We start from the raw sequence: 70,203 nt of genomic DNA on the forward strand, positions 1-70,203 counted from the left end.
TCCCCTACAAAGGCAACACCACCTGGCGGGTGGGGTCCTGGTCCCTCTTTCTGGAGGTTGGGCTTTGCACCCTCCAGCTGGGACAGAGCCCGAAACAGCTCTGAACACGCTCCAACAGGCTTTCCCAGCACAAACTGCCTTTATTTTGAATCTGGCTGAAGGAAGCAGCTGAGAAATCTGGGTAAATCTTCCTGGGTGTAACCATGCCTTTTGTGCTGAATGAAAGAGCGGCTCTCCACATGCTAACAGCTTAGAACTGAATGTGTGTCGAAGCCTTCATGCATGTAGCATGTTGGGAACAGCGTTTCATGGTGAGGGGAACTCTATAACTTACATGTGTATGGGGAAGCCCTCACTCCAACAGGGTTTTCCTGCACAAACTGCCTTTATTTCGAAATTGGCTCTTGCTGAGAAATCTTGGTAAGTGTTCTTAAGTGTAGCCATGCCCATTATGCAGGATGAAAGAGCGGCTCTACACTTTTTCACATCTCAGAAATGAATGTGTGTTGAAGCCGTCATTCATGTAGCGTGTTGGGAACACAGAATTTAGTGGTGAGAACTATGTAAATTACATGTCTATGATGAAGCACTCTCTCGAGCCGGGTATTCCAGTGCATACTGCCTTTATTTCGAAACTGGCTTCTCAGAAGCCTGTGGTCTCCACTGCAGGTCTGTCTCCAAACCCAGGGCCAGCATGGTAACTCTGCTCCCCCTGTCTATTCTGGAAGTTCTAGGTGTCCTCCATGGCCCTTCCACCATTATGCTTTTGGAAAACCCCGCAGATGGAATGGGCCTGAGAACAGGAGAGCTGGATGCCAGAAGCCACTGCCCAGTGTGAGGCTCCTGGGAGGGGCATCTCCTCTCCGTGGGCTCTGATCTAACCTCCCCTCTCCCCCACCCCCACCCCTCTCCTCCTGCATTTCCTGATTGATCCCTGGATAATGGTCCATACCAGGAATGACCTGGGAGAGGTTTTATGAGTCTTTAAGTGGAAAAAAAAGAGAAATCTTTAGACAAGTTACTGAAAGTAACTTCCAGCTTTACCGGGAAAGACCTCATTCCAATGTTTAAGACTAGTTGACAGGGTGTCAAATTGCTTAACCACTCACATCTGAGCAAGTGCTACCTCTCTGTCCAGCTCCCCGCAGCATCCACCTGTGGCAACTTGGCCAAAAGAAGGCAAGAAAGCTCTTTCCCCTCGCCAGCACCAGCGTGGCTTTGGAGTCAGTGGAGGCTGAGAGAAAGAGCCCCGCCCTGAGGTTTGAGGGGCCTCCAGCCACAGCCAGAGGAGCGGGGGTTTTCAGAGTGGCCCAGCAGGGAAACCAGGCAAGGCCACCTGGCCCAAGTCTTCCCTGCCTAGAGAGCCCCATGAACTGCTTTGGGCCACACTCCCCGTTTGGGCCCCCTGCAAAAAGTTACCACGGGAGCCACACCTGAGAAGGCAGAAGGACAGCCCTTTAGCCTGGGGTCCCAGCAGGTGTGTCCTGTGAGACCTGTGGCCACATAAGTTACTTGTCTCTCCAGGTCACTGAAGGGACTGTGCTGGGCATCTTGGTGGTCAGGGACATGGGAACACCTCTAAACTCTGAAGAAGGACAGAGAGACTCTTCCTGGAAGCAAGGATTCCAGGGAGACACCTTGCCCAGAACTGGGGGTCTGTGTCCTGAGTAGACCCCTGGGAGGCAATGTGGGGCTGTGGGGTCCTCTTCTGAGAAGGGAGCAGGTGTGTTTTCCGGGGGTGGGGTCCTGCTTTGTCCAGACATGTCCTTGTGTAAGACTCATTTACAAACACCTCCAAGTCCACCTAGGGGTGGCCCCAGAGGTGGGGGTAGAGGAGGAGAGTGAAGGGTGCAGACTTAGGGCCCCCTGAGCCACCCAGGGAGCCAAGGGTCAGTGGGAACATCTTGGGAGTCTAGTGCAGGGGTGGAGGACGAGCACTAAGAACATGCCAAGTCATGCAATAAAGTGACCCATGACCACGAGACACAGGTGGCCGTACACCAAAATAGGCAGATAGAAATTTAGACCCAGGATCTGAGAACCTTGAGAGGGTCTGGAGGGTCCCAGGAACCCTCAGGAACAGCTCTTCTAGGGGCACAGACATCCCAATACACACATTTCTCATGGAAGCTTTTTGGGGTGCAGAGTGAGTTACCAGGATCCTGAACTTAGTATGGAATCCCACCCCCTTGTTCATCACGGTACCTGGCAATAAATTGCTGTCATTTGTCCCTGGACATGCACAGGGGAGCTGACTGCTGTGGGGGTCACTGCAGGACTAGAATCTTCTGGTGTCTGCTCTGTGACCACAGAAACCCAGGGGGATTTCTCAACGGGAGAACCTGGAGACCATGCCTGCAAGGACCACCCTCATGGGATGGCCAAGGAGCTCGTGGTTCCCAGGTCACCAAGTGACGAAGTTGTGAGGTTGCCTGGGGTATCCTGGGGACATGTAGATTTCTGAGGTCAGCACGTGGGCCCAGCACTGCTGGATGGTCTGCACAAAGAGGGGCCTGCCCTCCTGATGATGGCTCTTAACACCTGCAGGGAAACTGCTCCCAGGGCTCCTGGAGGTCCATATTGAGAGTGTCCTGCCAGCCTTGTGGGGTCACCTTCCCCTGATGCAGAAGCAGACCTCTCTCCCTTGAGGCCCAGGGGACACCTGGCTCAGGTGCCACCTGTGTGCCCTGGACACGCAGAGCCCCAGAGCTCTGGCACAGCCTGGGGTGTGGTGGTGTCCGGGCAAGAAAGGCCCTGGGAAGGGGGTCATTCAAGGGCAGAGGCCACTCTGCAGGGATGCTGGACCTGGCAGCAATGCACTGCTTCAGTACTCCCTTGGGTTGGGTCTCCAACCTGTGGGATGGAAGGGCCACTCCTTCCTGCGGTGCAGTCGGGGGAACTAGATCCATCGTCAAGGTCAGCCCTGAAAATGGAGGCTGCGCTACCTCCATTCCTGGAAAGAAAATCAGTCCTCTCCAGTCCAGGAGATTCAGAAAGTCATTCAGCAATGTTCGGGGCCCCCACTTTAGGCTTTGAATTAGAGCTGAGCGGCTTAGGAGGCCAGATCCCTGTCCGTGGCTCCAGGAGCAGGCTTTCTGCTGGGGGACAGGATCCTCACAAACACCTGTGTCTTTGTGGGACACCCCCCTCTGACAAGCTGGAAGGCAGGGTGCAGTTGTGGGAAATCGTGTTTACATGAGCAGAGGGCCACCATGTGGTGGGGGCACAGGAGACTGTGAGAATGAGTCCCACAGCCTTTCTGGAATCAAAAAACTGGCAAATGTGAAAAAGTGCATAATTTGTTTTATTGAACAGGCTGCTTATGTACGTTTGGAGGACCAGGTTCAAGGACTCAGCATCCCTCCAGGACAATAGCCTCAAGAGAAGAACAGACAGAGCAGGAGGAGATCTGGGGTTTCTCCCAGGAATGAGGTGGAACAGGGATTTCTGCAGATTTGCAAGGAGTCCCCGAACACTGAGCATGGGGTTACAGCCCCACGAGACCCCTGTCATGTTTGGCTTGGGCTCTGGTTCTGGCCTGCTCATGTATTCTTCCAGCAGAGTTCCAGAAACTCAGAGGGTGGAATTAGAGGGGCTGCGTTTGGAAACTAGTGAGGAGTTGGAGGGTCCTTTATATTGAGTCCCTTCATCCTAATCACCGTAGCTGAAGCCCAACACCCCCCAGGCCCCCATGGTTGCCGTGGAGGGAGAACAAGCCTGGCAGGCGACCTAGGGGTCCCACTACTGTGTCCTTCCCTTGTCTTCGTTCCCTTTCACCCTGGAAGGTGTGATTGTCTCGTGTCATGGTGGCCTCCACAATGTCCCTCCCAGTAATCTCTCTTCTCCATCAGGTGGGGTTCCCAACCCCACTCAGCCTTCTCTGCATGGATGCTGAAGGACCAGGCCCACCTGAAGTTCTGAGCTCGAGCAGTAAGGTGGAAACAAAGAAACCAATGGAAAAAAGAAGCAAGTGATTGTGGCAAAGCTCCCCACCACAGAGAAGCTGCCCTGAGTGGAAGGGAGAGTGTGGGCATGCCCGTTTGTTTCCTATCTCCCAGTGCTCTTAGCTTTCTTATTGCCTACCTGCATGGTTACAACAAAATGATCTGCAAAACTGAAAATATTTACTCTCTCGCTTTTACAGAAAAGGCTGGCCAGCCTCTGGTCCGGTACCAGGCAAGAGATTGGAGTTCCTTTCCAGTTTGGAAACATCTTGGCAGGCCCAGGTTTGCAAAGTTCTTTAAGAGTAGTTACGGAGTTTTGCTTTTAAACTTTTTTACGGCTGTATATACTTGTGAGATGTGGTTGTGATGTATGATTCTGAGCCGGGATTTTCTCAAACTGTTTCTCACTTCTTATACCAGACATTCCTAAATTCCAAGTGGAACTGCATATTAAGGAAGCCATGGAATTTAGCAAAAGGATACAGATCTCATTTCCTTTTAAGCATCGATGTACCTCCATCATGGCAGTATTTGTTATGTGTTATTGATAGGGGAACTAAGTTGTAAACAGATTAATAGAAAATAGGGGATTTTAGGTACACAGGTTCATCTTTTCAACATTGTTTGTAATATTTGCAGTTTAAGATGACCATTCCTGAGAAACAGGCAGCCTCTTAGAATGAAATAGCATTTCCTCTGAACCATAATTAATTTTTATTTTGTAGACAGCAGGAAGGGTAATAACACATCACACATTTGGGGACGTCAAAGAGAAAATGTAACTTTCTGGGAGCGCACTCCCCCGCCTCCCCCTGCCCTTTTTACTGTCCCATTCTCCCTGGAAGGCTCTTTCTTATCTTCTGCTCATGGCTCCAGTAACTCTTTCTTCCTCCTTGTTCCTCAGCTGGTAAGGTTAGTTTTCTACTTTGAACAAGCAAACAAGCCAACAGAAGAGAAATTTCACAAGCAACTCCCAGCACATCCGCTCGCCTTCTGATGCCTGTGACCTCACTCTCGGTGCCCCACCGCTTATTAAAAGTGGCATCGAAAGCCAGTTCCTCCAAAAGTCCCCGAGGCCCCATCCCTCCCATCTTCTCTGGGTTGTCACTCCCAAAACCATCCTCTCTTTCACTGTCTCATTTATTTTGTTCTCCTGCTAGTTGGCACCATCAGTATATAAACGTCCATCCTCTTAAACCAACAGCACTCCTTGACCCTAATTCACCCCCACCAATTGCCACCCTGTGTCTTTGCAGCAAATCTTTAAGGAGTTGTTTAAACTCACTGTCTGCATCTTCTCTTGAGCCATCCCCTTTTACACCCATTCTGGCTTTTCGCCTGATCCCGCGCTCTATGGAAACTGCCCTGTCAAGGCCATCAGTGACCCCATGTTGCTAAATATAGTGGTCAATTTTGACTCCTCATCATGCTTGGCCCCTCGGCAGCATTTGACCCAGCTCTTCCATCCCTCCTACCCCGTGTTCCTGCTTCACTCAACCTCCAGCCCATCTCTCTGTCTGTTTCTGCTTTTGGCCTGCTGGCTGGTCCTTTGCCAATGTCTCCTGTTTTTTCCAAACATATACTGTGGGTGTTCCCCAGGGTGGGTTCCTGGGCCTCTCCTCTCTCTCTCTGCTATTCCTTTGGTGGAAGCAACCCAGCCTTGGAAATTGGCATGCCATCAATTTCTCGATTTCTCCAAAATTCCCTGATTTCCCCTTTCCATCTGAGCCTTTATCCCTGAGACTCACATCACATTCTTTTCCTCTCATTCATCTTGCTTTCACATTCATACATATGTTCTACTATGAAATTACTTTTCCAAATTTTGAATCAGTACATATATATCATGTAAAATGCTCAAATATGTATTATTTCCACTAAGATGCTAATTCTACCTTAGAACATTTCTGCACTTCTGTATTTATGTGAATAAAGCGAATAGTATTTCTACAAGCCTCATAGTTAAACACTGTTAGTTTGGGGCTATTATGAAACATGAAATAATGGTACATCAACATAGTCGTTTTTCATTTATTTTTATGTAACACCGAGATGAGGTTTTTGCCCTGAAGACTGGTTTTATTGAAATTTTACCGACGTTACGGACAGTCAGTTTATGTGAAAGCCCTCATTTCTCCCCTTTTTGATATATGCTCCATTTGGCTATATATAACATATAACTTGGCATGAAACAAAATTCCCAAATCATTCACATAATACAATTAATATGTTTAATTATATTTTTTAAATGTTAAAAAGAAAAAGAAAACAGATTCCTCTACCTATTAGGCACTTCTGTGGCAATATGTAACACACCCCTTAACCATGACATTGAAGAACTGAGCTGATACCAGCCCCTTTCCACCTGCTCAGCCCCACCTTTTCCCATCCCCTTTCCCATCCGGAGAGGACATCCCTCCCATTGTCCAGGCCCAGATGTTGGAACCATGTCCTTTCTCTCTCTTTCTTTTACACTCACAGACAGCAAATCCAGCTTGTTAGAAAATTCTGGATATTCTGTCTTAATTAAATACCTGCTCTCTGCTCCCCGCCCTCCTAAGAGCCACCTTCAGCCTTTCCTGGATACCAATAGCCTTCTGTTTCCATCTTTGCTTTCCTACAATCTCTCATCCACACAGAGTCAGAGGGAGCCTGTAAAAACATACATTGGGGGTGGTGGGTGTTGCTCAGTGGTAGGGCGCATGCTTAGCATGCTTGAGATCCTGGGTTCAATCACCAGCACATTCATTAAAATAAATAAATTACTTCCCCCCAAAAAACACAAACACAAAAGCATAAGTTGGACTACATCACCCCTCCCCTCAAAACTCACTAAACGGGTCACAATGTCATTAGGAGCCAAAGTCGTCACAAAGGCCTCAGGACCCGGCGTGCTCTGCCTCTCTGCCCACACTCTCCCCCTCACTCTGGGGGCCTCTGGCTCTGGCTCTTCCTTCTTCCTCCGGATCTATTCTGCTTCAAGTTCATTACTCCGTGAGATCTGCCAGGATTGCCTTATTCTCTCCTGCCTGCCTCCCACCCCACCGCCATCACCTGAGTTTGCTCATGTCACTCTTTTTTAAAAATTTATCCAAACTCTTGCTACCCCAACATGCTGCCTGTTTCCTCTGCTAAAATTCTGAGCCCCCAGTGATGGGGAGTCATGTCTATTTTGTTGACTGATAAAGCCCGAGAGCCTTGGGAACGGTCTAGTTAGGAGATTCCCGTATGTAGTAGGAGCTTATACACATTTGCTGAATGAATGTAGATGCCCTGGTCCAATCCGATGGAGCACTTCTGTGACGTGCTCAAAGAATAACTCTCCTTTCCACCTGAGAGGGGGTGACAACTTCCCTGGTGATTAAAGGCAAGAATTTTTTGCTTTATGCTGTTAACCTTAGGCGGGGAGACTGGGGGATCTTCATATATATTTTTAAATTTGGTTCACTCTGCAGTTGGTCTTTGGTCTCTGTATAATTTTGAGAAACTCTTTATGAGTGATCATTCTTTGATCAGATTGAACAGGTTCCAGGGGGAAGGACCAAGCCTGTCCCATCAGCCATTCTATGTGTCTTGTCCTGGGACCCAGTGGATGCTCAGCATGTAAGTGAACCGACAGGAGTGAGTGAAGAGATGGGAGCATCTCATTATTGTGGCGGATCTCTGTCCAATGCCTTGAGATTTGGGGAAGGGTTTACGAGTGCAGAAGGGAGAGGTCAGGTCCTCTGTGCTTTTCCTGAGTGCCCTGGCCTTACCCATTCCCCCAGCCCCCTCTGGGCAGCCAAGCCAAGGAGCTGGGCCACCAGGGGTTGTGCTGATCAATAATCCACCTTCACCCCAATTCCGGGGGTAGGTACACATGGTTGTAGACACTGGAGTCAGGTCCTTGGAGGAATTCCTCACCGAACTATGTTTTGGACCTTTTATTTTTCTCTAGAACCTCCAGCTGAAGAAGATTGTCTTAGACACATGAAAGTTGAGGACACCTTCTGTCCCCTCGCAACCCAGGTGGGGCTGGGAGTCTGCTGTTTCTATAGCCGGTGGGCTCGTGTTGATTTGGGCATCCCTGTGCCTGAATTCCTGCAGTACACTCGGTGGTAAGGATGGGGGTGCCTGGCAGGGAGGGAAGCGGGTTGGGAGACTGTACAGCTGGGCTGATGTTAACCTGGGGTGAGCGGGAGCTTGCTGATGCATGGCATCTCGGGGCAGGGAACTCTCCACACTCAAGAGGGGTTCCCACTCCCGCAGGGTCCCTTTGATCAGGGTGCTGGGCTGTCAGGGGACCACAGGGGTCCCAGTGAGGATTAGGGTGCCTTCAGGCAATGGGAAGTGTGGGGTCCAGTGGCAATTGAATTAACTGTGCACCCAAACCCAGCCCCCACCTCTTTCAGCCTGTTTCCTAATCTGCAAAACTGGAATGTTATTAAACATCTCGCGGGGTCATTGATGGGCTGGGACAGACTAGACAGTCAGGAGCTGGAATTCCTCTGTCCCCTGATTGTTTGCCTTCTTTCTGACTATTTGCTCTCACAAGCTCAGTCTCTCTGTCTCTCGCTCTTTCACTTCTAAGTTTCTCTCATGCTCTGGTTTCATTTGATTTCCAACCACTGCCCCTCCCCTCCGCCAAACTCCAGATGAGTGAACTTGATTTCTATGTGTCAGTTCCAAATTCCCAGGAAAGATGCTCTGTCACCCTCTAGATCTGCTGTCCAACCCATGAGTTGTGGCCAGAGGAGCGAGTCCTTCTGGGACCAGCAGAGGGTCTCTGCCCAGCCCCCAGCCACCACTGTGGGAGCACATAGCTCTCCGTGGAGGAAGTACTGGCTGTGACCTTGTGTCACTAAGTGTGAATTTATGTCTTCTCTTGAACCACCTTCATCCTCCTAAACAAAGATGAAAATTAAACACTCCCGGGATTTGTGTCATGGAACACTCAGGGTGGGGGCTAATGGGGCTGGAATTTCTGCTGTATTTAAGGGGCTACACTGAATCCCCAACGAGAGCCTACAAAGGGAACAGCACCGGCCCCACCCGGCACTTAGGGCGCTGAGTCTGCATGACGGTGAGCCAGGCTTCTGACCACAGCTCAGGGGTCTGGTCTGACCAATTAGCCTTTGAAACCAACCAGCTTTGGATTCCTCAATCCCACCCTGAGGTTTTACCTGAACCATCAGCTTCTGTATCTCTGAAGACAGATGCTGAGGACCCTTCACGTAAGCCGTTCGCACAGCCCTGTTCAGGCCTTTGTGCTGCACGGTCTGCCCGGCGAGCTGAGGTTGGTATTTTACTGATGTTAGAAGTAGTCTGGTTTCCCGATGTACTGTTTCACTGAACAAGCAACAGAAGCCACTTCTCGCTGATAAAAGCAGAAAAGGGACATAATGAAAAGATACTGGGAGGGTGTGTGGAGTGGCCAGGACCGGAGCCAACCCAGGAGCTGTAGGAGGTGTTAGGGAGCCCCAGGCACCAGGCTGGGAGGGGTGCTACCGGGCCCCCTGCCACCCCAGAAGGGACCCCCCTCCACCCGACCCTCCACCTCACTCACTGCAGGTTCATGTCCCGGCAGGGCCAGGTCACACTGAAGCCACCAGCACACACCTCAGTGGGGCAGCTGGCCCCGTCTGAGCTGCGGGCGTGCCTGGTGTGGGGAGAGGCCCAGTTAGAGGAAGGCGGTTCCTCTACTGTTCCGAGTTAAAGTGCAAGTCAGTGCCCATCACTCAGGAGAGCCAGGCTGGACGGACCTCATTGTGGTGACTAGGCTGTCTGAGTTCACTTATTACTTTCTACGTTTGAAGGCCCTGGAGGGAGAAAAAGTGAAGGTTCTAGTACTTATTTTGTGTTTCCCACGTACCAGGTGTGGTAAGCAAGCCACTTCAGACAAGGCCCGGAGCAACCACGTAAATAGGCCACGGAGCACGTCGTGCAGTCAGGCCTCTGTGGTCCCGAAACCCGTGTCCCCATCGGCTCCATAGTTACCAGTGGAAACTAGGGGGATTTATGGGACTGTGTGCTCCTGTGGGGGCTGGGATATGTGTGTTTAAGTCCACATCTTCAGAAACTCGGCTAGAACCACAGCCACTGATTGCACGGTGGCAGAGGAAGGGAGGATTCCAGCCTCTGGTCCAGCTCGTGTGGAGCTCAGAAGTTCTTCCTCCTGTCCTGAAAATAACACCAGATCTGAGGGAGCTGCAAACCCACTGCTCTTCTTAGATCCCAGAAGACTGAGGGGGAAAGCTGCTTCCAACCCAGAGAGGTTGCAAAGGGAACAGCGGGCAGGCTTGGAGAGTCACAGCTCCCAAGGCAGAACCTGCTTTTGTAAGAACCCCGGGGGCAGGCAGATTTAACAGGTCCCTGAGGCCAGCAGGAGGCTCAGTGTGGGGAAATCAGAGTGTGACAACTCCAGGGGGCCAGTCAGAGGGGCCCCATGCTCTTTTTCATGTATTTTACATCCAGGACCGTGTCCTGTTCTCAGAATGAAGGTCAGAGGATAACTCCTCATGCTTCCTGCCTGGAGAGGAGAAAATAACTGTATTGAAATACACCCAGAACATTCTGTTTCATTGGGGGAAGTTGTTTTTTGTTTGTTTTTTTAATGAGAAATTATTTTACCAGAGCCTAACCAACCTGGGAGGAGGGAAATCCCTTCTGTGTCACCCAAATTGAGGTGGGGGGAAAGAGACACACTTGTGGAGGTCACAGCTCAGGGCACAGGCTCAATGAGAACTAATCACAGGACTGCAGATGCCCTGCTCTGTCCCGCTCCCCCAACACCTTACCTCCATGTCAGTAGGGCCCGTGTGTAATAACAGGAATAATACTAACAGAAGTAAATGTCTCAGGAGTGTCTAGGGAAAACCCAAAGACAGCGGGGAGATGAAAACAAGGACACACAGGCTGTTTTAGCCTCTCACACCAATAGCTGTAGCAAACTACACACAGCCCAGCCCCAGTAGATAAACAGACAACCTCACAGAAGAAATTATTTATTTTGGTTCTCTTACCCAGTGCATTCCATGGTGCATCCTCGCCTAGAATTGAGTGGAAGCAAGTCCATCTCAGAAGGGACATAACTGAAGAGGGATGGCTTCCCAGACTCTGAGGGGCAGAGAGAGCACCAGCCTGGGTTAGAGAAAGGTGAGGGGTGGGGTAGGGTGTGGGCTGCCTTCTTCCCCATATAAGGAACCTTCCTGAGGCCAGCACAGTAGGAGGGAGGGCCATGGGGTGGAAGCAGCCGGACTTCATCCTGAGAACTGTTGGGATGCCTCAAAGGGACCATTCAGGTGCCCAAACTGGGCCCTGATTGAGGGAGCCAGTCGGTCTGACTCAGAGCCCAGGACTGAGGTGGGCTCACAGCAGGCCGGTATTACTTGGCCGGATCCATTTCACTTCTCCGAAGCCCTGTGTAAAACATGAAGCGTGGACGGCCTGGTGAGCACAGCTCTGCCCTCAAGACCGGTTTCAACTCCTCTCTTCCCAGAGAACAGCATCTCTGAACCCGTCCTGGGTGACCTCACAGAGATCACCCTAGTGGCCCAGGCTAGTGACCGGGAACATGTACCTTCCTGCAGGCAACCCCTGACGTCCACTGATGCATCATATACTGGCAAAGAGTGAGTCACTGTGCATTGGTCTAACAGCAGAGACTCTGCCAAAGGCCCAAGAGGTGGTGTGTGGGACATGCAGGGGTGCAGGAGTGTAAGCAGTGCAAAAGTGTAACTGGTGACAGGGGTGCAGGGGCTGTGGAGGGCGCAGGCATTTCAGGGGATGTGGGGGTGGAGGGATGCAGAATTGCAGAGAGTAGCAGGGGTGCAGAGGTGCAGGGAGTGTAGGGATGCAGGGAGGTGCTCAGGGACCTGGCCAGGATAAGAAGGCAAGTGCACATCCTTGCAGTCAGCCTGACCCCGGTAGGCTATTGCAATGCTTTTGGGCGGCGGCGGCGGCGGTGGCGGTTGGGAGGCTGCCCGGGCAAGCCGATCGATTTCTTCTCTTCCCTGCAGCCTGGCCTGGGGTGGGGCTTGGCCGCCGGAGATTCGCCAGATGTTGCACTCCAGGTAAGCTTGCTCCTGGTAGGTGGGGCGGTTAGGTCAGAGGGCGGTGGCAGCGGCAGAGGGGCGGAGCGGGTCTACCCCTGGTGAACGGGTGGAATAGCTGCCTTGTCCCGGCTGCTGGGCCTGGGAGCGGCCTCTTCTTCCCCAGGTCGCCGGACACTCCTGTCCCACTCAGCTTGCTAAGTGCGGAGTGGGGGCGGGGCCGTTAAGGTGCGGGACCCACGGGGGGAGGGAGGCTGCCGCGGGGGAGCCGATCAATTCGCTCCGCTCTCCCCGGAGGCGGAGCCAGGGGCGGCTTCTGCTGCCCTAGAGGCGGGACGCGGGTCTCCAGATGAACTTGCTCCTGGGAGGCGGCGGCGGAGGCGGCAGGGGCAGGGGATGTGTTCCAGGGAGTTGCTCCATTTCTTCTCTCCCCCACGGCCTGGCTTGGGGGCGACGTCTGCCGCCGGAGATTTGCCTGAGGTCCGACTCCAGGTGAGCTTGCTCCTGGGAGATGGGTGCGGTGCGGTCAGGGGGCTGGTAAGGTGGTGGCTGCAGGCATAGGGAGGCTGCCCCGGAGGAGATTGTGGATTAGCTCCATGTCTGCACCGCGTGGCCTGAAGGCGGCCTCTGCTGCTCCAGGTCCCGGGACACCCCTGTCCCACTTTGCCTGCTGGGGGCGGGAGGCAGGGTAGTCAGGGTGCAGGGGTGGCTGTGGTCGGGGGCCTGCAGCGGGGGAGCGGACCATTTGCTCCCATCTTCCCCGCGTCTTGTCCTGGGGACGGTCGCTGTTGCCCTGTGTTATGAGACGCGTGTATCCTAGTCGGCCTGACCCTGGGAGTTGGACTTGGTACTTTGGGGGTGGTGGCAGCAGCGGCAGGTTTTCCCATGGAACTTGTCCATTTGCTCCCACTTCCCCCCATGGTTTGCCCTGGGGGCGGTCCCTGTTGTCCCAAGTTCGTCGGACGTCCATCTCCAGGTCAGCCTGCTCCCTAGAGAAGGCCACTGTGAGGTCATGGGCAAGAGTGGTGGCTGCTGCGGGGGTAGGGGCTGCCTTGGGGAGCTGGTGGATTGGCTCCCGTCTCCCCGATGGCCTGGTGTGGGAGTGGCCTCTCCTGCCCCAGGTCACCAGACGCACCTGTCCCACTCAGCCTGCTGGGGGAGGGGCGCCCTGGGCGGTGCCTTTAAGGTGCGGGGGTGGCGATGGCGGGGGTAGAAGACCTGCAGCGCGGAGCCTGTCAATTTGCTCTCCTCTTCCCCGTGACCAATCCTGGGGGCGTCCTCTGCTGCCCAAGAAGCCGGATGCCCGTCTCCAGGTCAGCTTGCTCCTGGGAGACGGGCCCGATGTGGTCGAGGGGCAGAGGCAGTTGCGACGGCTGGCTGCCCCGCCTAATGGGGCCACTTCTTCTCCTCTCCCCTGACCTGGCCTGGGGACGTCCTCTCTGGCGCAAGATTCGCCTGACACCCCACACCTGGTCTGATTGCTCCTGGAAGGTGGGCGCGGTGAGATCAGGAGGTGGAGAGGACAGGGGCTGCCCCTGGAGAGCTGGAGGATAAGCTCCAATCTCTCTGCAGGCCTGACGTGGGGGCGGCCTCTGCTGCCCCTCGCTCCCAGGTCACACTTCTTCGGGTCATATTTCCCCGGGGTTGCGGTAGGGTGCGGGGGCGTCGGGGTGTTGGCGGGGGTATGGAGCCTGCCGCTCGGGAGCTGGGGGTTTAGCTCCCATCTTTTCCGCAGATTGGCCTGAGGGCAGCCTCTGTTGCTCCAGGTCGCAAAGCAATTTCTCTGACAGCTTAGCCACCGGAGGTGGGCAGGATGGGCTGAGAGGGCTGAGGCAGCCGCCAAGGCAGCGACGGAGGGGGCTGTCCCTGGCCAGCTGGTCAATTTGTTCCCATCTCAACCTTTGCTGCCGCAGTTTCGCAGAACGCCCTTCTCCAGTTTATTCTTCTCCAGGGAGGTGGGCGCAGTGCATGCAGCCCGAGGTCTGGGCTCTCCCTTGGGAGGGGCAGAACTCTCTTGTTCTCCTTTGTCTTTATTCTTCAGCGAAGTGGTTACTGGACGCAATTCTTAATTCTGAGAAAGTGTAGCCTGTGTTATGGAAGAGCTGCTGGACAGTGAGGTTTCTGGGTGGATTTTCACATCAGCTGATGCCCCAGGCAGGCAGGAAAGCTATTACTCAGAGCTTCTTAGTCTGGGGTTGGGGATGGCCCCGCCATCCTCACCATGCTTTTTAAAAATGTGTTACTCCCCTCTTTTTCCTAGGTGACATTTTAGGTTATTGGGTCTCAGATTGCTGGCACACTCATCCCTGTTCTCAGACATCTTTTAAACTTGGGTGAAGTGATAAGTAGGGGAAGATGATTTACTGAAAGGTAAGAATACTTAAATTCGCATTAAAGCTACATTCTGTCAATCTTTCTAAAATGATTTTCCTCTGATTCTAAATCCACGACCTAGTGAATGTTGTACTCCTGTGTAAATTATTGATCTTCACATCACATTTGTTGAGTGGTCAACGAGATTTGTTAATTAGATTATTCCTGAAAGGAAAAGTTCAGGCTTTTCAGAATTCCTTGTCTGATGTCACCCAGGCAGTCACAGTAGAAGACAGAGCTGATATAAAAATCCCTCAGCTGCCTGAACTGCAAAGCTTCTGGGATTACTGATCCCTGAAATGCAGGTGACTCTTGATGATAATCTGGGGGATGGTTTAAATGATCAGATTCTTCCAGTCCTATAAATGGGTTCCGTGGCCCCAGCCCCGGGAGAACTGGACATAAGGGCCATATCGTGTGTGGTGGGATGGGAAGGCAAGGTGTAAGAGCTGGAATCACTGAGATTCCACACTCGCTATACACAGACTCCAGAGCCTAATTGTTGTCAGGTTCTGTTCTGGATTTGAGAGTGTGTTCATACATGATTCTTGCCCTTCTGGAGTCACTGCCTGGGTGGAAGTAACCTTTACATAGATCTGTGGAGGATGACATTTAAGTAGATGGGCTGTTATGGTTCTCAATGTGCCCAGGCTTGCTCTTCCAGGCACTCGTGGGACTAACGCGAGTCATGTTATTCACTCATTCACTGATTTATTACCCTTGAATTGATCACTCGTCCCACAGTAAGTGAAACAAGGTAACAGGAAGCTGAGTTTTGTCCCCTCTCCTATCACTGATTGTTTTTCAGTCGGGCGCCCTGTGTATGCATTGTGAAACGGTGGTATTTCGTGCCCAATGGGGCAGCACTGTCAGTTCTGAGAATCAGGGGAGACACATGGGTAGGACAGCACCCTGACACACATGGCACCCCCCATCCCGTGAGACAGAATTGTCGATGCTCAGGTGACCCGATGTAGACTGCGGTGCTAAACCTGAGCATGTTTAGTTATCCTGGTGGCTATGAAAATACAGACTACCAGTCGCTACCTCTGGAGACTCTGAGGGTGTGCACCCCAGAATTCTGCATTTTAAGAAGCACTTTAACGAATCCTGATGAAGAGATCTGAGTGTCCCACGGAGAAACACTGGTGTGCGAGGCACCAATATTGAGGATTCTCAGGGAACGATGTCTTTTTAGGATGGTCCATGGGCCCTCACTTTAGACTTTTGCCTTGGGTTTAATTGTATGTGTTCAGAAGTGATGTCTTTCAATTCCAGTGCATGTCAGCATGCTCTGTGCAGGGATTTACTCTCAGTAGATGGCAAAAACTATGATTCTTCAGGTCACCGAGCAACACTGTGAACGATATTTTATTTTGGTTTTCTTTGTAGCAATGCAGAGTCTCCCGAGAAGAGATTTAGACTCAACAGCTTTGTGTCAGACTTTGGAAGACCGCTGCTGCCCAAGGTGTTCTCTGGCAGTGCAATGACGAATCTAGGTCCCTCTTTCACTGCTACATCAATGAAGTGGACCACTTGGACAAGGCCAAAGCTGGTATCCCTACCATAGCCCTTTACAGTGTTATTCGGCTCCAGGAAGCCATCAGATGCAGCAGGTGGCCAGAGGAGGAGCCGAACAGACTCATGAAATGTGACATCCCCAACTTTATCAACACGGACCAGAACTCTGCCTTTGTGGAAGATGATTTCCTGATTTTGTAACTACCGATTGTTCTAGAAAATAAGCCAGTTGCCCAGAACTCACACAAAGACTTGAATTGAGAAACGTGCTTTCTCAGGTATCTTTCTGAAGATGTGAAGTCTGTCTTTGTATGGAAGGAAGTCCCCTTTCACAAAACTGAATGTGTTTGTGTCTGAGAGAGGGAAATGGAGACAGAAAGACGAAGAAGCAGAAGAGAGCTCCCTCAGAAGAGATCTAGTTAAGGTGAGTTTTTGTGCCTTTAAAAAACATTTGGGGTTTTAGGGGGAACAAAGTATTTACACTGTCTTATTCTCCTCATTGAAAACCTTGGCCCCGTCATCAGAGTCAGCGGCCTTGAACGGGGGTTGCACGCTGCGTTTCATCTGGCACTGCGACTTCCACGCTCTGCCTTTAGCACGTTGCTTTGCCTGTCAGGGTTGCCACCCTTTTAACTGTAAGGTGAGGAGTCTGGAGTAGATGATCCACCCCAGCTCTGCTGTTTTGCAAATTTCTGATTTCGTATTCGGATGAGTCTGGGATACACCCAGAGCAGTATAAACCAGGCCCTACCTCCTGCCTATTGCTGGGGCATCCCTGAGGTCTGTGCCTTCTACTCAACCCTTTACTGAGCCCAGCTTTTGTCAGGAGCCCAAGTGCCTACCGGGATGGCAGGGGACTTGTCTTTCGTGGTCACGGTGGCCAAGAATTCTATTGGTGTGCTGAAACAACTCTTCTGAGATCCTCCACCCACCCCTGCTCAAACCTAATGACAGCACTACGGTTCCTTTCCTAGGAGGAGGATCAATCCATGGTGCATTTTATGACAATCCTGTCCCCAGGGATGCACGGAAGTTTATCAGCTGAGTGAGGGGAGGTGCCTCTGTGTCCCTGTATCTCTGTCTGCTCACAGTTCGCTGCCACCAGCTACTGAACAAGAAAAGCGCTATTCACCATGTTGTGTGTTTTCCAAATGTGTAGGTGATGGTCTTGTGGCTCGTGCATGGGCTTTGATTTGGGATGGTGAAGGGCTTATAAATACCTCATCAACATGTATTCGAGGTGGCCTGGTGCCACACAGATTTGATTCATGAAGGCATCAAGCCTGCACACTGGTTTGGAAACAACTTGGTTTTGATCATTCACACTGCATGCATGACTCGCTGCTAATCTCTGGGTGGTTTTTTCATTTCAGATTTATTCACCCCATGTCTTGCTTAAGCTGAAAAATACTTTTATTACACCAGAATATTCTCTGATTCTTTGTTTACACACATCCAGTTTTTTTAATTCCTTTAAAAATGATTCTGTGTTTATAATGCCTCCTAATTTCTATCATCTCTATGTTGCCAGTGGCCTGAGACATGCACCAGATTTGATGCCGGAACAGTTCCACCAAAAGAAATCCCTTTGCCGTAATATCTTTTGAGGGAAATATTATTCTTTAAGGCTCTAACAGTAAATCGTAGAAGAAAGCATGGAACATTTCTTGTAGTTAATACATGTTCATGCAAAATGATATTTTCATTAAACAATGTTGATTTTAGTAACTTTTACAAATGTGAACATTATTATTCATAATTTAAGTAACCAGATAAAACCACAGTTATTTATTATGAAGATTGAAAACTATTTACACGGTCTCTTAATTAGAAGTAGCTTTATTAGAAGACTGAAGGGTATTTAAAAGATGGAAAAATACCCATGATGACACCATCATTTTTATTAACTAAATATGAAGAACTGTGCAGGGATAAGATTTAACCCTCTGCAAACTGCCAAGTTAGCATGAGGTAGTTTGTGGATGCTGCCAGAGGACAGGACACTCCCCCAGGATCAGAGACAAAGGACTTCCTGCCAGCACAGCAGGCAGCCTGTGGTTCAAGTTCATATTGGTTCCTGAGTTCCTTTCCTATTGCTGTTGTAACAAAGGACCACAGACTCAGTGGCTTAAAGCAATACACATTCATCTTCTCACTGTTCTAGGGTGCAGAAGTGCAAAGTCAATGTCAGTGGGCTAAAACCAACGAGTGGCCAAGGCTAAGTTCCACACCGAGGCTCTTGGGAGGGATTCGTCATCCTACCTTTCCCAGCTTGCAGAGGTGCTCACACTCCTTGGCCCAGGGCCCTGTGTCACTGTGACCTCTGCTGCCACTTTACATGTCTGTCTCTGACTATATAGATATAGAGGAAGAGTCTTCTACATCTGGTATGGACCCTTTTTCCTACATGGACATTGTATCCCTATTTATGTGCAGATGAAAACCCCTTCCCTCCAGGGTGCGGTGGCATCAGCTCACAAGATGACCACTCTGGGCTTTAAGTGTCCTCTTTGTATTGTCATCAGGGAACTTCTCTCTCCATAGTTAGCTCTGTGTTAATTTGTTGTTATATTTTACCCAGAATTACTGAAAGTTTTACTTAAAAGGGATCCTAATTAGCTCTGTTTACCTGTTTCCAGAGCTGAAAGCTTCAGTTCTAGAGTATCAGTTTGATTTTTCCTAAAAATACATTCCAGTATATTTCTCTGGTGAAAGTCTCTACCCTGTTATCTATTGTCCCATCATTTCCTTATTTTCTTGAATATATTAAAAGTATTTTATAGCCTTTATTGGTAACTCTGATGCCTACATCACCTGGGGTTTGCATCCTTTGTCTAATGCTCCTTATTCTCATGTTATCTGTCATATAGTCTGGACATGTTGCATGTCTAGAAATTCTTTATTACATGGCAGACATTGCAAATGAAAAATCCATGTTATCTTCCGTGAGAGCTTTTCTACCTTCCCGTTAGGCAGACAGTGTGAGGGACTGATCATGTCACTCCAATCAGGCGCTGAGGTGGATCAGGACTAAAGTGCCTTTTTTCTTAAAACAGCTTTGAGGTATACTTGGCAAAATAATTTTCACACGTTTAAAGTGTACAGCTTAATACGTTTTGACGTAAGTATATCCCCAAGGAACCATGACCACACTCAAGACAGTGAACATACCCATCACCCACAAAGCTTCTCTCCTGACTTTTGTTGTCCCTCCCTCCCTCCCCGTCTCTTCCCCTGGGAACCATTGATCTGCTTTCTATCACAACATATTGGTTTGCATTTTCAAGATCCTTATATGAATGGATTCATGCAGTATCTACTCTATGTTGTCTGACTTCTTTCATTCAGTGTAATTATTTTGAGAATCATCTGTGTTGCTGTATTAATAGCTTATTTGTCTTATAGTAGAGTATTGTTTAGTGCTGAGTTTTTACTGAAGAGTTTATTGTGAGCAGTGTTTGTATAGACCATCATTTCTTTCTGCATTTACTTCTTGATGGATGCATGGGTTATTTACAACTTGTGCTATTATAAATAAAATAGCAGTGAATATTTGGTTACAAGTCTTTGTATGGACATATGCTTTTCCTTTCTAAAGCACCAGATGAGGAATGTCTGGATTATATGGTACATAGGTGTTTACCTTTTTAAAAGAATCTGTTAAAGACTTTTCCAAAATGGTTGTACTATTGTAAATTCCTCGTGGTGTGTATCAGTTCTGGTTGCTCTACTTCCTTGCCAGCACCTTGTAAGGTCAGTCTTTCTAACTGTATTCATTCTAGTATGTATGTGAACTAGTATCTCACTGTGGTTTTTAAAAGTATTTCTCTAATGACTAATGACACCTTTAATCAGCATCTTTTCATATGCTTATTATCCATCTGGATATCTTTACTGAAGTGTGTTTTCTGGCCTCATTCATTCAGGTGTTTGAATTATTATTGAATTTTGAGACCTCTTTATTCTGGATCAGATACAAAGAGAGACCTTTATCAGATATATGATCTGCAAATAGCTTCTGTCTATGGCTTGTCTTTTCATTTGCTTAGCAGTGTTTAGAAGAGCATTGAAGAGTCTTCATGTTCATAAAGTTCACTCTATCAGTTTCTTTTTAAAATAGATGATACTTTTGGTGTCATAGCAAAGAAAAATTTGCCAAACCCAAGGCCATAAAGCTTAAGCCTATGCTTGTTCTCCTAGCTGTTTTATAGTTTTAGATTTCCTATTAAGATCTATGATCCATTTTGAGATAAATTTTGTATATTTTGTGAGGTGTGGATCAAAGTTCATTTTTTTTTTTTTTGCGTATCACTATCTAATTGTTCCAGCACTACATGCTGAAAAGATCATTTCTCCACAGCATCCTTTTTGAGAATCAATTGTCTGTATAAGTCTTGGTTTAGTTCTGAACATTCTATTGTGTTCCATTATTCTATTTTCCTGTTTTACACCAACATCATAATTTCTGATTACTGTAGCTTTATAAAAAAAGTTTGAAGATCAGATAGTGCAAGTCTTCCAACTTTGTTTTTCTTGTTCAAAGTTGTTTTGGATTTTTGGGATCCTTTGAATTTTTATATGAATTATAGAATAAGTTTTTAAATTCCTTACATCCTGTTCTGCCAAAATTCCACCCATGTCTTTGGCCGTCTCCAAAGCCACATTTTCTGAAGAAGTCTCTCTAGATCCCAGGTGAAAGGAATTTCTCTTTCGTCTGTGCTCAAATCACATTTGATATTATTTGATTACATTTAATCATATTTGCCTGTATGTACTTGTCTGATCTTTCCAGCCATTTAGTAAATCTCAAAAGATTAGGAATCTTGACTTGGTTCCCTCTGTGTGCTGAGAAACTAGTTCTATGCTTTGCAGGAGTGAGCCCTGCAGTAAGAGGTATCTGCAGCACACATCTAGCTCATTGCTTGAATATTGTCAAGGAATTCTGCAGATTTAGAATTGTTTATTGATTGTTGTCTCCAAGACGGCTCAGTCTTTTTTATTTCTATTGCTACTGCTGCAGTTTCAAAGAACAATGGGCTAGTTATTTTCCAAATATCAAATCATACTCTAATTGTGTTGTCACGCAAATTATGTGCTGCTGTGTCTTAACAACCTGCTTAGTGTTCACAGGCTCCTTCACTCATGGAAAATTTGGGAGAATGTCATATCCTTAGAGATAGCAATGCTGTCTTTGGCGACCTGAGCAGCAGTATCTGAATTCACTCCTGCTGTTTTTCCAGTGTCCCCTCTAGACCTCCTCCAGCCCTCCATGGGGGGCCCTGCAGTTCTGCCCTAGAAAAGCCTGTTGCTTCTCAGGAAGACTTCCCTATGAAACATAATCATGTCCTTCTTGTGGGGACATTCAGTCCAGAGACCTGAAAGCAGGGGAAAATGTTTAGCCTGCTTTTGGTAGAAACTAAATTCTTCCATACTTGTTAGAAGCAATTTCAATGAGGAAACTGTTTTGGCATCTAACAAATAAGCATAAATGACTGATGAGGAAGATCAGCTTCCCCGTCCCACTCAGACGTCATGTTGATGTGACACACACATTGGCAAACATTTTCTCCTGTGAGCAACGTAAAGTTCAAGACGTTATGAATGGCTTTTTGTTTTTATTTCTTAGTCTTTCCACATTCACTGTGTCTCGTGAGATTATATGAATCCTGCTTATTTTCAGCCCAGCACTAAACTTTTTAAAAGGATCACGTGTTTAAAAGGCTAGTGGACAATTTTTTAGAAGACAGAAATCCTTAGATTTTGGTCCCAGAGTTGAATCTTGGTTAGTGGTGAATGAAAATTCCCGTTAAAATTTTAAATTCAGTGATATAAAGTCTTAAAAATAGTTAAATATTAGTCAATTTCATTAAACACTATAAGAGTTATTTACCTTTAAGCCTGTTTCTGGGGCAATTTTGCAATGATTCCCTCCCTTTATCGATTCCCTCTTTATCAGAATCCTTGAGAGGCCCCTGTCATCATTGTCAGTATCATCATCATCATCATGGAACTGATTCTTCTGGAAGATTCTAGGAAAATAAAGAGATGGACGGGATTATGTGTAGGTCAGTGTGTGCATATACAATAAGAACAGCTGTCAGACATTAGATGCAAGATACCCATTTCATTTAGGGGAGAATGTGGTCATGAAATCCTGATGTGGTGAATGAAGGAAGCGGTGGGAACAGGATAGTCAATGGAAAGGAGGAGGAAGTGAGTGAATTGGAGAGCATAGATCCTTGGTTAGTTGATCAGCACATTGGTGAGAATGAGGGGAGTGTGATGGCAGAATCATGTCCCTCCCTGGCCACAGGGAAGCCACCTGTGACATGTTACTGTACATGGCAAAAGGGATGACAGATATTTTAGGATTAAAAATCTTAGAGGATTTCTGTCTCCTAAATTGTCTATTAGTTAGCCTTTAAACCCATGATACATTATTATAGATTAGTGCAGGGGCACAAATAAAAAGGATTCATATAATCTCACCAGACAAACTGAATGTAGAAAGGATAAGGAAGAAAAACAAAAAGTCACTTATAAGTGCCTTGAACCATAAATTGCTCATGAGGAAATGTTACACAAGGTGAATGTCACAGCCACATACATACTGCCTGAGTGGGATGGGACAAGGGGATCCTGAGATGAGACAATAGGGTGAGTAGTCTGGATTGTCCAGGTGGGCTGAATGTAATCACAGGGGTCCTTAAAATGGAGTATATTTCCCAGCTGAGTTTAAAATCAGAGGGAGGGGTAGCCATGGAGCAATGTTCAGAAAGGCTGCTGACCATGAAAATGGAGGAAGTTGAGGGGCACAAGCTAAGGAAGGTGGGTGACCTCTGTAAACTGGAAAAAAAAAAGGAAACATTCTCTTCTAGACCCTCTAGAAGGAAGGAACCCTGCTGGTATCTTGAATTTATCCCAATGAGAACTGTGTTGGATCTCTGACATCCACAGCCATAAGCTGATAAGTCTGTGCTGGTTTAAGCTATTAAGCTTATGGGAATTTGTTACAGTGGTAATAGGAAAATAACATAGTGAGCGGTAGTGTAAGGGATTCAAGGTCTAGGATGGGGTGTGGAGAGAATTCTGACATTTACACCTAAAAAACAACCAGGTGAAGTGGGAAGGTGTTTTAAGGAAGACCTACCTGGCAGGGCTGTCAAGCAGACTGGAGTGAGCGAATCCTTGGAGTTAGAGGAATCAATTAAACCTCACAAGGAAAATAAGAAATAAAATGTAGCAGGGCTTCAGTGTTAGTAGATGTAGGAATGGAAATGGGCAGAGAGATATAAACATTATTTTGAAATTAGCTACAGGTTTGATGACTGCATGTTTGGGAGAATTAGCCGATGTGTGGACTGAATGCATCCCCTCAAAATCCATATGTCGAAACCTCATCTCCCAGGGTGATGATATAGGGATGCGGGGCCTTTGGGAGGTGATTAGTAGGATAAAATGAGGTCATGAGAGTAGAGCCCTCATGAATGGTATTAGTGTTCTTATACAGGGCCCCAAAGTGCTTGCTTCTCTCTCCTCTCTGGGCCATGAAGATAGTGGGAAGACAGCCATCTTCGAGCTGGCAATCCTCTCCCAGATACATTGACCTTGAAAGCCTCAGCCTCCAAACCATAAGGAATATGCTGGTTGTTTAAGCCACCCGACACACGGTAATTTGTTACAGAATCCCAGACTGACGAAGACAGTGGAGAATGCCACTGCGTTTTGCACTGATTGCCTGGAGAATGCTGAAACCCAGGGAAGTGGGCAGCACAGACGTTTACTCATTTAATCCTGCCAACACTGTAGGGGATAGAGTCTACATTTTCCTCGCTATTTAAAAGGTAAGGAAAAAGAGGCACAAATAATAACAATGACAATGACAACAACAACAACAACAGCAACAGTAATTTGTCCAAGATTCACACAGAACTCCCTGGAGGGAGAGTGAGAATTAATACTTATGCAGGCTGGCCCCAGAGCCCCTGCTCATAACTACTAAGTCAGATCACCTTGCTTATTTAGATCAGCTTTTTTCAACTGTGATATGAGTGTACTGTGTCCAGTAACTTATAATTTCAAAATACCTCACTGTAAGGGAAACATTAGTCGCAGGCATTACAACCCACAGAAAGCTAGACATACAAAAATAACTTGTTAGGGCAAGATAACCAATAATGTTTTTAAATATTATACCTGCTGACCCTTTGCAATAAAGTGTTTTTTTATAATTCTGTCTGGCTACAGAATAACATCATAATCCTGCATGTGGCTGGTGGCTCCCGTGTTGGACAGCACGGGTCTAGAGAATTTAAATGACTTGCCCAGCCTTGCCCAGGAAGCTCGTGGTGGGATCAGAGCTATAGTCTGGGACTGTTCCTTCCTATCCAAGTCCCTCATGGAAGTTTAGAAGCTTCTCCTTTGGTGCCCAGCTGTCTATCCGTACTTATGACATCTTGTCAGGTGCCCCGGCCTGCTCCTGAACATCAGCCAGAACCCACTTCTGCTCTTTTTTGGCCAGGTAATACCTTCTAGCAACTTCCATTGCCTTCTTGGCATCAGTTTTTACATGGAAGGGTAGTGGCTAGAGAAGGAAATGTGTCCACATGACAGGTTTTTCATAAATATAGTAGGAGTGGTCAAGAGAAGAAAACCTCAGGAATACGAGTGGAAGCAGGTCATTTAATATACCAAATGCGTACTTTCAATGTATGTTTGTGTTTCCGAGTCCACGCTTGTTCTACTCGTGCATTATAGGCCAACACATCAGGAGACAAGGATTTGGGGCAAGAAATAGCGGCTTTAATTTGTAAAGCCAGCGGAGAAGATGGTAGACCAATGTCCTGGAGAACCATCATCCCAAGTCAGAATTCAGGCTCTTCTTATATTAAAAAGGGGAAGCGGGAATGCTTGGTTGTTGCAAACTTGGTGTATGAATTCTTTGTTGTTAGAATCCTTTGTTCTTGCAGCTCTTCACCTGGGTCAGATCCGTGTAAACCTCCAACAAGCAAATGTTATTTTCTATTCTGTATCTTGTTATCTTTATACGAATGGAAAAGTGATAATATCCTTCAAAGTCAGAGCCTTGAGAATAGGGTCTCCTGTATATTTCAGGATCTAGGCAACATTGTTTCACAAAAGGTGCAGAAACAGCAAGACTAAGCCTAGGAAACAGGGCACAGGTTTAAAGTCAAAGGAACAGATCTAATATGGAGTCAGATTTGTTCTTTCCTATTTCAGTAGTGCCATGGAGAAGGCACTGTGGGCAGCTTTCTGTAGGGTCCTGGAGGCTTTCTCTCTCAGCCTCTGTGCGCCTCTATTGAAAACCCGTCATCGCTATCTGGCCTGCTGGAAAACCAGTCCGCCTGTTTTGCCCTGAAGTTGTGTTCTGTTTATAACTCATCTCTACTCCTTGGAAAACAACTCAATAAAAACTCAGTTGGTTTCCCACCAGCCCTGAGCAGGGGTGAGGGATAGCATGTTATTATTTTATAAAAAAAATATATAAAAAAGTTTTAAAACAGCACTGGGCACATAGGAGAGAGACAATCAATGCTTCCTGGCTTAAATCGAAAATGATGACTCAGTGAGTCTATGGCTGCTGTATTTGCTGAACTAGTTACTCTTTGCTCCATTACACATTTATTTTAACTGAAAAAGAAATATATGCATATGGTTAAAAAAATTCAAACAGAGCAAAAAATACTCAAGTGAAAGAAGTTTTCCCTCATCCTCTGTTCTTACACGCCTCCCTGGAGATGCCAATGTTTACAATCCTTTGTGTGCTTTTCCAGATATGCTATGCAAGTTCCCACCAATGTATGTAAATTCCTTTAAAGTTTTACTTATTTTTAACTTTAAGGGATTTAAATCCTCAAGTGGCTTCTGCCACAGTAATAGAAAAGAGGAAATCTGACTCCATATTAGATCTGTTCCTTTGACTTTAACCATGTGCTCTGTCTCCTAGGCTTCTTCTTGCTTGTAAAACAATGTTGCCTAGAGCCTAAAATATACAGGAGAGCCTATTCTGAAGGCTCTGACCTTTAAGGGTATTTAACACTTTTCCAATCATATAAAGATAACACGTTGCAGAATAGAAAATAACGTTTGTTTTGTTGGAGGTTTACAGGGATCTGACCCAGGGAGATAGCTGCAAGAACAAAGGATTCTAACAAGAAGGAATTCCTACACCAAGAAGTATGCAAAAACCAAGCACATAGGAAAGCAGCCTGAATTCTGACTTGGGGAGATGGTTTTCCAGGACATTAGTTTGCCATCTAGGTCTACAGAAACTTGCTATTCCATGCCCCAACACATGGTCTCCCAACTTACTGGCCTGTCCTGCACTGAGGAGAATGAATTTGGACTCAATAACACTTCTACCTACCTAGCAAGTTGGACACGGGGACTGAGGGCAGCTCTCCCACACACAGGGGCCTACAGTGAGCCCTTGATTATTCCCCGAGGTTGGGGTGTGGTTTACCCAGGAGGGATGCGGACTCTACACCAACACTCAGGCAGTCTGCTCCTTCTGGGGCTCTGACATTTTACCTCCCGCTTCCTGCCAGCCCAACATTTGGGACAGTGGAGCTAAGGCAGAGATCGTGCCTGCCTGTTTCCCAGCGTGTAAAAGGGGAATATGTACTCTTCCCAAGGTAGTTCTGAGAAACAACACCTGCGGGTGCTTGGTTCCCTGAGCAACAGTAAACCTAGCTCCTTGTGGGGGCAACGGGTATGATACCCGTAGGGTTTCTGAAGAGACCTTAGCTGGAGGGCTGGGCCAGGGACGTAAAATATGAGCTGTGGGCAATGACAGGTAAGAGAAGGGTGTATAGGCAGGACTGCTGCCTCCTTCGGGGTGCCACAAGAGGTAAAACGCTTTCTCCCCATCTCTGTAACTCCCCTCCCAATTCCAGATAACTGCCTTCCCTCTGCTCCTCCTGTCCATGTGTCTCCCTCCACTTTTCCCCGCCTCCCCTCCTCCTCCCCTATTCTCCCTCCCTCGGTTCCCCTTCTCTCTCAGGACCCAGAGCGGATCGCTGGCCCTCCTGCGCATGCGCAGTTGCTGCCAGCTGGACCGCGGGTTGGAAGCTCCAGCTCCGAGCCGGGGATCGGCCCCAATGGCTTCTCAGCTCTGTCGCCCTGTAGGCCTTTGGCTACTGCCTGGGGCCGGGGCCTCTGGCTGTGGAAGTGCAAGGTGAGGGGATATCGGGAAAGGGGTGAGGCGGCTGCGGGAGGGCGGTCGGCGTGTCACAGCCCCCCAGGGCGCCAGTCAGCGTGTGTTCAGCTGGATTGCTCGGGCCAGACCCCTCTGCCCGCGCCACCTGCCCCGGCGCCGCGGCCACAGCTGTCCAGGGCCAGGTGTGCCCCTGCCGCCTCTTGGCCCAGCCGGGCTCCCCTCAGTCCGCGGCTGGCGTCCGCTTCCCCTCTCCCGCCCGCGAGTCCTCCCCTCCCGGGCTTCCTCTCCTAGGCCGCCGACCCGTCCCCACCACTGGGCGGGCTGTGTCCCGGGCGGGCGGGGTCTGCACACCCGGACGGGGCGGGCGGCTTGGGCTGGGGCTGGTGCTGGCCTCCGAGCGGGGCTGCAGCCCGCGTCCCCCACCCCGCTCTCCCTGCCCCGCGACCCTGGGGCTGCCTTCCTCTCCCTTTCCCGATCCCTGAGGTCCAGATTAGCGGCGTGGGCGCTGCTCCCCAGGCTGAGAGCCCGCGGCTGTAACTCCCAGCTTCTTCTGGTGGAGTCGGGAAAAGGGAGCGGCAGTGCTGAGGGAGCTTCTGTCTCCTTGATCAGGATTTCTGCCCCAGGTAAGTACCTTGAACACTTTCAGGTGTTATGATGGCGGTGCTTGTTGATGTCACATGTTTTTATACTGAGAGGGATTACAGTGGTGAAAGCAGGGCTTGGTTCAGTTAAAAATGAGCTGAAGGCATGAGGCTGTCTCATCCTCCATCATTCACTCTCCCAGGGTGAAACGTGAGACCGTCGATCTTAAAAAGATACTTATAGTCCCTAACTAGTCCAGCCCAGCTATTGTGTGTTAACAGGAACAGCACAACCCGAGGCGTTGGAGACCCAGGGACATTGCACTCCTAAAGAGCTCCTGGCAAAATCTGGTTTGTTTTGTTTTTTATGTTTGTTTGTTTTACTTAAATTGTGGGACAGACTAGTAGTATAGAGGGAAAAATAATTGGCAAAAAGGATTTTTTCATATAACAGCTTTATTGTGATATTGTTCACACACCATGAATTCCACCCACTTGAATGTTACAATTCAGCAGCTTTTAGCATATTCACATTTGTGCAACCATTATTATTCCAGAACGTTTTCATCACATCAGAAAGACCAGTTGAAATGCATGACCTATCCACCCCTTCCCAGTGGTGGTTCTAAAGAAGTTTCTTGGCTGTTCCTGACCATAAATTAACTTGTTACATTCCATGAAATATCTGGGAGGAATTCTAATCAGAATTGCAATGAATCTGTCTATCAAAGCAGGAAGAATTAATGTCTTTATGGCATAAACTTCTACACATGAATATATCTGGGACCCTATCTTTTCATCTGTCCAGAGCCAGGCCTATGGGAAATCCTCATTAATTCTTGGGTTTGTGAATGATGAGATTCAATACATCATTAGATGCAACTGTAGCCTTTCACTGAAGAGAAAAGTAACCTCGTAGAAGCCAAGTGATTCTCTGATGGTTAGAATGAGTGACCGCCAGTGCTGGAGTATTCGAGTGGACTTGGTGCTTGCAGAGTTCTCCACCACCTACAGCTAAGGGGATTACCGTGTTCTTTTACTTTTTTTTTTATGGCGTTGCTTTTATTTTTACTTATTATATAAAATTATTTTTTATTGAAGTGTTGTAAATTTACCATGTTAGCTTCAGATGTACAGCAGAGATTCAGTTATAAGCTTATGCATATGTATATAAATGTTTTTCAGATTGTTTTTAGTACAACTCATTACAAGAAATTGAAAATAGTACCCTGTGCTATATAGTAGGTCCTTGTCATTTATTTTATATTTATTAATGTGTATCTGTTAATCCTCCCTTTCCTGCCTGCTAACAACAGTTTGCTTTCTATGTCCATGAGTCTATTTCTAGCAGCACCGTTTTTGCTAGCAATATATGCTGGTTGGCTCTTTTCTGTTTCAGTAGTTCCATCTTATGTGTGGGCGTTTTTCTTCTGGTGGGCCTGTGTGTGGTTTGCACACGTGATAATACAGATCTGTATTTGGGAGAACTCCAGGCCTCGTGTAGTCCCTCGTATGGAGCGCCCACTGAACTGGTGCTTGAACTTGGAAAAAAACAGTAAATGTTGGAATTTCCACTATGGTTGAGACTTCCAGGTTTCTATAACCTCTTTAGCCCACCTAAATTTTGGCTGCACCCAATACTGGATAATTTGGTGGAACTTCATGGTATGGTGGTGTAGAGACAGGGCCTTGTATGCTTCTTCTCTTTCCTTTTTCTAACAATCATTTTCCTGGGCCTTCCAGGTACTCCCCCAGAAGGGCCCAGGGCTGGCTTGGTGCTGCACTGAGGCAATATTTGTTAATAAGTCCCTTTCCTCATCTCTTCTGAGCCTCCATTTCCTTCTCTGCACAATGAGGGCTTAGACTAGATAAGTGCTTTTCAGTTTCTTTTAAAGCCATGTTTCCTTTGAGAAACAGAAAATTCAAATCTCTCCTCCCATCACAACCCTTTAGATTTTGACACGTCCTCCAAGGAGTCACATAGCTCTTTGTGGTAAATTGACGTGATTGTGATTCCACGTGGCACAGAAAAGACTCTTCAGAGATTTATTGCAGGGAGAGGGCAGGAAAGGGGCAGTATGTCACACTTTCTTGTGTGAGCACTGGAGCAAAGGCTTGGGTTTAAATACAGTGTCTGATGTGGCATCTCTCTAATCTTGCACAATGTGATAAACCTCTATCCCTAGTTTCTTAATGTGTCAAGTTGGGGTGGTAATGTTTTAAGGCTTTTGTGAAACATTATACACATAAGCCATTTGTGTCTCGGTAGATACAAGACCTGCTAGAGAGTCGGAATTTCTTTAAAAATACATATATATTGTCCACATCATTCTGTCTGTGTGTATTTTGAAGTTCCTGGAGGGTGAGGGTTGAGTGTAATGTCCATCGTGGGACAGGTGGCCCATGGGTCTGTGTGCCTCAGATTGCCCCCTCCTCCCCAGTCCTCTTCCTCTCAGTCCAGGATGAAGTTCCCTAGTAGATTTACACACAGGTCTTGTGGAAATGGCTTTTCATTTTATTGTTTCACCAAGGAGGGTTGCCATCATGATCTCTGTGGTCAGGTTTTGGTGACCTGAAGGCTATGCAATTGGGGATTTCTATTTTATAAAAAGAAAAAAAATTACAAATACAAAATTAGACCTAGGTTGGTGGCAGGAGCTTTTGAAAGTGGGGACCATTAGCTTTTTTAGCTTCAGGTGCAGTGGCCTCTGGCCACGAGGACACATCCTCATGCTCTGAATTTGGAGGGACCAGTGGGTTCAGTGGGAATATTTACTGAGTGCATCTCATGGGCTGCGCATTGTCTTATTTGTACTGTGTGTTCCTTATTTGAGACGGTGAGCTGATTTAAACTCAATAGCCTCTTTAAAATAATAGACTTTTTATTTTTAGATGTAATGTAGATTCCCATGTAGTTGTAAGAGATAATATGGAGAGGGCCTATGGACCCTTTGCCCAATTTTCTTTAATAGTTCCATCTTGCAAAGTTGGGGTACTATTCATTCGTGACTCACTAACCCTTTTAGGTTTGTGTTATTGCCCTCATTTCTATTTATGAATAAACTGGTGTTGAGAGAAGCACACAGGTCTGCCCATGTCACCCACGTGGTTAGTGAAGATTTGGGTGGAACATGGGCTTGGCATTTCCAAGCAGTACCATTATGATGGTCTGTGGCAGGGAGCAGCATTCACTTTGCTTGTTTATTCATTCATTCAACAAACATTTATTGAATAAACTCTGTGGGTCAGATGCTTTCATAGGGTTATCTGATTCTTCAGCAGTATGGAGAATCAGGTAATGTTTTCTTTTAATATGAGAAAAATATCTCTGAGAGGTTATAATCTCCCCAAAGGAAAAATGGCTCATAAATGAGGGATAGTACATTTGTACAGTTCCTTCTTCTTATGCAGGTGGTACCCTAGGCATTTTACATTTGCAAACTTCCATAATCCAGATATATTCTTGTAAGGCAAGAAGTTTTTTTTTAATTGAAGTATAGTCAAGTTTACAATGTTGTGTCAATTGCAAGGTGGTTTTTTTTGAATTTTGAATGGAGAAAATATTTTTTGAGGGGGTTAATTAAGTCTATTTATTTGTTTCATTTTTCTAAAATGAGGTACTGTGGATTGAGCCTAGGTCCTTGAACATGCTAAGCACGTGCTCTACCACTGAACTGTACCCTCCTCCCCAAAGCAAGTTTTCTTACCCATTATTCTGCACCTTAGGGGTTCAAATAAATTGGTGTTGAAACCCAGATATTTTGATCCTACTATGGTTCATTTCATTATATCCTGCTGAGGGGTGGGGAAGCAGTTCCTTTATTCATTCATTTATTCAGCAGTTTTGAGCACCGACTTTGCATCAGGGCCTGCCTAGGTGCTTGGAAACAGAAAACAAGAAATGATCCTTTTCTGCAGGGGATGAAAGCCTAGACCAAAAGCTGGGTAATGTGATCTGAGCTTCAGTAGCCATGTGCAGACGCTGAGGACAAAATTATCCCCGATTTGCTTGGACTTCCCTTGCCTTCTGGCTGGTGCACACCAGGTCGCCGCATCCCAGTGAGGCCCGCAGCCCACAGCACAGTATGTACATCGATTTACCCTCCCTTCTCGGCAGGGCCTGCAACATGAACGCCCCTGACTACGTGCAGTGCGCTGAGGACCACCAGACTCTCCCGATTGTGGTCCAACCCGTGGGGATCATCTTAGAGAATTTCTTTTGCATCTATAATGGAATCTCCTTGGTGAGCCAGATCAGACCGTGCGGCTCCCAGTGGGCACTCTGTATCTACTATAGGTATCTCTATGCGCCCGAGAATGGATGGAGTGACTTCCAGACCCACCGCAATGTCATGGGCCTTGTCACCATTACTGACTGCCTCTTGGCCAAGACCTTCTAGAAGCTCCACGCACAGAGGAGCTGTATGGCACCATGCTCTACGACTCTCAGCTCTTTGTCTTTGTGCTGTATGGGGAGGTGGCCGAGCAGCCGCACACCGACGTGGCCTTCAATCTACGAGGACTGCAGGGTGGTGGAGAAGAGGATAGACGACTTCACTGAGTCACTCTTCTTCTTGCCCAAGTCCAAGTGGCTGGATGGCGACCCCGAAAATTCTGGGGAGAAGACCCCCCTCCTCTACATCCTATTTGAGAAGGAGGACTTCGTGGGACTGGACACAGACAGCAGGCAAGTCAACCTGAAGGCCGGGCCACCCTGGCTGTGTGACAGATTGCTTCCCTACATCCAGAATGGGATCATCAAGGAGGAGGGCTTTCTTGTAGCCAAGGCGGGAAGGAGGTGTAGCCCGCCGGTTTTCAGACGTTTAAAACTAAATCCGCCTTTGTTTCAGAGAGATCCTTTTAGGGTTAGTGTGGACACTTACTCCCCCTTTTCAGCCAGGACACTTGGGGGGACCCCTGGAGTTGCTGTCCAATAGAGTAGCCACAGCTACTGATGTTAGTAGTGCTGGGGAGGAGGCCGGTCTGAGCTGAGATGTGCTGTAAGTCAAATGCACATCAGAGGCTGAAACTTGTCTAGTAAAAAGAATATAAACTATCTTGTTACTTTCTATATTGATTACACGTCAAAATGATAGTATTTTACATACAGTAGAATAAGTAAGCTCTGTTCTTAAAATCAGTTACTTGGTTTTTTTTTTGTTACATTTTAAACGTGGCAACTGGGAAACGTTATTTACATGACTCTCATTTCATTCCTGTTGGACAGCCTGTCCTGGGACAGTTTCATCCCTTTGCTTATAAATGAGACTCTGAATCCCGAGACGCAGAACGAGGTGCTGGTTGAGCTCAGGGTGGAGCCGATGTCTCCTGCCTCCCAGGCCCAGCACCAGCACGGCTCAGGCCCTCTCCCCTGCCTGACAGCCACCATGCCAAGTTAGGACATCAGAAACACTGCCAGGGGCTTCCGAATTAGCTCCTTACGCAGGGAAAGGCGTGTCACGGTGTATGGGACACAGCAGGGAAAAATTCGTCCTCACTTTGTCCCTGTGATTAGGTCAAAGGCCCCACTCTGCCTTGGAAGTGCAGACGATCTCTTCTGGGCTGCCTAACCCCTCACCCTGTACTATGTTTCCCTGTGTATCTTTCAAGCTGTCCCTCGGGCAGAAGAGGGTGAGACGTCTTTGCCGAGAGGTGGTCCCCCTTTACTGGGGAGAGTGAGGTGAGCTGTGTCCCCCCGGCCTACGGCCTCGGGCCTTGAGTCTGGAGAGCGCTCATGGCGGTCCCACAGGTGACGGTCGGAGGACATGGCACGTGCTGCCGGGCCCGATGTGCAGGAGGGGCTCTGTGATTCTCTGTCATTCTAAGGTCAGATTCTACTTTCTTGTTGTTGGTAAGATGGAGGAGAAGATGCCAGAGAATTGATAAAAAGAAAATCCACACCAGTCCTGTGAATGACAGACACAGGGGATCCGTGTCCCACCTGCGTGTGGTGCCTGGCGGGCTCTGGAATAATTTTCACTTCCTCCCCAGACATTCCTCTATGGCTTAAGGAAGGGGAGAGGCATGTCGTGGCCATGATCTGTACTTGTCCTCACAGGGCCCTGTGATCTACATGCCCACACTACACTTCTGCTCCTTGGAGATGAGGTGTCAGGTTTAGGAAACTGGGCACTGCTGAGGGCATAGCTGCCAGAACCGTGCTACACCAAGGCTGGCTCCGTTCACCTCACCTGTCACCTCCTGTTGAGTCCTAAGGCGTCATTCAAGGTAGGTGCATCGGTGCAATGAAAGCAGGGACCTCCTTCACCCCCTGGACAGACTGGTGGGTGATCAGTGGAAGCCTGGAGCCCTGCCCCAGCCCCACGCCAGTGCCTCCTATTTTGTCATAGGAGGCACTGGTGACATTTTTGCTCAGCAACTGCTTGGCTCTGATTCTGCAGAGCCAACAGAGAATGCCAGCTTGTTTTTGCCTTTTGAAGTCTGCCCTTGGGATTTGGCGGAGTAGCTGGATGTGTGCTTAGCCCATAGTGGTTGACACTGTCACCATTGTTTACCCAGAACCTCGTGTACCAGGCATGGCTGCCGGCATCAAAATACAGCAGCGCATTAAACCTCCCTCCTGGTGGGTCTGTCTGTCCTGGTACCATAAGGGCTCAGCCAGCATCTGAACGTCAGTGAGATAACGTGGCCAGTGAGCTCGGGTCAAGCACGTTCTCCTCCAGTGACTTTTACTCCATTGTTGCTTTTACTATTACACAGTCATTAATTTTTTAAACAATGCTTTGGTTCAGGAGCAGAACCTAATTCTCCCCTGTTCCTCTTGGTGGGAGTGAGTAAAGTTGCCCAGCTTGAAATGCGACCACATTTTGTAGCTCAAAAGCTGTCTACACGCATCTAGGTGAAGTTTTGGTTTGGGGCGCTGACCACGTTGGGGTCCCCCGGCAGCATCGCTCCCCTCAGGCCCCTGCCTTCCCTGGATCAGGAGGTGAGGGTGGGTCTCACCGTCCCCGTGTCCCTGTCCTCATCACACTGACGTAATTTCTTGTAAATGCTGTCAAAGTCATTTTTGTTCTCGTGTGTTTCTAATTTTGGCTGTTCCTCTATTCCTTTTTCTATTTTCCTTTTTCCCTTATACCACCCCGTGAGCATGTTGTTGGGTCTGAAAATGTGGGCTATGCACACCCTGCATTGGAATAGCCAGATCGCCCTCTGTGCCGTCTCCATCGCTATAAAAAGCAAAAACTTAACAGTTGCCATGATTCGTATATTATCCTAGTCATCTTATTTTCTACTTTTTTGGAATTTTTGCTATGTTAGCACATCACCCACTGGAGTTTGATATCTGTTAAAGTCCTTGCTTTGAGGAACCTGTTAGTTCGTCCTTATATTTGGAAACAAATGCTCTCTTACTAATTTTGTTTATTTGTTTTGAAGAAGTGAGATGCGAATTGATTTAGGCGGCTGCTGAGGGATTTTTTTCATGGAGTATTTAAACTTGGAAAGTCAAAATCTGCAGCACCTTGCTTGATTCTGGCTTTTACACAAACGTGCTCGGCACACGGTTCCTGGCTGTCGCTGTGTGACGTGCGTGACGGCGCTTCCTGGCCGGCGGTCACTGGTGAGGAAGTGGCCGCCACGGAGGTGACAGCTGCAGGGGACGCTGTTGGAGGAAGCAGTCACCGGTTTTTTGTTTTTTGGTTTTTTTTTTTGCATTCACCTTCCCAGTGCCATTTACTTTACTTTGCATTCATAGAGGGGCAGGAGCGGGCCTAAAACCATGCCACTCTTTTGTTCCCTTTATGAGGCTGGTTTTTCTAAGTATCAGGAAAACATTGCCTTGTCCTAAGTAACTGGTTCCCTTGGATCTGGTGGACACAGGGACCGCTAAAGGGGACCGTAGCTTCCTCTCTGCTTCAGCCAGTGGGCATTCAGAGCCGGGTCTGTGGTTTGCCTCAGCAGCCGTGCAGGCCTCCCTGCCCCGGCCTTTACTTTTACCCCTTTTTGGCAGTAAATAGCTGACTCTGTGTCTGTTGCAGCTGATGTCCACCACTGACGGCCGTGTCGTTATTTTGCGGTAGTGAGTCTCCAACACCCCTGTCAGCCGTGAAGGGACCTTGCATTCTCACCCCGACCCTGGTTCATCTCACCCAGGGAAAGGGCTTGGCCACCACCGTCATGCTGGACATGAGGCCTTGTTTCTCCTTTCATGCTCTGGTCCAAATGTGGACACTTCATCCTTCACTGACTTGGTCTCGCTTGAGACAGTCCAGACTTTCTGAAAGAGTCCATCACATTCTGGGGGGGAACAGAACAGAAGTAAGAGTCGCAAGTAGGAGTCTAGGCTGTCTGGGTTGGCAAATGCAGGCTGGGATCTGTGATGGCCGGTCTGTGCCCTGGACACTGGCCTTTCCCGTGGCTCCCGAGAGAAAAGGGGTCGGAGCGAGAACAGACTTGCCTGGGTTCCTACGATCCTCATCTGCTCACTGACAGGAGTGTCAGCTAACTAGGAGCTCCCCCAGACCTCGGGCCCTTCAAACCTCAGATCACGGGAGATCCTTGAGTCCCTTCTTCTGGTCCTTCTTTGTGAGAATCCAGTGCCTTCTGAGGTGACTGGCAGCAGGAGATGCCTCCCCCTCCAGGGAACTCCCTTCGGAGGACTGTGACTCAGTGCACCTTGCTGTGAGCTTGTGGGTTTCCATCGTGCTCCCTGCAGAACCAGACTTGAGACTGGCTTAGCGACAGAAATAACAAGACTGATTCCAGGGCAGGGCCAGGTGGAGGGAACAGTGGAAATTGAATGTGACCTCAAACACCTAGGTGGGTGCTGGGGCTGTTACTAAAATGGGGAGCCTGGGAGGTACCTGCCAGGAATCGAAGTCTAGATTAAATGGTGGACATAAGGCCTTTTTTTTTTTGACATATGGCATTTTTAAGATGCCATTTGTCATCCAAGTTAGGACTTCCAAGAGGCACTCGTGTCTATGAGTCTGGGGCTCAGGTGAAGGAGCCGGACTAGAGATACACATTGGGATTCGTCATTCTTAGCTGGTGTTCACAGCCGTGCAAGTGGATCAGCTCATCTCAAGAGGTGCAGACTGTGTCTGAGGGGGGGCAGGGCTGTGCCTGGTTTGGAGGAAAGCCCGGACCATGCAGCTTTGGTGTGTCAGTCAGCGGCGTTTGTGATTTTCAGAGCAATGGCATTTATCCTTAAGGTTCTGGGGGGTGGGCAGGGCCACACAGGAAGAAATCTGAAGAGAGGGTTTTGGCCACGTGTGCGCGTCTTGGGACGATCCAGAGGCTGCAGGGTCCAGAAGGGGAAACTCCTCAGAAGCTGGAGTCGGAGTGGGGAGTTGGGAGAATGTAGTCACACTCTCCTGTGATGAAGGGAGGGAGGCCTAGGGAGTCCGCACCCTAGTGGACTCTCTTTCCCACGAACAAAAGGCAATCAGACAGAAGATTTGAGGTAAGAAGGGATGGGCGTTGGGAGAGGAGCCAACCTGGAGAACGGTGGTTGAACAATTCTTGAATAGTCTCCCTGAAACATAGAGTTAAAAAAAACCCAGACTCTTAAGAATATTGGTAGTGACTGGGGAGGAGGCAGTTGTTTTTCTGACCTCCTAAGGGTAAGGTATGTATCCGGGGATATACAGAAGAATCGGGCAGTCTGTTCCTGGGGCTTCACCCTTACCAGGGGGAACAGTGCAAGTTTAAAGGGGGAGAAGGGCAGCGGAGGGAAACTAGCCAGGTCCTGTGTCACGTACCAGTCGGCCGCCCTACTTGCGTGTTGCATTCACATCCATGCCTCCCAAGTGGGCGGTGGCAGCCCCGTTTTGAAGATTGGGAAGCCTCCTCAGAGGTTTAAGGAATTGGTTCATTTAGCAGCTAGTAAATGCTGTAGCAGGATTCCAGCAGGGCCTTGTCAGACTTCAAGGGCATGTTCTCTCTACTAATTCCGGTTGTACCTGAAATGGTGAAGTGAGTCAGTTTCGGAGCCTTTCAGAGAAAGTACGCTTTAAGTGCCTCAGGACTGTTGCACAAAGCTCAGTGTTCTTTCATGGTTCGGAACCACCGCAATGCTTTTTGCCCCACAGATGTAAGGTCTTACTCCTTTGACGATGGCGTGGTTGTAAATGACATACAGGTGCAAAACCACACTTAGCAGCTTCTGAAGGGAAACTCTCCTGTTCTCCCTTGATCAGCTTTCTTCCACGGGATGTAACTGTGCTGCAGCTAAGGCCTGAGCTTTCCGTATGGAGTGAGGGTTTGATATCCAAATTTAGCATAAAACAGTCAGATGGAGAAAATCGAAGATGACAATATATTTTGGGGTTTCATTAGACAAGACATACTATCTGTTAATGGCTCATAAAGCTAATGAAATTGAGTACAGAACATTGCATTTCTTACTTTCTACTGAGAGCTGTCTTCCAACATAAGGTTCTCTGCTTTGGAACTTCAGCTCAGCCACTAGGGCGCCTGTCATTGTGTTGGTGTGATTGCATTTACACAGTGCATGTAATCTGGGCTTCCTTAGCCCCAAACACTCCAGTGCAGAATCATAGGCTGTAGCCATCACTTAGTTATACAAATACTTCTAAAACTATATGATACCAAAAAAAATAAATAAATAAAAATAAAGAGAGAGAGGGAGATTGCCTTTATCAAAGTTCCTTTGGATTTTAACTGCAAAGTGTTGTTGAGCAGCTCTGGTTTCCTTTGGATATGAATATATACATTTCTTTGCATGTAACTTGGATTTCAGGCTTGAACACCAAGCTCTTGTTTTCCATGAGCCACAAAAATCATAGCCAAATGACACACATATGAAACAGTTTATTCTTTTTATCTGAGACAGAATCCTTGAATTTGGGACTTGAGCTGCGACTTTCCTGTTTGCTCTTCCCACCCCTCTTGTCACCTCACTCCTTTTTCCCACGTGGCCTCCAAGAGGTCATGGTCTCATAGGAGCAGGTGGACAAATACCAGTTGGTAGCCAAGCAGTGCTGCTGTAGATGGAGCCCAGCCAAGAGCTAAAGGACATCATCAGGGAGGACTTCCTGGAAGAAATTGGCTCTACATTCAGTTCTGGGGACAGAGTAAGAGTCAGCCAGGGGAAGGAATCAAGAGGGTGACTCAGGTGGCAGGAGCAGCCCGGGTAGAGGCCTGGAGGCTTGTGGGGTGGGGACTCAGGGAGACTGCCCTGTGTGGTCCAGGGTGGTGGGTGACCCTGCTTTGAAGGACACTGGAGAGGGCCTAGGGGTGGAGGGCTTTGGAGGAGCTTGGTTTTTACTAGAACTGACACAGAAGAGGCAGTGAAGGGTGTCAGCAGGAAGTGACCCTTAGGAGAGCAGCTCTGCCTGTCCTTTTGAGTCCCACCCCTTCATTCTTTTATTCACAACACACGCAATTCTGAGTGTCTAGGGGAGAGGGGGTGGACCCACAGTAGTAAGCAAAATGTACTTGCTTCTTGAGAGCTTAGCAGTGTCAGAAGTTGACTTAGATTAAAATGTTTTATTAACACAGCAGGGCACCTAATCCAAAGTGCGGAGGTTGGAGGGAAGGAAGACTTCCTTGACAAACAGTTAAAATGAGCCTGGAGGCTAGTGGGAAGTAGCAGCAGGTCACGGGGCCCCTGAGGTCACTGGGGACCTGGTACTGAGGTGAGGATGGACAAGCAGGGTCGGGGGTGGGGCTAGAACTCTACCAGGGAGCCTCTGATGGGTTTGAAGTGGGGGAGATGTAATCAAATTTGTGCTTTGGGAAGGCTGCCTTGGCTGTGTGTGTGTGTGTGTGTGTGTGTGTAGCGGGGAAGAGGGGGAGGGTGTCACCAACTGGGAGGGTCATTAGAAGACCATTCACAGGCTCGGAGGCCACCAGTGGGAGAGGGGCATCGGGACTGCTTGGGGACCGCAGGGGCAGAGTGAATGCCGGGTTTCCTTGTGTGGAGGGCTTGTTAGCGGGGTCGCTCTAGCGACACCTTGTGGCTGGAAGTAAACAGATGGAGGCCGCCAGGTGGACTTACCTCTTCTCTCCTTCCCTGCCTTGTGTGATGATCTTAGCTCTGCCAACATATGGAACAGAAGAGCTAAGTTCCAGAGTAGCCCAGGACTTTGCTGGGCTCGTTCAAGTGAGAGCAGATAGGATTTAGGCTTGTGTTGAGATCTGTAAGTTAACTTAGCTAGAAACGTCCTGTCTTTTGGATTTTCATAGGGGTAGTAATTCTTGATAAAGATTGCTTCCTTGGTGAGAGGAAATTTAATACAACTGATGTCTTTCTCAAAAAATATCTTATCTTTTAAGAAATTTAATATTCAAAATAATAGGAATATTTTAAAATGATAAACTAAGGCTTTCGTGTAGTTTCTTTGGTTTCTGAGTTGATGTGTAGGTAGACCCTTTGCATTACATAATAGCACATCTTTGACAGTATTTAAAGAGCTGTTAGTGAGCGCCCCCAATTTGAAAGCATCATTAAAGCTTGCTCTGAAATAGTGAAGTCATATAGGTCTTGTTTGCAGAAGCCAGATATTTGGTTTATAATCTGCAGCATAGCTCCCTTTATAAAATAATAATAGATTCAAAATTAACAAAGTGGAAAATAATTGATTTTTTTTAAAAAATGAAACATAAACTTTCTTGTGCTATTGTTGCAACTGGAAATTTTGAAAAGAAAAATCCTATTGTAATATCATCTAAGTGAAATCCATATATGTCTGTCACATTTGAATAGTAACTGCACAGTGGTTTTTGAAGTCAGGATCATTCCAGCTCAGATACTGGCAGTGATGGTTGCTGGTTTTCAATGGAAGAGCCTAAATTTGCTTTCTTAGCTTTATTCTTTTCTTTTCTTATATTTTCTTTTCTTTTCTTTTCTTCTCTTTTCTTTTCTTTTCTCTCTCTCTTTTTTTTTTTTTTTTTTTTTGGGTAGTGCGAGGGTTGAGTAGTGCTGTGCCAGCATGATTTGGGGGCAATTTGTGGGCAGATGTGCAGCAGCAGTGAGATATTTCCATGCATTTTACTTTCCGGACATCACCAGGGAACATGTGTGGTTTGTGCCTGCAGGATGGGATGCTGCAGGACTCCCTGGTCCATCAATGTTATGTCTTGGAGCTGCTCCGGTCAGTGAATGATTTTCTGTGGCTTGGAGCTAATGTGGTCTGATGCAGATGATCAGATGTGTAACTAAAGTACTGTTACTTGAAATAAGAGAAAAGCTAGCAAAAATGTCTCTAAAATACAGGATGAGGGAGGAGAATTGGCTGAGCTGCTTGCAGTGGGGAATATTCTCAGGTGACTCCCTCACTGTGTCTCCTGTCACTATCCCCCACAGCCCTGCATGGCAGTCCTACTGAAGCAACCATGCACTTTCTCAGAAACGCGCTGAATTTCCTTGTGCCTCTGATTGTTCACTTTTTTTTTGAAAGCACATCTTGCCCTTTGCTTAAATGCCATCCCTGCTAGCCACCACTTACACTCATTCTTCTGGACCTCGTCCATATATAGCTGCTGAATGAAAGAACAAAATGTAGTATCTCCATTTAGTGGAATATTATTCAGACATAAGAGTGAATAAAAAAGAAAAAATAAATAAAGGGGAATATGAAAAAAGCCATCTGCTCTGGGTAGTCCACCCTGACTGCTCAACCCGGCCTTTTCCCTTTGAAACCCCACCCCTTATACCCCACTCTACTATTTTTGATAGTATTTACCACCTTCTAATAAAGTTTAACATTTTCAAAAAAAAAGAGACATGCTGATACCACTTCAACATGGGAAAGCCTTGATAACAGCACGTTAACTGAAAGGAACCAGACACAAAAGGCCACATATTGTTGATTTCAGTGATCTGAAATGCCCAGAATTGGCTCATGCAGTGGCAGAGAGCAGATGATGGTTGCAAGGGGCTGGGTGGAGGGGGGTTGTGGAGTGACTGCTAGTGACAGGGGTGTTCTATTGGGGTGATGAAGTGTTCTGGAAATAGATGGTGGTGAGGGCTGCACAACCGTGAGTGTGCAGAAGACTGCTGAGCGCTGTCTCTGGGAGTGCTTGTTGTTGGGGCGGCTTTATTTTGTTCTCATCCTGCAATGTGAAGGGTCATCTTGTGCTGAGACCATTCAACTCCTGTGAGTGGTAAGGCTAAGAGACTTTGCAGAGTCATGTTTCTTTTTTCCCCCTTGCTGAGTGTAGGCAAAAATGGTTTAAGCCTGAGAAAGTGCTCCATATGCAGAAATGTCTTTCAGTTTTGGCTGGTGTAAAAATCTTGTGAGCTTTTTAATCATTTAGGACAGTCTGTAGGGGGAAACAGCCTGTGAAGCCTGGGTGAGACTTGGAAGAGCCGCGCTACCCTCCCAGACACGGGTGGGGATTTCACCCCCATTCAGGCAGTGAAGGGCCAAGACCCGTGAGAGGAGTTGACAGTCATGAATATTTATGTGTATCCGCTGCTTCATCTTGGATATTAATTTCTAGCTGAGTCATTTTGTGGCGGCAGCCTCATCCTACATCAGGAATTTATAGTATCTGCTCTTTGAGGTGAAGAGCTGACAGACTTGATTATTTAACAGTCTATCTTGTATTGATATCTCAGATTCCTTTGTCAATCGCAAAACAGCAGAAATACAGACGTCCTTTAATGCCGATGTGACCTGGAGCAGGTTTAGTTTCTGTACCTCAGTGACCTTATCTGCGTGTGGGGAAGATGATAACATTGCTTCCCTCAGAGGGGCTGGTGAGAGGAGACTGAGAAGCACAAATGGAAGACTTACACGAGATGCTCATGAATGACAAAATTTAGTGCTCTCATCCTGGTGAGGCCTCAGGGGCAGAGATGTCAGAACAGAGCAGTCCTAGCCGGAGTTCGATCCGCATTGGCAGGTTTTATGATCACTATCACCACTGTGGGTTATCAGGTAGTTTTAAGACTTGGTAATATGAATTCATGAATAATGTTAAAGACTAGACAACTCAGATCCGGTTTACATAGTTCTCAAGATTTCCTGTGAGAAATGGATATTTTTTCCCCATCTTAAATCTGAGTGGATTCTCTAAAAAAATTCTGTAGTCCTCCATCTTTTTCCTTTAATTCTCCTTTTTTTTAAATAAAAGTTTTTAAATGGAGTTACTGGGGACTGAACTGAGGGGCTCATGCGTGCTGAGCACATACTCTCACAACTGAGGTATACTCTCCCCCATAATTTTTTTAAACTTTACTTTCTTAGTATTCAGAGGTTAGAGGCCTCTAATTCTTTTTTTGGAGACTTGTCCATAAACCGGTAAATCTAAAATTAATGGACAAAATTTTGTTTATTAAAAAAATCATTAGAACTTTTATCAATCCATTCAAAAGGAAATGCTTATTGAGTTAAAATGTTTCTCCTTTATGGTGATTTCTAATTTTTGGTCTAGCTTAACTTATTAAAAGTAATCCTCATCATCATAATGACCAAGCTTGCTGTGAGTGGACACCTACCAAATGCTAAACTGTTTTTCTCATATTTTACTTCAAAGCAGGTGTTTGACGGTAGGTATCAATGTCTCCTTTTTGCAGCTGAGGGATTGAGAGGTGGGCAGCTTGTCCCAAATCAAACGCAGCTGGCGGTGCCTAGCTCGGTGCTGGAACCCAGGCTGCACAGGATGCATTCTCAATTTCTCCTCTGATCAGCCTCCCGTTGAGTGGTTTCCCGAACTCCTGTGAGTCCATAAATGACCGATTTTGGCGATCTCAGCCTGATGAGGCCTTCAAAGGAGAGACACCAGTGAGAATGTGAGACAGAGTGGCATAAATTAAAATTGTACATTTTCACAAATGTTGCATTCTCAGGTAATGACTTAAATAGTTTATGTTTTCTTTATATTAGTGCTATGTAAGCACTAAAAACAAAACATTAAAAATGATTATAGTGCAAAATAGGAGTGGGCTTTGAAAGTCCAATCATTGCTAATGATGTTGCTTGTTTTTCTCTAGTGGTGCTTATTGACAGAATAATTTACAATGACTGAATTTGTTTTATGTATGTAGTCTTAGTATGGAGGAAAAGTTTGTCAGTGCATATTGAAAGTAAAATCTTTACTCTTTTCTTTCCTGATGATAAATATGTACGTTGTTTCCATGGCTTAAGTATATTTCCTCATTTGTGAAATTTGAGTGATGCCGTTTACCATGTCTGACTGTGAGAGGTAGACGCCTTGTATACAAAGCATCCAAGAGCTGCTTAGTAAAAATGTGCTGTCACAATGACAGATAGTTTAGAAGGATCAACTGTGAATACTAAAGAGGGTGGCTTGTTTCTGATGCATATTCAATATGGATATATATGTATATGGCTTAAAGTAACAAGGATTCAGGGTTTTGTGTGTGTGTGTGCGTGCAGTATGAAGTTTTAATGAAATCTGTATCATTCTATTGAGACAGGGACTAGTTAAATTGACTTAAGCAGACGACCTTGAAGATTATTTACACAGAATGTGTATTGTTACAACTCAGTGTTCATGCTGCCGTGTAACTATACACTCAGACATTTAAATTCGTAGGACTCTGACCAGAAGCATTAAGTTTAGAAAAATCCACATTGATCATTTTCAGGGAATAAGCTTCTCTCTTTTGTGATTAAAGAAAATTTTGATTTATTTTTCTGCACTCTTAATAGGTTTTAAAATATCAAAACATTGATTTGACATGTCAGATTTTTTAATAGAAAAAAGCTCATGCTGTTTTAATATGTAAATAAATGTTTTTGTATTTCAATACACTTCTATGATTTCCTGGCTCTTTGAGAAGTATTTTGCAAGATACTTAGATTACCTCCTGTTGGAAAAATACAGACATGACTTTTATGAATATAGGCCTAGTACAGGTCTGTTGGTTTTTGCTACAGTGCAAGACATGAGGACTAGGAGAGCAGTATGTGCTACATAAGCTTTTAGTTATCTGATTCTTGTTTCTGATCCACAGGCAATTTTTGTGTTGCACCTTTCCAGGCAACCAGGAAGGCCTTTTAAGCCATAGGTGGCGCTGATGCACCTTCTTACAGTCTTAACTTTCCTGTTTGTAAAGGAAGTCTTAAACAACGCTTTTTTTTTTTTTTTTGATTCCTTTGCTTAGTGCTTCAGGGTAGCACAATGTCCATTATGTCTGACTACCTGGAAATATTATTCTGCTTATGTCTTAGTTTTATTCTATCATCTCACTGTGAACATTTCAGACTTCCTGTGCAAACAGTTGCAACATCGGACTTTTCTTGCAGTGTTAGAAACCAGTGAGCCGGGATTTTATAAAAGAGCTAGAAGCGGCCTCTGGAGCACCTTAAAGCTGAAAAGTGTACTGAGTTCCCTAAGTATTATCCCCACCGCTGTGTGTCAATGGGTGGTAGGAGATTTGGTACATATACAAAGGGGTGTGGTGTTTTGACTTGGGTTTGCGTGCACGCGCTGCCACTGAGCTACGTGATCCTGAGTCAGTTCTTTCTGAGTTTTTCCCTCGTCTGTGAGATGGGGACACTCATTTCTGCTTTGTAGAATTGTGAGAATTAGAAATTATGTAAAGTGTTTAGCACAGTGTGTATGACAAGAGGGCTCATAATCTTAACTGCTGTTTGGTGTGAAGCCATCATTTGATAGTCTTTGGCAATTACTGAGAAACAGGAAAATAAGAAAAGCTGGTTTTATGATGAAAGATATTTGAGGAGGTTCCATAGTTCCTATACACATAATTTAGCATCAGCAGAGTCAGGACAGTTAGACAGTCGCCCTGAACCAATGTTAAGCCACAGAATTTTTGTTACTTCATATATGTTGGGGCTTAAGGGGACCCAATACTTATACACATGTTGTGTCCAGCAGCCAACTGAGAGATGACTAAGAAGAACAGGCAGGCGATAAATGTCTCCTTTATTACTGATGAAGCCACGTTCTCCATGAAATTCAGGGCTGTGGGAGAGTGAGTGTCATGACACTATGTCCCAGAATTAGAGACTTACGCAGTCCCAGGTAACTCTGGGCCACAGCGAGCATTCCCTTGAGAGATTCTGACCCATAATGCACAGGACTGTCTTGCCATGGAACTGAGCATCCCGGCTGCTTCCTAAGGGTGGCCAACACTGGAGGGGAAGGAAAGCTTTCATATGCCCTGCTTGTCTCCCCGGACTCACACCTCAATCTGTTAGTGTGAGGAGGGCTAGCCGTGGGCCAGTGGTCAGGGGTGTGAAGGGAGAAGCAGTCTCCCATGGACCAGAGGAGTGGGGAGGAGGGAATCCCCCCTCAGTTTAAACAGGTGGTGGCTTGAAACAGAAGGGTGCTCCTCAAGAGTTTATAAGAGGGGAAATAAGGATTTCCTTTGGGACTCAGAATAGTCATGAAACACAGAAGATGATTAGATGGGAGACTTGTAAATCACTTTCTTATTAAATTGAAATTTGTTGGGCACCAAAAATGTGCTACATTCTTTTCTGAGAGTTTTACAGAAATGAATCCTCCAATTTTCACAACAAGTGAGTAAGAAAGATTTGATTGTTATCCCAGGTTTACAGTGTGGAAATTGAGGCACACAGAGGGTAAGTAATTTGGCCAAGGTAACAGAGCTAGTAAGTGGCAGAGCTGGGATTTAAATCCTGGCTATCTGGTTTCCAGGCTCCCAGGGATGGGCTTTGGGTGTTTACAGGTATCTGCATCCCTGGATCTCTGTACCTCTGCATCAGTTAGACCAGAAAGGACAGGGAAAGTGGAGTTATACAGGTGCTCACTGTCGTGTCTCAGCCACTGTCCATGGAGTGTGCCCCGTGATTGGCATTAATTGTTTTCCAGGCAGTAGATCTGTTCTTATAACAGAAATTTAGTCCATTGAGTTAATCTAGAAACCCTTCCTGCTCTGCTTCTGTCCACGCTTGCCATGTGACTGCCTGCCCGAGATTGGGCCTTGGAGGAGAATCTGTACTCATGGTTGAACTCTGATATTTCAATCTGGTTTGTAGTTTCACATCTCCTGTTACATTAATAAATTAAATTTCTGGTTTTCTTGCATCAGTGTGTCATAAGTTTGCTTAATGTGAAACCAGTCCATGGGAGCCCAGGGGTGCTGAGGGTATAATTTCTGAGCATGTGGCATTTCTACCCGTGCAGAAATGGCTGGAGGATGTCCACCTTCCTCACTGATTTCTCCCAGCAGCAGGGTCCTCTCCCACCCCCGGATGTGAGGATGGGATCTCTCTGAGTAGGCCATTCAGAGGCCAAGTCCACCAATCAGATGAAGTACCTGGAAGTGGGTTTAATAGAAGAAAAGGGCTTCCAGGTAGTCCGATGGGCTGTTTGAGTCCGTTTGGTGAAAAGATGTCCACTGTCTGTGGTTGAGCTGCTTCTTTGCTGTTGAAAAGTCTGTATTACATGAAGGGATTTTAAAAAGCAGAAAGGTGTGATTTCAGGTGGTACATCCGCACCGGTGAGTAGTGCTGGATGACCGCCTGTGTGAGGAATAGACAGTCTTACAAACTTCATAAAACAGCTTTTAAAGCTCTTCCATCTGAGTGCACTTCGTATGGGGTCCAGTTCATGACTGGTCGCGCTGAGAGGGCACGTAACTGATGATGGCAGAAAGGACACGGAGGCATCAAAAAGGTCCCAGACATGTTCTGTGTTTAGAGGATGGGGCACAGAGTAATATATTTGAGCTGGTTTTTCATTGAACACTTTTGAGTATTTTCTAGGACTCCCCAATCCCCCATGGTTCCATGCAGCTGGGTGTCCCCTCAGTGCAGCTCTGTCAGCGCTTGCCCTGGGCTGACGCGGTGTCACGGGGAGCAGGACGGTCAGTGTCCCCGGCTCCTCCGAGCTCCGTCTCCTCATCCGCAGAGCCGGGTTTCTCATCCGTGTCTACTTAGTAGGATTGCTGAGAATCACACGTGATGGTTGTCAGGTGTGATTTGTGGTTGTCTCTGTGATTGGCGTATAGTCAATATTTGATAGAAACACTTGTTTTTTATTATAATTGTGGCTCCTAGATTGCAGTGGTTTTTAGTCTGCATTTATTTTTTTATATAAATTTATTCTTATTTTTAAGTAAGCACTTGTATTTATTTATTTTCATGAAGGTACTGGGGATTGAAGCCAGGAACATGTGCGTGCACAACAGGTGCTCTACAATGGAGTAATACCCACCCTCCTTGTCTGCACTTAAAAATAAATATTTCAATGCACAAAATATTTCTTAAACACCATCATGGGTCCTATTTTCTGCATAGACAATTGAATACATATGCCATCTCAATAAGAATAAATGTCATAGGGACATACCTTTCTAAATCTGTTTACGTGTTTTAAAACGATCATAGCTAGTGAAAAACACGAGTCTTGGATCCACTACTTCTTAGGGTCTGCTTTGCCATCATGGGGAATTACATTCTACAGAGAAGGCTAATTGGATCTCATTGATATTTGGATGATTTTGCAATGTTCAAGGCTTTCAAAAGCTGACCGTTTTGTATTTTAAACTAACTACAAAGTTATCTTCTAGAAGTTGTAAGTCCTTAGCTTGTGAAGTGCCCAGTAATTCAGTTTGTATATGTCTGTGTCTCTGTGAACGTGTATGTGTGTGATTTCAGGAATGTAGCAATAAGTTCCATATAGCCTTCTGAAATCTTTCTCCTCCAGTTCAAGGTGTAGGTATATATTTACACAAATAAATTGATACTCTTTTGTGATTTGGCATATTGGTGGGAATAAGAGGTTCTCATAATTGTTTCAGAAGGTTTGGGGAGCATGAGCTTAGAAAATGGGAGGAGATAGAGGCAGGGAGGTTCTTTAAACTTTGTGCAAGATGAGAAACAGTAGCTTTTCTTTTTTCTTCTAAAGCAAACTGGCACTGAATTGTAACATACTAATACTCAGAATTGCTTTTCTGATCAGAGGCAAGTGCCTCAGATTTTTCAAGGCAACATGAATGATGAAATGTGTTTTAGAAGTTATCTTTAAAAGTAGTTTTATTTTTCAAGTATAAGTCTATAGACTGTTCTTTTTTTCCAGCTGTACAAGAATTTCTCATTGATCCAGGTACGTGATCAATGTGTTTAGTTTCTTTGGGTTATTTATTTTTTTTTAAGTGCTTGATTCATTCTGGTGTGAATGAATGTTTAAAATTTCTGGATTTTGATCTTTAAAACTTGCTGATTTATCAGAACTGCAAAAAACCTGATGTTTGTTCCTTGTTTGGTGGGGCAACTTATTGATTTATGTTGTCTGTTATAGAGGGAATTTCTTCCTCTAGCCTGTAGATAATTAAGTGAATGGTTTGCAGTGTGCCTTAAAAATTATTTGAATGCATTGAGCATGTTTGTCCAGTGAATTTTGGATTGAGTCATAATAATGACTTTGCTTTGATTCTGTGGCTTTTGTCCTCTCCACAAGAATTTGAATTCTCTGTTGCATTTTGTATTCGTGTTCTTAACAGGGGAAGGAATTTTGCATTTTTTACAGAGGTGGGTTTTCCTATCCCCTCTGAATTCCTTCTGTAATTGATACAGCGAAAATCTGTTATTGCAGTGCTTAATTATTTCATAAAAAATTTTTTGGCTTAATCAGAAACAATGACAAAGAATGATAATAAAAAATACGAAAACCTTCCTTCCTTTGAAGAATAGAAATGAGGTGGTCAGGCTCACGCATGCTTTGTACCTGACACACTTACTCTCATGTCATTGTGTATCATGAGTCGGAGATGGAGTTGCTTCAGGTTTATAGATTTTTGTTTTAACATTTGTGTTGAATTCATTCTCTAGGCATGATGATTCCTGTTGCCTTTGTGGAAAGTGTAGATGAAGGGAAACAAATGCTTTGTTTTGTTTTCAGGAGGCCTGAGATGCTGATGAGAAAAGAGTAGAGGGTGGGCTGAGGAAAATAGTGACAGACCCTCACCTCCAGGCTGAAATTGATGAACAAAGAAATCAATTAAGTGTATTGGTATTTGACTAATAGAAGTCAGACAGCCCAGACTGTCTAGGTATGCCCAAAGGAAAGTACTGAATTCACCTGCAGAATTAGGTGCTTTACCATGTAGAAGCAGCTTAGAGCAATCAGAAAAATCAGTCTTATGATGAGATATAAAAAGAATATAATATCTTTTATTTCTGAAACTTTTCTACATTAAGTTGTGTAGAGCTAAAATTAAGTTTCAAGCACCAGGAGTTAAGAGTTTAGGTGGTTCTGTGGGATCGTTATTCAGGGATGTGTCTAGACCCTGCTGGAGTGGCCGAAGCTGGCAGGAAAAGATCCAGAGCCAGGATTTTTCATCCTAGGATGTCCTCCATAATGGTTCCATGTGGGAGCCCATGATTGAGTTAACAAGTTGTAACACATCCCAGCTGCCTGTCAACTTTAAGAAGAAAAAGTGTGCTTATTAACTGCTTTAAAGCAAACACCTGTGCATCCTCACTCCTGTCTCCTTGCCATAAAAAGCAGAGACAATGCCTTGCTTGCATATTTGAGGTTATAGATAGCACACTGCTTATTGCACAGCAATGACCCAGGCCCTCATCTATAAACGCCAGGCCTGCGTGGTGTTAGATAGTCTATTATCCCCAAAACAGGGACCAGGCTGGTCTGGTGGTCTGCTTTGTAATGAACATGTCTAAAAAATGTATCTTGTTCCCCTCAGCCCATGACTTCCCTAAAGGTAAACTAAGCCTTAGTACTCATGGTGGAGTCTACAATCTCTGTCTCATCCCTTCTTTCCCCAAGTTCCTGCCTACTATCTCACAACTGTTATTGACTTTTTACTTTGATTATACACAATAAATATGGGAGCATTTGAGAGACTCGTGGATTTGGCTCCCTAATCCCTCTCGCTTTCTTTCCTTTTTCCGCAGTCTTGAGAAATTCATTCCGTGTCGGTAAGACTTCCGCCAGCCAGAACCCACAGTTCCAGGTGAGAAGGATGCAGGCTTTATCCCTCCTACCCGAGGGAGAGAGAGGAGATAATTGAGATATGCTCCCCTGTGGTCCTTTCCTGCCCCAGGGCCACTCCAGTTCACCTGCAGCCTTCTGGCCTCTGCTCACAGGGCCTCTGTCCCAGGATTGACCGCAGCCTTTTATTCCCTTGTCAACATTCCCTGTGCCTTTCAGAGGTTGCTCTCTTCTCTGCAATTCAACCCTGGCAGATGTGATGGTGGTCAGCGTGCTGATGGGCAGTTACTTGGGGACTCCCAGGAGCCATGCTGATTCTCCTGAGTCATTCGGGGTTACAGAACTGTCAAGCACTGCAGGAAGCCCATTCACGTGAGTTCAACACAGCATTACATCACTTTCATTTTATTTTTGAATTTTCAGTGGAGAAATTATTTGTAGCACACTGTTCCAGATTTTAGGCCACCTGCTTTCCTCACCACCATTTCCTTGTTGGCTCTGGTGCTTGTTTTAAGAACCAGGTTTCTTCTCTGGTCATTTGTAGCAGCTGGGCTTGCCGAATCCTTGATTTGCATTTGAAGCAGAATGCTTCTTCGTGATGTCAAACTGATTTTCCTTGTCATGTCTGAATATTTCTTGTACACTCAGCAACAGTTTCAAGTGAAATGCTCTTGTCCAATTTCGGTTAACTAATATTTGCTGATCTCCTGCTTTCATGCTGAGGGCAGTTTCTTCTTCCTGTAATAAATGTTAGCAATTTGCATTTACTATGGAAGGTACTAATCCGAGGTGCTTTTGTTCTTAACAGTTTTAATACAAATCACCCATTAAAATGTACAGCGGATTTTACTCTATGCCCAGAAATGTGCATCCCAGTCAATCTTAGAATATTTTCTTCCCCCCAACAGGAAACCCAGTACGCATAAGCAGACATTATCAACTTCCCCATCCTCCCCAAGCCCCAGGGAGCCACTCTTCTGTCTCTGTGGATTTGCCTGTGCTGAACATTTCATGCAAATCGAGTCACTTCATGTAAGTGGAACCGTCTATTTTGACTGACTTCTTTCACACTGAGTAACGTTTTCAATGTTTGTCCACGTTGTGGCCTGGGTCAGTACTCTATGCTTTGCTATTGCTGAATAATATTTCACTGTATGGCTGGGCCCCTTTGTTTACCCATTCATCACGTGATAGACATTTGGGTTGTTTCTGTTTTTTGGCTCTGAAAATTAATGGCGAAAAGTAATGGTGAATATTCCTGTAGGAGTTTTTATGTTAACATTTGTTTTCAGTTCTCTTACTTGTGTGCCCAGGAAGCAGAATTGCTGGATCATTCAGAAGCCAAATGTTCAACTCTCTGAGGACGTGCCAGGATGTTTTCCAAAGTGGTCACGCTGTGTTACATCCTCACCAGCAATGGCTGCGGGCTCCGCTTCCTCTGTGTCCTCATTAGTGCTTGTTAAGCTTTTTTTGATTTTAACCTATTGTAGTGAATGTGAAGCGGTTTCTCCTAGTTGTTTTGACTTGATTTCCTTTAGAGCTAATGTTATTGAACACCGTTTCATTGTGCTTATTGGCCATTTGTATATTTTCCTGGAAAAATAACTTTTCAGATTCTTTTTTCATTTTTTAATTGAGTTGCCTTTTTATTGTTGAGCTGTGGAATTTTTTTTTTGATACACAAATTCCTTATCAGATAAATGATTTGAAAAAATTTTCTCCTGAGTGTTGTTTTTTCACTTTCTGGATGGTGTTTTTTGAAGCAAAGTTTTAAAGTTTAATGAACTCCAATTTATCACTGTTTTCATTTTTCCTTGTGCTTTTGGGGTAATATTTAATATCTGATGTATTTTATTAAAACTTGTATATATAAAATAACTTAATTCTTAGGACCGTTCTAGGAGATGGGTGCGGTTGTTGTCCCCAGTCTATGCATCGGAGACTGAGATGCAGAGAATTTGACTGACATATTAGTGTCAAAGCTACCCAGTGCTGTGGGAATTCAGACCCTCATGTTTTTCCCTAACATCTGAGCTCAACACCACCATGCTCCAATCTTTCCAGGAAACGTTAATGAAAAAATCTTTACTTTTTTGATTTCTTGTTAGATTTTTTCTTATTGGGGACCTCAAATTCTCATTTTCTTTTCGGATATCAGTGTCGATTTATTTTAGGTCTCATGTAGGGAGAAGCATTGCTATCAGTTAACTTCTTTATTACTCACTCTCCAGTGATGATTGTTGCTAGTTGATCTAATCAAGTCATGCTTAAGTCTTTCCTGCTCATGACACTAACAGCAGAGTCATGACTTATAGAATGCTCAAAGAAGAAAGTACTTGATTGATTTTATTTTGCCAACCAATCAAACCAATCAAATAAAACCCTGGTGTTGACACAGACTATAAGCCCTCCAAAATAGGGTCACAGTCTTCATTGTGTTTCATTTGTTGGGTCACAGTGTCTGGATAGTGCCTTGCTGTCCAGCAGTTTTGTGAGGATACGGTGCTCGTGAATCATTGTAAGGACAGAATTTTGACAACAGACTGTGTTGTTCATTTCACGACGGAAAAGGTAATATAGAATTACTGTTCAGATCTGTTTTAAAATTAAGCTTTGAATTTTGAGAATAGTTCAAGAAGCCATACAAAGCTCTTTTTCACTAATTTTAGATCTATCTTAGACACATTATGTTTACATAGCAGAGTAACTTATCAAGTAGATTTGACAAAGGAGTGTTATATTGATTATTTGTTTTAGTTGAAATATTCTACCAGGGATAAAGTCATAAGTGCCCATAAATGAACAAATATATTTGTATTTAAATGCAACATGGGAGCAGACTACATATGTTTCTATATAATATATATGACTGTGTGTTTTAATCTTTCTGTCAGTGTTTTAATAGTTTTTCAGCAATTTTGTAACTTTAGAATTCTTCTAAAAAAATCACCCCCAATTCTAGTGCAGTTTGTACTGTGTATCCTGTCTTATGCATGGGATTCCACTGTCCCCTCAGTGAGGAATTTCCTCTCCTATTGTGTTAGGAGCAGAGTTAAAGGAACTGTGATTTCTAGGCCTTTGCTCTCCATGTGTTTGCAGTTGGCTCTCAGTCACGATTTTCCCTTTCCAGAGTTTTCATTGTTAAATTAGAATTTCTGAAAATAACTATTAATATGTTGCATTGGTCTCCCTAGAAACTTGACGTCTTTGTGCTTTTCAGCTTTCAATTTATGAAAAATGCAAATGCACTCTTGTTTTTAAGTTGTCCTTTTTCAATAGATATTTATCTCTTAATTGATAGAATATTTTTTCCCAATGAATGAATTGGTGTGCATGTTTTAAAGGATAACTTACTTTTTATTTTTCTTATTGTAACAGTAATATTCATTGTAGAGAATTTAGTAAATAAGGATTAACACAGTAATAACTTCACAATGGCCTCTAATCTCACCTGGAGATACAGTTGTAAGGTTTGAAATTGAGAATTATAAGTCCTCTCAAATTTTTCTTTTTCAAGTACGTATAGGTTACTGAGATCCTCGAATTCCCATATGAATTGTAGCAGCAGATAGTCAGTTTCTGCAGAGGAGCCCGCTGGGATTGTGATCGAGACCACGTTGAATATACGGATCGCTCTGGGGAGCACTGCCATTCCAAGAGCACTTTCTTTTGATAGGGGAATGTGTGTGGAGTGTCTGTCCTGGTATTTAGGTCTTCTTTAACTTTTTTTTCAACAATGCTTTGAGTTTACAGAGTATTATTTTACTTTAATTATCTTTGCCTTTATATTGAGGACAAGTGTGCAAGGTACCGGGATCAGAAGTGTATTTGAGCCCCACAACTTGCTGCCACCATGGACGCTGCGCTCTTGCTTCACCCGCTGTACAATCTTGCACAGAGTACGACCTCAGTAACTCTCTCTTGAATGAATGATTATATGATTGTTGGATGATGCTTGAGAGTCCTTGTGATGATTTTTTTCCCCAGCCTTTCCCCAGTTCTTAACTATGCCCTTTCTCTTCCTAAACTCCAGCCTGGGTTTCAGCCTGCCTGTGGCATTGATTTTCCTTGTCTGTGGACTCTTCCTTTCACTGGTTCCCGATAATGTTACATGTGGGCTGTGGAAACTTGCTAGATGTCAAGAAAGAGCTAATCCATTGTAGGCCAGTATTTTTAGAGTTTGTTATTGTTTTATTGATTGAAATTAAATGAGGCTGCCCCCTGAGCCCTCCCGTGAGCACTTTTGACCTTCCTACAGCTGATACTGCTCTAGTTGCTTCATGTGCCCTTTCCCCAGCCTTGATTTTGTAATTGAATAAGTCACCATCACTGGAGCCCTCTCTTTAAAAGATAAAGAGAACATTTGCTCCTTTTCCCTGTTTGGGGACTTCGATGAGATGAGATCCCAGATAAAGAATGGAGCCCCACCTCTTTCTGACCCCCGCTGTTTCCGTTCCTTTCTTCAGGGGAAAAGAGTACAATTCAACAGTATAAAGATTGATTGTGAGCTAATGAGATAGACAAGACAACCGATCATTTATTAAATAACCTTTCGTGATAGAAACAAATGTATTATACACACAAACAGCACATAAAGCACTGTAGTACCATGGTTACAATCGTGGGTCCGAGTTCGTGTCCTGCTCTGGAGAGACCAGTCCTGTGAGATGGAGAACTGGTAAGTCGGCTTAGCCTCTCCAGAACTGGTTTTCTGTCCTGCAGAGACGGGGCTCGCTAGGCGTCCCCCCCGTAGAGGTGCTGTGGGGTGTAAATGACGCGCGTGGGCAGCCTGAGCACAGCTGCTCATTCCTCGTAAGTGCAGGGTAGCATAGCTTTTGCGGTGATGGCTTTATGACCGCCCCATGTAGACTGTCAGTGCTCTGAAGGGATGCCTTGTGGTTTGGAGATGGGATTCTCACTTCTGTAAATACCCAAGTATAATGTTATTGGGTCCTGCTGATTTCAGTCTATTCTTTAGAAAGTACATATTGTAGATATATTTTTCAAGCATGCGTGCTTTTTTTCTTTTACTATTTAAAGTTCTACCCTCTCATCTCTTGGTGTTACTTTTCATGGAATCCAGGAAACAGTCCTAAGCTACCTGCCTCTTCACACTTTTCCGTGGTGGTTTCCTTCCCTGATTAGAAGAGGGTTTTGCATAGGAAATTTTATTTGTTCCCCTTTTCTTGGAGTCTCTCTCTCTGTCTGCCCATCTCTCACCTCTCAATCTGTCCATTCCTCAACCCACTGCTTCTTCTGACATGTTCCAAAACGCATTTCAGGTAGCTTACAGAAGAACAGATACCAAATAAACAGGTGAGAAAATGGGGCCCAGTTCAGACAGTGAGGCTAGGAGGCGAGCCTGTGTGAGGGTTGCAGGCGTGAGACACATGCCTCTGCCATGTGACTTATAAGATCGACAGCAGCAGTGTGCTTCAAGCTCCCAGCAGACACAGGGAAGCAGGATTTGAGGGAGATGCTTACTGGCTGTGAAATAAATAAGTGACTTAGGAGAAGCCCAGCCTTTCCAGCTACTAAGGCTTAGGAGAATATTTTGAGTGTCTTCCAAAATCAGAGTATGGCATCTTTTCTTTTTTCAGAGTTCTATGTATAGTTGGTTACATTCTATACCTGGAAATTTCTCCAAAACTGCTTCCCACGTGAGTCCCATGGCTCGGGGATTGGGTGGTTCTGCTCATTGATGGGGGTTGGCCAGAAACAGAAAATGAGAGCCTCAAAGGGGCCTGGGATTTGTCAGTTATGTTTTGTCAGTGCTGTAGGGTTCAAGAAATGCTTTCACCGTTTCTCTCCATCTGAGGCGGCAGCGTAATCTCTTACCAGCATCAGGAGCTCAGGGCCACGGGATGGTGGGGGCTGACTGCACTGCCGTCAAGACAGCTGAGCTAGTCACTGCAGGTGTGGTTCTTTTACATACTGCATTTCATGTTCTTTACTAGAATGTTTCAACAGGGAGTTAATTAACTGAGTTAATTAACATTTAATAAATATGATCTTTGTTGAAAAGACAGTTATAGGCAGAATATAAGCTGTGAAGTCTTTAAAAACGGTTTCATTACTGAAATTTCATTTGGGGAGATACACGGTTTATCTTATATATGGCTCTCTTTTAAAGTAACAAAGAAACAAGACAGAAAAGGCAGAGGATGATTTCTGTTCTTCCTCTCGGCTTGCAGGTGCCCTCACCCCCAGTAGCATCAATCAAGACACCAGCACTGACACTGGCCGTGCTCAGAACTGCCTCAGCCCTGAAGACACTGCTGACAAATAGAAGGGGGCCACGCCCTGTTACAGCAGGTGCTCTCACTTTGTGGGTCCTTATGTAACTGCGTGGTGTTAATCAGGATCGCCCGTCCTACATTGTGTGATGCTGCTGCTTTGTCTCCTAGTTACTTGTTTCTCTAAGTATTCTTGTATTATTCTCCAATGCATAGTACTACACACCTACAAATGCTTTTTTCAGATGAAAAAGAATGTGCATTTAAAATAATAACTCTGAAAAAGGGGGCAAAAGAGGCTATCCTTGTCCCGCTATTCAAAGATAATAATTAACACGTTAACGTATATTTTCATCAGTGTGGATCACCTCTGTCATAAAAAACCAGAGAGCACTCTGTGACTGTTTACTGTGTGGACACCTCCATTTTCCATTCGGCTTTTTATATGTTTTTCTACAATATTCTATCTCCTCTGGCATGATTTTTGATGACCAGTATAGTATTCTGTCTTGTGGAGGCATTGTCCATTTTACTTCGGACTTAAATAAACTTTTAAATTCCAAGTATACTTAACTGAAATACTGAAAAGAGAACTGTGGTGGTAGAGGAAGGCCCTACCTCCCTTCCCCTTATTTCCGAAGAGTAAAAACTGTTGAAACTTTGATATATATGTTTCATGAACTTTATGCCTATGACATACATATATACACACATATGAGAATTCCATGTATACGTGTGTGTATATATGCTTTATTTAAAAATGAGACCATACTATATGTTTTTCTGCAGCTCGCTTTAATCACTCAGGTGTATATCATAGACGTCCTCCCACTCCAGACTCACACGGCCCTTTCAGATAGAGTGGAGGGGTCTCCTGATTTGCGGGTGTGGTCTCTTTCCCACGCACACCTTTGGTGAGAGAATGCTGTGGACAAGGCCCTGGACCACGGTGAAACGCCGGCTCCCTCATTGCTCGCAGCTCGTCGTGATTTACCACATCATTGTCTTGATGGTGGACAGTTAAGTTTTCTCCATTTTCCACTGTCAGAAAGGATATTTGACTGGCATCCTTCTTGTACAGACATTCCTGTGATCTTTTATGAGTATTCCTTTAGTTAAGGCTTCTGGAAATTTAGTCCCTGGATGTGACATTTACATTCATCACAGACTCCATTCAAGTAACTCTAGAAATTCCTTCCATAGGGGAATGAAAAGATGCACAATTACTTATGTAACCAATTCTCTATTGCTGGATATGATTTCACTTCAGTTTTTCTTCCCACCATTGTAAACAGTGCTGTGTAAATGCCCTGATGGGTACATCTTTTTGGACTAAATTTGTTTTTTCCTAAAGGAAACGATTCGTAGAAGTGGTGTTGAGTCAGTGTGTACGTACGTTTTTCAGAGTTTACATATCCATTAACATGTCATCCTCTGAAAATGTCGCTCATGGTTTCTTCTCCCACAGATGGACACTAGATAGAATATCTTTTAAAAATATTTGCCAATATGATGAGCAAAAGTGCTTTTTCATTGTTTTAGTTTGCATTTGATGACCAGTGAGGTATTGAGCATTTTTCACTCATTAGCCATTTGACTTTTTTAAAATGAATGATTCCTTTTATCCTTTGCACACATTTAAGTGGGGGAGCTTCTTGTTGCTTTGTGACAGCTCTTTGTATGTTATGAACATTAACTTCTTGTCTTCAACAACATGTATCACAGAGCTTTTTCTTGTCATTTCTTGCCTTTCATTTTGTTTAGGAGGATTTTAATTTTGGTAGTGTCTCAAAATATTCTTATGATAATAAATGTATTCCTTATGTGTTTTATCTTTGAAATTATTCTTAAAAATAATTTCTTATACTGGAATAAATCTCCTCTGTAGGTTTTTTTAATCTCTAAGATGGAGATGATAATAGTACTTGTTAATGTAAGGGTAAGTTGAGTTAATAAGAGCAAAGTGTTGTATTTGCTGTTATTAGTACTTTTTTATATTTACATCACTGTCTGTAAATTATCTTGTGGTCCTTATGAGAGGAATAGTATTTATTCTTTCTAGGTGATTGTCTGATTGTCTCAGGACAATTACTGAAGTCATACTTTTCTCTTTGATTTGAAATCCCACCTTTACAAAATACTTATGTACACTAGAGTCTCTTTTTGAGCTCATGGTTCCCTTCTGTCAATCTGCCTTTCTTACTCCAGCACCATAACTTACATATTGTAAAAATTTATTTAATAATTGGCAGTCTGAATTTTTTTTCATTCTTTTCTTCCATCCCAAATTTTCTTGTCTAGTATTATGATTTTATTATTCCTGAAGAATTCCAAAATATTTTGTTCAAGTTAAAAAAAAATCAGATTGGAGTTGTCATGGGAGTTTTCAATAAGTTTTGAATTATTCTGATGAGAACTTACATCTTTACAAAACTGCTTTCCTCCATGCAATTTGTTGATGTCTCTACATTCTCACCTCTTACTTTACCCCTCAGTACAGCCCTGAAGTTTCTCCATTTAGAACATGGGCATTATTTTTTAACTTATTCCAGATTATTGTTTATGTTTTTGTCAATTTTGTAAGTGAAAATTTTTTGCTATTATATTTTTAAACGCTTAAAACTGAAATTTAGAAAGGAAGATTCGGTTTGTAAATACTCACTTTGTAATTTGTCATTTAAAATTGTAAGTATTAAGTAGTTGTTCCAGAATCCTTTCTTTTTTGTTTTTAAAAATTTGTGTCAAAGATTCTCAAAATGTTCATAGCTAAGTAGTATAGGTGGGGAGACAGATGGAGAGAGGTAGTGTGGCTCATGTACAAACTGTGAGCAGTTTCATGGCTGCCTTTAGGCTGGAGAAACCACAGAAGAGCCCAGGTTAGACAAGGAATGGCTTTGTATGCACTTGAAAGCCAGCTTTCCTGCCTGTATGGTGAAGCCTGGTGGGTGTGGCAGGTAGATGATCAAGGTCTGATCAAGGTCATTTGCTGCACAGAGCGCTGTGTCTGTGAGAAATGGTGACCATTGCCATGGCAAATGCTTGGTGCCAGGAACAATGCAGGGGAGCTGGGGAGCCTGTGTTAAGGATTTTCCAGTCCTGGGAGTGGGAAGATCAGACTCTGCATTCAGATCTGAGTTTGAATTAATCCTCTTTAGTTTACTGGACCTCTGACTTTTGTCAAGTTATGCATCCTGTTTGAACTCCTGCTTTGTTGTCTCTCAAAACAGAAGAATTACAGCCTGCTGCTAGAGTGTTTGATCAGGGTAAATGATTTGTGTCTATAAGATGCCACGTACAGTCACAAGCTCAGTGAGCAATGAGCTGTCCCCTCTTCTCCTGCAACTCAGTGCTCGATAAGTCATCAGCAGAAAGCGACTCCCTAATTTGTATGTGGTGCAAGGAAGAACAAAACTAACGTCTTGCCTTTCCCTGGCAGTATTCTTACTTCTTTGCTTCATGTACCTCTTTCCTCCTTCACTCTCCCCTTTCACCTCCTCCACCAAGAGCCCGAGACTCTCTCAGAACACTAGATTCAAATTATTTAAATGTTGGCTCATTCCCATGAAATGACAGTGACTTAAAAAAACTGTACACATCCCAGAATTCATTGTATTTGATTTACACACACACACACGTGCACACACACACACACATCAGGCTACCTCCCATTTGCTGAGGGAGAAGGGCCACTTTTTCTGAGTTTTCATTTACTCAGCGTGAGAGCAGTCTCTTAAGCAGAATTTCACCTGGCTTCGTGCATGGTTTTTTAAATTGGATTTCTGCTTTTTGTCCATAAAAATATTCTCCTATTAGAAGACAGGAAGTGGAGACATAGATATTCTGCTGAGATATTGGTGTTATCATATTTGAGTTTTAATGGACATAAGGCGGCATAGAGTCATACATTATTATGGATGAGAATCCATGATGATGTAACTTGGACAAGAATCTGGGTCTCCTGCCATCGTGTCCACGCGGGTGAAGAGGCAACTGGGTGGGGGATGGCAGGGAACCTTCTTGCTTGAGTTCCAGGTTCTTGTTAGTTTTCATTGCTCAGCTGCCTTTAGTTTATGTCCATGAGGCCTCTCATGGGAAGGTCACTATATCCTGAGAGACTGAGTTACTAATCAGCAGAAAGCTCTGGACCCACTCATATTTTCCAGAGTTTTTCTGCTGACCTGCTGACACTTTATATAAATGAGACCTAACAAACTGCTGGATATAAAATCCTTATTGTTATCATTTGCCCTCGAGTTCCATAGGAATGGGGTGCTGTCTCAGGCTGTCTAAGGCTAGATCTGAACAAAGATAGGGTGATAGGCTCTGCTGCTGGACCCTCCCCAGTCGAATGGGATTTCCACCTTAGTTTTTAGAATCAGGCAGATGAGTTCAAATCTTGTCTTTACCAGTTATTAGCTTTGTGACCTTGGGGAAATAACTACTTTTTTGGTTCCAATTTTCTTTATCTGTAAATAAGTTCAGTATTTATTTTAGGGTTTTTGTTTTAGAATTGAATGTGCTAATTCCCTAATTTATTCCTAAAATACTGATCACATGGTTCTATGCTGGTGCCTTAGTAGTTGATTGCTAAGGGACTCAACAGTGAGAATGGGGGTGGGGCCCCCTGGATCATACAGCTTATATTCCAGGATATGCTTGTAAAAGACAAGATTGCAGTGGATTTTTAGTAAATGTCCATTCCTTTCCTAATCCCCATTGATTGTGTATATATCTTTATACTATTATATGAACGATTATTTTTGCAGTTTAAATCTCTTTGTAGTATTTAAAGAATGTAGCTATAACAAAAATACGTGAAATAAAATGACTTGACTTTTATTTTCCTTTCAATAAGCAAAACAAAATAAAATAGAAAAGAAAAGAAAAAGTATTGAAGGAGTAGAAATAATTTTATTTCCGTGGAATCAACTCCCTATGTTAGGTTTTTCCATTGTGTTGTTCAACATCATATAAAATTGACAGGTTGTGACTTCAGTGTTGATAGCTAGGTGAGTATAGTTTCTTTTTGTGGTTGTCTTTGATGAATTATTTGCACTAGATCATAAATGATGTGCATGTTACATATTGGAAACGAGGAAACATTGGAGACATACTACCTCCAATGCAGTCATTTTGTTACCGAGTCCAAACTCGTTCTGCTCGCCGCATGACAGGCCAATAAACCGGGAGATGAGGTGTTGGAGCAAGGAATAGTGACTTCACTTGCAATGCTGGCAGACCCAGAAGACGGCAGACTGATGTCCTGGAGAACTATCTTCCCCAAGTAAGAATTCAGTCTCCTTTTATACTAAAAAGGGGGGGGGGGTTGTGGTTGGTTGTTGCATACTTCTTGCTTTATGAATTGTTTGTCCTTTGAATCCGCTGTTCTTGCAGCTGTCCATGTGGATCAAATTATGGTACCCCTGTAAAACCTCCAAAAAAACAAAGGCTATTCTCTATTATGCAACTTGCCATCTCTACAGAAGTGCAGATGAGCTAACATTTTTAAAGATCAGGGCCAGGAGAATAGGCTTTCCTGCAGATTTCAGGCTAAAGGCAACTTTCTTTTTCAAATGGTGCAGAGCTACCAAGTCTGAGCCTAGGAAACAGGGCACAGGTTTAAACTCAAAGGAACAGATTTAACATAGGGTAAAAACTGTTACATTTTATTACAATTCCGTTTCCAGCTTCATAGATAATATTAGTAAGAAATATGAGCAATTTTGTATTTTTGCTTCTTAATAACCGATAAGTGTACCAACTATATTTTGTGAGCAGGGATGCTGTGCAGGCATTGGGGTGACAGCAAACTCTTGTAGGGGGTGGCCGACCCTGCAACATCTCTGATGCCCCGTGAGTGTTGGTGAGGGTCCCCGTAGCCAGGGGGCTCTCTTCAGGAACCAGCATATGGGCATTGACCTCTGGAGACCTCTTTTTCGGCTGCAGGAATTTTTTTCAGATATTGAGATTGAAAAATCACTCCAGCTGGGAATAATTAGGGAAAAAAAAGAAAAGGAAAAGGGTTTGGAGTAGAGTAGAAGAGTAGGACTTAAGATCACGGAGCCTGAGTGCTTGGCAGTGGGGCCTCGGGAGAGAGGGGAGCAGAGGTGGGGAGGGGCCTGGCTCCGGAACCAGCTCCTGTAATTGTCCCTGCACGCAAGCCACATAGCTTTAAATTGGCCTGGGCCACCTCTCTGGGCTGGATATCACCCTGGGCAGAACCGTGGTATCTGTAAAGTAAAATGACTTCACAACAATTGCACAGAGCTGCAGGTGTAAGAGAGCCTAAGCCTGTCTCAGAGTGCAGGGGACAAGCGGAAAGGAATGGCAAAATTTCCACTGACAATTGAAATTTTGTTAAATAGCCTGCTACAGTTGTTTGCATCACTTGAATGAATGCAGGCATATTTCTGTGGGCATTTATAGGTTCACTGAACCCCACCAGCCCCTCTTGCCCCCATCGGAGATGGGCTTTCTCAAGCACAGTGCCCCTCCTGCTTGGGTGGAAAACGCTGCTGGTCCTTGCCTGGGGCCGGGCTGCTGCAGGGCACTGAATCCCCGAGGCACGGCCTGTGAGACACGACAGGAACATCTCTGCTCTTGACTGGGTGCCTCCGTTTCCCCTGCAGTGTAAAAATGCCGGTGACTGAGTTAGAAGCATGCTTCCAAGCTGTCCATGTCCTTGGCATCCAGAAGCGGAGCCTGGAAGCTTTCGAATTTATCCAGAATGCGGTTTACATTCACCTTCAGCAGGTGAGTGTATGTCCTTACACAAGTGGAGGAATTACTGCAGTTTTCCTGGAACTTTCTCACTACAAGTCCATTTGATTTTTCTGTGCTAGGATTCAGTATGGCCTGCTAAAAACTCTGGAGTGAGATCTTGAAACCCTGATGAAGAGCATTATTTATTTCATTTCTCTATATGATACTCTTTTACTTTTAAAATTCAGAATTTTTGGTTGTTTCAAAAATTTTTTGGGGGGGTTGGAGAATCATGTTTACTCTTACCATCTTTGCAACCTGTTGCTTTGTGCCTCTCACCTGTCTTCTGTCACTTGTGAGGCGGTTCCATTTGTGACCCTGTCCGGGTTGTTCATGTTATAAAACATAAAGCCTGTAAAAGTACAGTCCCTTTTCCTCCGAAGACATTCCACAAATACTCCTTTAACCTGGGTGTGGTTTTAAGAAGACAGAATCTTTAGAACATGTCCTTGCAGGTTGCTAGTGCAAAATCCCAAAATCAATAGTCTAGCTCAACATCTAAAATCTTTCTAATTTACCTTGGAATTGTATGGATAAGTGAAGCAGTTTGCTAAGAACTCAGACCAGGTTTGGAATACAGGCTGGTGTAGCTCAGCAGGTCCTCCCAAGCTGATGCTCTGCCAGAGGGCGGGGCCGAGGGGAGAGGGCGGGTCCTGCCCTCCCTGAGGAGACAATTTCATGGCAAAGACTTTCACCTGGTGAAGAACTTGGAGTTTCTTCTAAGAAGAGTGGGTCTTAAAAGAGTCCAAAAAGCGCGGGAGTGGCACAGTCCCATTTGTCTCAAGTAGGGGAGAGCGGCTGTGGGGCCACTTAGGAGACTCGTGAGTCCAGGTGGGCAGTGTTGGTGGCTTCCACTTGAGCGGTGGGACGGTCAGTGTTTAAAAGCGAACATATTGAAGGCATGTTTAGATGGTAAAAAGGAAAGGATGAAGGCTGGCTGTGAATGCAGGATGGAGTAAGGCCCAGGTTTCTGGGTGGATTAATGAGGTAAATGATGGTCCTTCTGTGCTCTGAGGAGGGAAAGCTGCAGAGGGAGTTCTGGGGGAAAACTGATGAGTTCAGCTGTGGGTAAAGTGAAAGGTTGTTAGATGTGTGGTCTGGGAGCTCAGGTGAGAGCCACTAGTGAGTAGGGGGAGGTGAGAGGGACTTTCAAATAATTTTGTATTGTGAACATACAAATAAGTATGAGTAATGACACATTTAACACCTCTATATTCTGGATTTAAAGCCCAGTAACATTTTGCTATACTGACTGCAGAGGTTCTTAATATTTTTTAATAGAAATAAGTAGAAACAAAATAGTGGAGTTAGTGAGCATCTTAGAGTAGATGTGTGTCCTTGTATGTATTTTTATACCTCATCTGTTTATAACCATAATCTACAAAAAGTTATCTTGCTTAGCATAAGAGTTAAACACAGGGACGTGACACACATTGTTGGGGGTTGAAGCTGATCTTCTCGGGCAAATTATGGACCCTCTCTTTGCCTTAGTTGCATCGTCTGTGACTGCCCCAGGGCCCCTCATCACAGCTGATTTCCTAGAGTAGATGTTGGGAGGGAGGCTGCTGAAGGGAGTAAGAGGTGGCAACTGCTAGGGATATTGAAGAGAGACAAAAACAGATTAAAGCCGATAAACTGAGTACAAATACCCTCTAAATAGAAGGAATCCCGCAGTGTTTTGAGCCGCTTATAAGGGAAAGAAAATCACGTGGATCCAAAGCTCTTGAGCATATGAGTATTGTGGGTGGGAGGGTGTCATTATAAAAGTGTTGAGAAAAGGCCTCTTTGTTTTCCTTGACATTACCAGTAAGGATGGGGAGCAGAAGCGAAACCCTCTGCTTCAAAGTTGAAGGTGCAGTTTTGTGCGAAACTGACCAAAGTTTGGAAACCAGTCATCAGCGATGCTGGCAAATGAAGAGGCTTCTGGATTGGGTGGGGCACTTGCTGTGACTTCCAGGTGACCTGCTGGCTGGGGGCTGTGTGGCGGGCAGTAGTTTTGCAGGGTAGCCCGGGCATAATCCCTAGCTCTGATGCTGCTGGTCTGATAAACAGACCTGGGCGCACACTGTCCTAATGGGGCAGCTCGGGATGTGGCCCTGCCGTGCTGAGAGCGAGAAGAGGGCTCCCCTGAGGAGGTGTCCCTGCGGAGAGTGGAAACGTACTCCTGCAGGGGAGGAAGAGCCTCTGAGCAGCGGGCCGGATGCACAGGCAAGACCAGCATGAGCACTGATGTTTCCGGGAGCCGGAAGTCATACAGTGGCCCAAACGGCCTTGTTCCTGAGAGACTGGAGGGAATAGATGCTGAAAAGGTAGGCTAGGGTCAGACCCTGTGGTGGGTTATGAGTGACAGGAGAGGATTGTTCAGGCAGGCATGAGACAACTCTGTGGGCGTCCCAGCTGGGATGTCACGCCGAAGGGAAGAGCAGAGTTATAGACTTTGCCACTTATTAGCTGTGTGACTTTGAGCAATATCACCCCACCTCTCTCTCTATATATCTTCATCTGTAAAGTGACACAGTGACAAGGTCGTGTCATCAGAAGTATTAGCTTAGCTCTGATCCTCTTTGTCGACTCCTGTCAGTGCTTCCCTGCAAGGTTCTGCAACGGCTGCTTTTACCCTGAGACGGGAGGGCATAGAGGGACACTGTAATACCCGAGGGCAGGAAGGGGTTGCTTTAAAAGCAGACATGTAACAGCCTGCAGCTGCAGACCTGCAGGCAGTTTGGTTGACGGTCCTTGAGAGGACTTTGGAGGCCTTAGCGTCGTCTTAAGTCTTGTTTCCCCTTGGGGACCGGATTTGCCTTTGGGGATTGATGTTGAAGATTTGAGCTTCTGCAAAGCTGTTTTCAGAGATGTGTATATACGTAAAATATCATATAAAATAAAATGATTTATTTAACGTGTGCGAATTTGTAGCTGTTAGGAACAGCTCTGTTGGCCTGGTCTCCACGGAGGACACCAAGGGTCAGCAGAGCATGCAGGAGGGCAGGCAGCCTGCAGTGCTTCTGCGGGGTGTTCTCCCCATTAGGGCGCTCTGCTGAGTTGAGTCTTCTACGAGTTTTGTTGCCAGAGGAGCAGACAGCAAATTAATGAGTTCTAGAGGGATTGTATAATGACAGGAAGAAATAGGAACCCGGAGATTTTCCGGACTAAAACACGCTTTGGTTCCTGATTCAGTGTGTTCCATTACAGAATTGATGAGTTGTGTCTATTCTGGAACGTCGTTGAAATAAACGTTCAGCCTATATGTTAAGGGCTTTGTTTTATTTGGCTGGAGGACTCGAGCCGGGATGACAGCCTCTCAGATCACTCTGAGGGACTGCTCCCAAGAGGTAGGGGAGGAGCTAGGATATATAGAAGCTTACAACAAAGACCAGGTAATTGGAACAATAAAATATTGCTTGTTATCTAAAGAAAACCAGATATCTCAAGTTCAAGTATTTACTGCTTTTCTATGTATGGTGAGAAGCAAACATTTGGGTCATTGAATTCATTCCTTTGGCAAGCCCCTGGCTATCTAGGGCCAGTATCCTGTCCTTTCTTACTCTGAGTCTGCTCAGAGGGCACCAATGTGAGTGGCTGAGAGGCCGGGCTGTAGGCATGTACTCGCTGGGGGTTGGCAGCAGCCGCTGATGACTCGGATTCAGCATTCTTTGTTTACTGTCATGGTTGCAGTATTTTCATGCACATTGTAGTATTTTCATTCACAGTGCTCCCACTTGGTCCTAAATTTGACCAATATTTTGAGAGAAATTTCATGACCAATTTTGTCCCACGGTGCTAGGATGGCTCATTCCTAGTTCAGGTGAAGAATCTTCTAAGTTGCCATTCAAGGTGTAAGTTTTTTTTTTGTCAGGCCCTGTTGATACTAAAAGTTCTCTGGATCACCTGTCTTACTAGTCTATTATGATACAGAAAGTGTTTACCCATCTTTGCTCATTCCCATACCTAGAATCACACTATTATATTTATTTTATTCAGGGTTATAAATTTTATCTGTTTCTTCAAGATGTTTAGCCATCATCAATCTTGTGGGCCTAGTTACACATTGGGAAATGTAACAGACAACAATTTTATAAAATAGACAGGATATAAGTAATACAGCTAGTAACGTTAATAAAGTCACGAGTAAGAATTTAATAGTCGAGAAGTTGTATTTTTGGGTTAAAATTTTGCTTGTGTTTCTGAGTTTGATCCTATGAGAAAGTTCATATTTATGGTCAGGGTCAGAGCAGGTATTAATTGGCCAGTTGAAATCTCCCACCTTGTAAGATCAACAGTGGCCTAAACAGAACTATAAATTCTTTTTAGAATAACGTTTCTGAGGGCTATCTAATTAGAGCCTTGGAGTAGGGAAACCCACCAAGGTAACACAGAAGTACTAGACATAGGTAATTTATCATAAACTTGACAAGTGGAGTAGATCATAATCAAAGGTTGGAGAAATTATCAAAGTAATTGGTATACAGTCCTGGTCCGGTGTCTTGGGTCAGCTGTCTGGCTCAGATGTCGTCTTCTTCTCATCCTGGTCTGGTAGCTTTTTCTCCATTTGGGCATTGTTTTAAGGTGAGCAGCACTCGATAGGCCAGTGCACTGCAGGGGATGTTTCAGATAGGAAATGAATCCGAGACTCCGTTTCCTTCAGCTTTGGTGTGTATGGTCTGGTAAAGAGTACCTGAAAAAGGGTCCTTCCATTCAGGTTGGAGACAGTTCTTTAAGTCATGCCTGTTGCAGTATGTATAATCCCCTGGCTGCAGGTCATGGGGCATCGGAATTTTACCCAAGGATAGATTTCTGAGCTTCAGAAACAAACCTAGAGTATCCTTTTCATAATTCAATTAAACCGTACAGTAATGTGACATAACAGCAAGGAATGATCTGGGAAGTGTCTTAGTAAATATGGACCTCAATTAACAAAACTAGAATTTAATATCCACTAAAATATAATTTATTTTCTCTCTTAAGTTACCCTCAGTTTTCTCAAATATAGCCAAATCAAGATTAATTTTTTACAAGTTAAGTCTGATTATTTGATCATATAGGCTTTTTTAAATTGGCTGTGTTGGAAGTTTTAATACGGAGTCTCAGGGTAGAATGTTAAGGTTTGCTAAGGCCAAGAAAGACACGTCAAGGCTTTTCATGGGTTTCTGCCTTACAGATTTAGGTAAATTCTTTTCTCTTTAAAATCCTTAAAATATCTTTATACTCCTATATCTGTTAGGAGATGATCTCCCTAATTTGTTTGATAGAGCCACTGGGGACCTAAGTGTTTTTAGTCTCTTGAGGGATCAGATAGAGAGAAAAGATAAGTGTTCCAAGTGTGATTACATAGGTATAATTTATCAAATTGCTGTGAACCATAACTAGCTTAAGGAGAAGAGATTCTTTACGTCTGGGAAACAGGTTAAAAGCCAGTAGTATTTCAAACAATATCAAAAATTATAACCATATTCAGCAGGTTAATCAGTCCCATGTAACTAATTCTTTTAATGAGAGTTTTCATTAGAACTTTAAAATGTCTTACCCAGTTTAGTTCAGTGCTATAGTGTGAAATTTATTAGGAATCAGTAAATCTCCTTGAAGAGAAAGCATTTTGCAAAACCATCAGAAGAAAACAATTAACTGTCTATAAATGACAAAAGATTTAAAAGCATGGTTAAACACCGTTACACTATAATCAATAAAGAAATCTGTTCACTATACCCATAATTATCACTGGTAACATTTCAGATATACCAGAATTTTAGGGAGTCCATATAATTTCTACAATATCTATATTAATAATATTGTCTCATTCAATATAACCTTAGAAGTTTTATGATTCATTTGACAATTCCATGTTATTTAAAATGCCAAATGAAACTTTATAGTTAAAAATCTCTCTTTGGGATGTTTCAGGGGCCTTCTGTAGCATCCCAAACTTAACTGGAGATTAAAAGAATTTTAATTAATTAAATTAATTTTTATTTAATTAATTAGAATTTTATATTTGGGGAGCTTTTTGAAAGATTTCAGAACACTTGATCAGATAAACATATAGATCACTGTAAAGTAGTACTAATACATTAACAAGAAAATATGTCAAAAGTAAAGGCAGAACAGATCAGCTAAGTGGTATAAGAAGTTTTACAATCTGTTACTGAAGGAGGATTAACATTTTAAGAAAATTTTTTCCTCTTAACAGAGAGAAAAACAATTCTAATCTTGTACCAGCTTACTTCTAAGATTCATTTACGTTGCCCAATTTGTTTCTAAACTTAGCCAATTCTGACCATGTACAAAACTCTTCCCTCAGGGTTCCTTTTCCACAAGCCTTCCACAGCTTTCTATACTTATATTAGTGTGTCCCTTATTTTTCTTCTATTCAGAAGTAACCAGGTTCAGGAGAAAGTCACTATTTTTCATTAACAAAATATAATTCCATTCTTATATCTTCCTTTACGCATTTATATTACTTTCCTAGGATACTGAGATCATTCCCTTACTAATAGAGACTATTTCAGTGTGGCACCAACCATTTATTAATATTTCTATATACCTTTAGTTTCACTGTAAGAGGAAGTTAAATGTTAAGTAATTCGTATTTCAATGTTATTTTATCTGAAAATGGCATAGCAATTTAATAAAATCTTGTCATTTAACTTAATTTAGCACAACACTAGAATTTAAAGATACCAAACACTTAGAGATTATATTAAGCATACATTTTAAAAATATATTTTAAATATTTAC

At 44.8% G+C, this 70,203-nt stretch overlaps 1 protein-coding gene and 1 long non-coding RNA gene across 5 annotated transcripts; both read left to right on the forward strand.

Moving 5' to 3' along the window:
- The first annotated feature begins 7,881 nt into the window (after positions 1 to 7,881).
- LOC140694228 (uncharacterized) lies at positions 7,882 to 16,014 on the forward strand. Its single transcript, XR_012069975.1, has 7 exons — positions 7,882 to 8,041; positions 10,950 to 11,078; positions 11,422 to 11,554; positions 11,942 to 11,995; positions 12,272 to 12,466; positions 14,235 to 14,344; positions 15,740 to 16,014. It is a non-coding gene; the product is annotated as an uncharacterized lncRNA (long non-coding RNA).
- Positions 16,015 to 16,032: 18 nt separating this feature from the next.
- LOC140694224 (uncharacterized) lies at positions 16,033 to 57,771 on the forward strand. 4 transcript variants are annotated; one of them, XM_072957593.1, is made up of 12 exons: positions 16,033 to 16,292; positions 23,553 to 23,712; positions 24,116 to 24,389; positions 26,785 to 27,065; positions 27,592 to 27,670; positions 48,599 to 48,625; positions 50,437 to 50,495; positions 50,728 to 50,845; positions 51,382 to 51,505; positions 56,074 to 56,133; positions 56,232 to 56,389; positions 56,668 to 56,788. In XM_072957593.1, exons 3-8 carry the CDS (start codon positions 24,317 to 24,319, stop codon positions 50,731 to 50,733), a joined length of 525 nt encoding a protein of 174 aa, XP_072813694.1. In that variant the 5' UTR covers positions 16,033 to 16,292; positions 23,553 to 23,712; positions 24,116 to 24,316; the 3' UTR covers positions 50,734 to 50,845; positions 51,382 to 51,505; positions 56,074 to 56,133; positions 56,232 to 56,389; positions 56,668 to 56,788. The 4 variants fall into 4 exon arrangements, 1 of the variants encoding a protein (XP_072813694.1); XR_012069971.1 differs by lacking the exons at positions 16,033 to 16,292; positions 23,553 to 23,712; positions 24,116 to 24,389; positions 27,592 to 27,670; positions 48,599 to 48,625 and adding an exon at positions 57,499 to 57,771 and having other exon boundaries at positions 26,796 to 27,065; XR_012069973.1 differs by lacking the exons at positions 16,033 to 16,292; positions 23,553 to 23,712; positions 24,116 to 24,389; ... (4 more) ...; positions 50,728 to 50,845; positions 51,382 to 51,505 and adding exons at positions 54,940 to 55,151; positions 57,499 to 57,771.
- Positions 57,772 to 70,203: the final 12,432 nt, after the last annotated feature.

This window comes from Vicugna pacos, unplaced genomic scaffold (genome assembly GCF_048564905.1).
Source record: "Vicugna pacos unplaced genomic scaffold, VicPac4 scaffold_20, whole genome shotgun sequence".
Classification (NCBI taxonomy): Eukaryota; Metazoa; Chordata; class Mammalia; order Artiodactyla; family Camelidae; genus Vicugna; species Vicugna pacos.

Coding starts and splice junctions, on each gene's coding strand:
- LOC140694224 (XM_072957593.1), top strand. CDS start 24,317: ATGACATCTTGTCAGGTGCCCCGGCCTGCTCCTGAACATCAGCCAGAA. Junction 24,390..26,784: donor TTCTGCTCTTTTTTGGCCAG/GTAATACCTTCT, acceptor TCCCAATTCCAG/ATAACTGCCTTCCCTCTGCT. Junction 27,671..48,598: donor GATCAGGATTTCTGCCCCAG/GTAAGTACCTTG, acceptor CTTTTTTTCCAG/CTGTACAAGAATTTCTCATT.